Source organism: Ursus maritimus, unplaced genomic scaffold (genome assembly GCF_017311325.1).
Source record: "Ursus maritimus isolate PB19 unplaced genomic scaffold, ASM1731132v1 scaffold_17, whole genome shotgun sequence".
Lineage (NCBI taxonomy): Eukaryota > Metazoa > Chordata > Mammalia > Carnivora > Ursidae > Ursus > Ursus maritimus.
In genome coordinates, this window is record NW_024424119.1 from 30,175,403 (window position 1) to 30,247,491 (window position 72,089).

A 72,089-nucleotide genomic window follows, 5' to 3' on the forward strand; every position below is an offset into this window, starting at 1 on the left:
CCATAAGGAGAAGAAATAAATTAACAGGATTATGCATCGGATGTGCTTGGCTGTAGTTCAGAGCAACGGAGATTTCAGAGGGAAACATTCATATGCTTGTCAACTCTAAAGAAACAGGACTAAATTTTCTTCAACAGGGGAGAAAATATCCAAATAAACCATAGGTTGTAGATCCATAGGAAAGTGCACCAAAATGTTCTCTACTTGAAACTCCTACATTTGTCTCATATTAAACAGCAGCAGCATTACCAGCAAACCTGTGTTGGAGAGTAAAATCACTTAAGATTTACTTAAATGTATTTCTTAAAAAATCATCTTCCAGTGATAATCTACTTAAGTATCTCCCTCCTTTATTTTAATTTTTTTTCCCTCCAGAATGACCTCATCTGTGAGGGTGGAGGGGCTGGAAAGAGGCTGAATAATTGGTTTGGGTCCAGAGGAGCCTGAATTTACTCCTAATGGTTTGATGGAACCCAGACCATATGCGTATGGTGGATTATTTTTCTTGACTTCCACTTTTTTTCCCCCCAGAAAGGACAATGATTATTTTTTTCCCCCAAGGGCATAAGGTGTAGGAATGAGAGAATGGACATGGAAATCATGAAACTTAATTGAATCCTCTGGGCAAAAATACAACTCAGCTTCGAATTAAAGATCAAAGCCAGGAACACCTTTAAATAGTGCATGTTGAATAATCTGGAGAAAGGTAACTGGGTAGTTTTTATTGTCATTGAGGACAAAGCAAAATAAGTGTGTTTCAAATGCAGGGGAAGGGAATTGGGTTACCCACAAAGAAAGGCTCCTACTCTGCAGAAAACATCTTTCAGGGAGGGTTTAAGAATCGAACAATCTTCTATTTGGAGGCAGGGTAGCAAATATGCCTAGGGATGAATGCTTGCATCATGTTTTTGTTGTTACATAGTTTTCCACAGTGGGGAGCCATGATTGTCATATAGTTCTTTTTGTAAAACCTTTTAAATATGCATGCATTCTCTCTCAGATGTTATAAGAGCAAGAGACTTTGCTTCTCATCAATAAGATAATGTCTCTCATACTTCCCATAATTCAATGTCTTCTTTATATTAGGTATTTAATAAGTATTTGCTGAATGAAAACAAATGACTCTTTGAAGTATGAGATCTTTTCTGAGTATCTTGGAATTAAGGTAATTCATTTATATGGTATTTAATTGAGCACCTCCTATAAGCCTGGTACTATTCTAGGCTCTGGGAATAAAGCAGTGAATAAGACAAAAGTTGCTGCTTTCAGAGAGCTAACATTCCAGAGAGAGACTGACAGTGAGTAAATGTAGTATTTCAGGTGATAAGTATTATGAAGAAAAATAAGTCAGAGTGGGGGGGGGATAGGGCATTATGGATGTTGTGCAGGCTGGGTGCCATTTTACAAAGGGTGTCTGGGAGGGCTTCTCTTGAGAAGGTGTCCTGATTACTACAGTGTCCTGATTAGGTGGGTTCAGGGAACAGTGTAGCTGAAGGAGGTGTGGATGGGAATGGAGGAGTGGGTGATACAGGCTGTGGTAAGGAGTTTGGTTTTAGAACACGTTGGACCTTGTTAAGCAGAGAAGTGACACGGTCTAATGTATTGATCTAATTATACTTGTTGAAAAATCAAACTATGGTGTTGATACAAAGAGCTAACTACAATTACACTGCAAAAGAAATCATCCAAACTCCAAACGTTTTCCAGTTTATGCTCCCTCCTTAATAGCTTACTCCTTGGCCACATCCCAGTAAACCCCAGCTCAAGGCTGACATCTAGTGGATACTTTCATAACTTTATAGTTTGGAACATAATAGCTCTTGATTAGGAATAGAGGGTGAGCTTTAACATAGAAATAAAAAACAGGATAATAAAAGTTATTATTAGGACAAGACTATAGCAGATTTGCCTTTTTGTTTTTCTTTGGCTCATATTCAGGTAAGTTTGTATTTTTCTAGCAAATATTTTTTAAAGCTGTTGGGTTTAGCTGCCAGAAGATTGGAGCATCAAAATCATAGGCTGGTGAGGAGGGAATAAGGACCAGTGGAATCAACCAGGAGAAAGTGCTCTGGTTCTAGGGGTGGCCCTCAAATGGTAGCCTGTGTTTGTTGTATGGGGTTTGGTGGACACTGATCTACAAAATAGGTCTGATCTCATGAGTTGAGCATGATGGGAGGAAGTTTAAGGCAGTGTAGAAATACTCACGCCAGGTGAGGTTGGGTGTTTCCAAAGCTTAGGTAGGGTATTTCAGTGTCATAGTCAATAGCTTTAGCTTTATAATTAGACATCTGGCTTCATGTCTTACTCTGCCATTTATTGGCTTCGAGAACTTGTACAAGTTGTACTGTCTCATGTCTAAATAGTACCCACTACATAAAGATGCTTTATTAAGTCATTTGATGCCAAGCACTTAACAAACTGGCATTTAGTAATCAGTCAATAACAGCCAGGTGTTACTGTTCAGAGGCACCAGAAGTAGCCATTAGGGGTAGAGAAGCAGGCTACTGTGATAATATCTTCATTGGATATAGCAGAATTTGACTTTTAACCATTTTGTATATCTATATGATGGGGTGGTTGAATATTCTGCTTAACTAATGTATATACCTTTTATGCTGTATAGAGATTAAAACTGTTCAGTGTTTTTCATTACTTGTAGGAAAAAAGACCCAAACTCTGCATGACCTGGCTCCTGCCTGCCTCTCATTTTCATCTCCTACTGCTCTCTCCGCTCAGTTTCTGCATTTCAGACGTGCTGGTCTTGCAGGGCCTCCGGCTCCTTGTCCCGTTTGTCATTAGACTTCGCAAAGGCAGTTTGCTTATCAGTCCAACAGCCAAGCACACATCTAGTTAATCCCCACTCCTCTTTGACATTTCTTCAGGGAAACTTTCCCTGTCTCCACCCCACTATTCTGCTGGGCAAGCCTCCCTTCTTATAAGATCTCATAGCATCCTGCTTGCTTGCTTGCTTGCTTATTTATTTATTTATTTAGTGATGTTGCACAATTCTGGAATTCTGCTTAGTTTTTCTTCAGAACACTTATCAGAGTTTCAGAGTATGTATTTGGATGATTACTCACTTCCCAACTAGACTGCAAACATCTTGAAAGCTGAAACTATGTCTGCTTTACCCATTACTTTGTTCCCGCCATGCATTTTTGCTTGGGAACTTTGTTCCCGGTCATGCAGTGCCTGGTGCATTTAGACTCTCAAATATCTTTTGAATACTAAAGAGAGTAGTCTAAGGAAGGAGGGATTTTGCCTGAAATTAAAATGTAGAAATAGGTAAAACATTTGGTGACTGAGTATGGAGATGTAGTGGGTACTGTGGTGTGATGCCCAGTTTTCCTCTTTTAAACAAGGCACTCATCCCTCCAGATTCTGAGAATTTTGATGGGTGATGCCTCTCTCAGCTTAGACCCTCTATAGGAATTGCCCTCAGCACAGAGAGCCACCCCACTTAAGGCACACTCCTTCCTGAAAGCAGCCCACATCCAGTGACAGGTTAACTGGGGGCTATGTGCTCCACTCTCTGCCTCAATGTGGAACAATTTTGAAAAGCCATTCCAGGTCACCATAGGATTGGCTGAGGGCACTGTTTGAACTGCAGCAGCTATTCAACTCCCTCCACCTCATCCCTCCCTCAGTCCTCACAGGTGCTATTCTTGAGAGCACCTCCCCTCCCCCCCTCACCTGCACTCAAGTCTCAAAAGTCTATTTCCTAGGGAACAGACCCACAACTGGGCATGAGGGAGAGGGAGGAGTCTCAGGTGGCTGCTCCCTTTCTGGCTTGAGACAGCACATGATGCCATCCACTGAGATGAGGAGCACAGGAAAACAATAATATACAGAAATTGAAGCAGGTTTGCTGAAAAGAGGTAAGTTTTAGAGGTGTTAAGTCTGAGGATCTTGTGGGATAGCCAAGAGTTTGAAGCTAGGAAGAAAGATCTAGGCTAGAGGTATGGAACCAGGGTCACTGACACTGCAAAAACAGTGACATGAAAGAACTCGCCTATGAAAGGAGAGTGAAAGAAACAAGACTAGTGTGACCTGGGAACCAGAAGAGGGAGGCAGGACAAGGAAGACAAACTTGTGGCAGATAAAGAGTGATCACAGCTAGGGAAACGAGGAGTATGAGCATTATGGATACCAGTGGCAGCACAGAGAGGTTTACAGCGATTTCAGGCAGACCTGTCAGGTGTGGAGAGCTCAGCACGGGTATTTGTTCATTGTATCTAATGGCACTTGCAGGGGACAGTTTTAGTGGAGTGGGTACAAGAAGCCAGATTCCAGTGAAGTAAATGGGGTAGGAAGGAAGAAGAGATGGGTGTGGAAACCGTTTACAGTTCTCATGAGATAGGAAAAACGAGGAGAGGTAGAGAGAGCAGTGAGAACCCAAGACAACAGAAGGATATTTATATATAAATGATGGGGGAGATGGGCTGTAAGGAGAATGTCCAGTTAGAAAAGTATGAAGTGGAGGCTACAGGAGTGACAACTAGAAGTTCTTGAGAAAGTGAAAGAGGATTTAACACACAAGATTAATCTTGGAGAAGTGGAGCTAAATTACTAACACGGAAGGGAAATGAATAGTCATGGAGGCAGGTCACAGTAGCTACAAATTATTCATGCTCTTTAAGTATCGGGAACTTTTAGTACTTTATGCAACCCTCACAACAAATCTGGAACAGGTGCTGCGAAGGGGGCGGGACCTCGGATCTGATAGGCTCCTTGCCTCCCTGGAGCCCTGCCCAGTCCCCCAGGTAGGCGGGTAAGAGCACGCTTCCGGGCAGGCGGGCCGTGTTCTCGAGAACCGGGTTTGTTCCAGAAGCCACCCCTCACCTTGTGAAACAGGTTACACAAGGAAGCAGAAGTGAAGACTGCATTTTTCGAAGGGAGCGACAGGAATGGGGAAGACGGACGCGGAATATTGGCTGGGTGACGCATGCGCGCTGCAGGCGCGACGGAGGCCGGGAAGGGGGCGCTTCAGTGCGCAGGCGCCGAGATGCGGCACGGCGTTTGTCTCCCGAGCCTCGCGATCCCTGTTCTGCCCCTGGCTGGAGCCCCACGTGATTCCGCAGTTTGATCTGTAGGAATTGTGTTAATAAAAAATTGGTGGCGATCTAACATCTACCAATAGGGAATTCGTTAATTAAAATATAATTATGTACTTATGATGGAATATTCTGCGGTTCCACCTGTGCAACCCAGAAGTTTAGAGAGAGCGTGTGTGTGTTGGTCTGTTTAGGTACCAATATTCTTTTTTTGAGCTGTTGCTTATGGCTGGCAGCCACGCTGTTAATTCAAAGCTTTGTGGGTGGGCAAGTGCAGTTACTTTCCCATAGGTGGAATTATATGTGGGAACCAGTTGCAGTTATGAGGAGGGCAATAATGAATGAGTTGTGTCTGCGCCAGGTGGGTCTGTGGTAGGGAGCCGGCGTGGTGGTCACTTGGATAAGAACTCTCCAAAGGGCCTTTCTCAGGGGTGAGGGAGCAGGAGTTGTGCTGTTAGATGCGGAAGTTGAGCAGCATTGCAGGAGGGACCTCTGAATCTGCTCCACAAGAAAAAGAATCAGCCCTGAGGATTCGCCATACCTGGAGGTCACCATTGTTTTCCGTATTTCTCAGGTGGGAGTCAGGACAGCAATCCACTGGTATTCCTCAACTGCAAACTCTGGGGGATCCTGCGGAGGTCCCCTCCGCTAAGCTTCAAGTTAGAGGCAAGCCTCTCATACCCACCACCTTGGGTTGGAAGACCAGCAGCTCCAAAGAAATCCTCCATCCTCTTCCAAACTGTACTCTTACCCTTTTATATCTTCGTTATGGGCAGGATGATGGTTTCAAGGTTTTTAGCCAAGTCCTTCTTTGCAAACTCACCACCAGGATGATCTGTTTCACTACTGATTCATGCCTCCAAATATTTCGATATATTGATTAATGCCACCAAAAGACGAGCTTGGTTTGATGCTACAGCATTATCAGAATCAATCTGCAGGGAGCAAGGAAAACTTAGTGGAATAAAGGAGCTTGGCCAGTTCTGTGTTAGAAACCAAGGCTACCCATAGATTCAGACTTGTCCAAATCCCAGTTCCACTGAACAAGCAGAGCTCAATTCTTTATTTTTTTCCTCCCAAGTTTTTATTTAAATTCCAGTTAGTTAACATACAGTATAATGTTATTTGTTAGTTTCAGGTGTAGAATTTAGTGATTCATCACTTAATACAACACCCAATGCTCATCACAAGTGCCCTCCTTACCTAGCAGAACTCAATTCTAAACTAGCTCTTTTTCAGTGCACTTCCTGTGGGTGCCCTTACATTCAGAGAGCGGACATCAAAGCGCCAGAAGAGGGACACTGTGTTCTTTTCCCACAGACCATCTCAGGCATGTTTTATAACTTCTTTAGCCCCTGTCAGATAATAAAAAGTCCTTGAGTCACTTTCAGACCCAAGAGTAATCTTTGAGTAATTAAAGTTCCAGTCCAGTGTTACAATGATATAATGATTTTACGTATCTGAAAGCTTCTGTCCACCTTTATTTTAAGCCTGGTGAAAAAAATATCAAACCATAAAGAAGATTTTATTACAAAGTGACTGCCCCACCCCTCTCCCCACCCTCAGTTCCACTCCCCAGAAGGAGCCATTATAACTCCTGTTTGTTTTTGTATTTAGTAAATTTTAGCTATTGACAAATTTACTTCAACCCTGGCTTCTCAAGCAGTATTCAGGTTCTACCAGCTGTTGATATTAATGCTTTGGAGAAATTAGGGGTAACTCCTTACAGACAAGCTGTGGCACTTTACCCCCCTTCACCTGGACGCTGCCCCCTGATGATCTTGAAACAGCCGGTGAATTGAAAGCCTGTATGAAGCCCCAGAAGGCCAGACTTGCTGTTAAAAAAAAAAAATCATTCATTTAAAAGCTTTTTAAAAATAAGAATGATGGTTTGTTACAAATCATGCTCACTTTTCTCTAGTAACTGTTTAGACCCGAAGGTCTGCTTTTGCAAGCCTGGCTGTGGTAGTGTTTGCATGGATTAGGCGCAGCTTTGATTGTACCTGATATATTTGGTAAGCCTGACAAGTCTGTCTCTTGGGAGCAATACTACTCCTGTGCCTTTTGTCTGCAAAGAATTGCCTCAGTGCAGCTAATGCTGTCAGTCTCTTGTCTTAGGACCCACGACAGCTGACCCTTCTTGCTCTCTTAGCCATGCCTTACAAGGCAGCACTTCTGCAAGTCCAGTGAGCACAGGGACATAATCCACGCTATTTGGTGTCTTCTCTATAGTCCATGGCAGAACATAGTAGTGTATTTTTTTTTTAAGATTTTATTTATTTGTCAGAGAGAGAGAGGGAGAGAGCGCACAAACGGGGAGCGGCAGGCAGAGGGAGAAGCAGACTCCCTGCTAAGCAAGGAGCCCGATGTGGCATTCGATCCCAGGACCCCGGGATCATGACCTGAGCCAAAGGCAGACGCTTAACTGACTGAGGCACCCAGGCGTCCCCATACCAATGTATTCTGTCCAGCACCTTCTAGGTTATTATCACGTTCTCCACTCTCTCCTCGTCCTCTCCCTCTACACTTAGTACCTCCTAAACTGGCCTATTTGCTCCTCTTTTAGAAGGCTCTCCACACGGAGGCCAATCTCAGCTTCAGATCCACTGTGCATTTGCAACTGAACCAAATGAGTTTGTCAGCTCCCTGCACAGTGAGCCAATAAAAGACTGATACCAAGCTTTTGCAGTGAAGAAAGATAGGCTGTATGTTGGTACAGAGAACGAGGGACTAATGTTCAAAGTCCCGAACTCTCTGATGGCTTACAAATGAGGGTTTTTAAGGGCAAAATTTGAGATAGGGGCCTCCTGAGAAGGTGGGCACTGTTGCTTGGAGGTCCGTAGAGTCATGTTAACAGGTTTTACTTAGCTTCTCAGAGGTGCCCTTCGTCTGGCGCCCCTTCATCAGGCCTGTTCTATCTCAAGAGACTTGGAATCTGAAACTATCTTCATTTCTTATGTTAGAGATTTTATTAGGTGCATGTGGTGCTCATGTGTTCAGGGTAGTGCCGATTAGCTGCCTCAGCACGCTCATACTAACTACTGTATGTGTGTAAGCTAGTGTGATTGCATTTCTTCATGTTCCTTTGAGTGATAAGCAAGCATCACTGCCTCTTGGGCCTGGGTCTGTGTCCTTTCGGGCCAAGCCTGGGGAGGATATAATCTCTGATGTTCTTTCATCCAAACTAACAAGATGGATGCTGGTTTCAAGTTGCCTGGTCGGCTGGGTCCTTTAAATATTTTTCCTTTGCCAGCGGGCACGATGCTAAACTTCGTCAGTAGAGGGCACTGGAGAGACACTGGAGGAGGAAGGGCTTTTCTTTCCTAGTTGGGAGGTCCTGCTCTCTGCAGTGTCCTGCATTGTGCACAGGCTTTCTGGTGCCCAGCTTCTCCAGGACCAGGTTCCTGAGCCCAGCTTCTGCAGTGCACTGTGGCCAACAGTGCCCAGCCGCCAGAACCTTCGCAGGAACCACCCCTCCCCCTTAGGTATTTTCATAGTGGAGTGCCTCCAGAGAATTCCCTCCCTTTGGAGGGCTGCCCCAGCACCCAGAGAGGGCGGTTGCTGCAAGCTGCAGCACTGTGACTTCTCTGCCATCCAGGAAGCCACCGAGCTTCCCTCTCCAACAAGGGCTGGGGCTCAGCCCTGGGAGTAGGGAGGCCCTTGCCTGGGGAGTGGCTGCTCCTTAGGTCGGCTATGCCTATATTTTTTAGAGTTCTCCTCATGGCTTCAATCTCCTGTTAAATAGTAAGTCCTGATTTAAATTTTCCCTGTTCAAATTAGTGTGTAGTTTCTGTGGGCTGACTGGATCCTGACTGATCCATGTTCAATCTTTTTGAAATGTAAATCTGATGTCACTCCTTGTTTAAGACCATGCTATGGTTTCACTCTGCTTACAGGGTAAAGAAAACCCCCTCATTTTCATGGTTTCTGAGGCTCTGTCCAATCTGTCCTCTCTTTCCCTCCTTGGCCTTATCGCATATCAGAGTCCCCCTTGGCTTTCTTCCTGTGGCAGAATTCTTATGGACACTGTTCCCTTTCCCTGAAATCATCTTCCCTCACTTTCTCACCTGGGAAATCCCTGTTTCTTTTCAGGCCTCACGTTAATCATCTCATCTTCAGGGGAACTTTCTCCATTTTCCCTCCTAGGTTGAGTCTCTTGTATTCACTTTCAGGGCAGCATGTAAGTCTCCCTCAGACCATTTTCCATGGTTGTAACTTTACATATGTTTGTACAGTTTTTTTTTTTTTTTGAGAAATATCTGCAGTCCTACAGACTGTAAACTCCTCGAGGACAAGGGACTGTGGCTTTTTTGGCTCCCTGTATGGGCCTTGCATCTAGCACATGTTGCCGAGTGCTGTTAGAAAGCATGCATTCACCATCCGCAGGTGTCTTGGTGCAACGACTTCCCTTTCCTTACTCCAATCTGCCACAAGATGGCAGGCTAAGACACTCTTGCGCTTGATTTCCTTTGCGGTAAGAAGTGGTGCTTCAGGCTGAAATGACTTTCTGGGCCAGAAGAGGATCCCTTTAGAGTGAGATTGAGTCACATATTACAGAAGATTTCTCTGAAAATGCCCTCTGCATCTGCACTTCTTCACAGAGTCTGAGGAACAATCTGGAATGCTAATCAGCAAGACAAAAGAGAGAGTCTTGTTTGTTTGCCTGAGGTGCTATTTTTCTAGAGAGCAGTTCTAGAAAACAAGACTGCTGAACTCTGATTCATGCGGGAAGAAAGGTGGGAAGTATTTACTGCCCGCTCCTCACACTCTGTTTTGCATTAACTGTGATTTCTAGAGGAAAGGTCAGCAAACTATAGCCCTAGGGCCAAATCTGGCTCTCTGCCTGTTTTTGTAAATGAATTTAATTGGAACCCAGCCATATCCATTTGTTGACATATTGTCAGTCTTTTGCACAACTGTGAATAGTTGTGACAGAGACCATATGGTCAGCCAAGCCAAAAATATTTACTATTTGGCCCTTTAAGACAAAATCGGGGAACTTTTGGTCTAGAGGAATGTAAACATTTAGAAGCCTTAATATCTGGTTAACATTGACCTGACTTTTCATAAAAAGTAGTGATTTAATCTTTTGGGGAAAGATCTATTTTTCTTTCCAAGAAGCAAACATTCTGGACAGGGATGATATGTATTGCTTCAAGTTTCTTAGAAGTTGTACCCATGTAAGTCAGAATTATATTTATTAATTCTTTTCAGGAATGACACATTTAAGTGTGCTATATCTTTTCGTTAGTAGAAAATATGGGCATATGTGATGTAAATTCTTTGTAGTTTCTTAGCATGCTTTCTCATGGGAAGACTAATAAGTCACTGTTATACAATTATTTGTCAAGATACCAACCAAAGGCCCTGTAGGTATTTACCTTTCATTCAGTAAATCTTCTTGTGATGGATGGTGTGGCTTATGTTGGGGAAGACAGATTTTCCTCTACCCTTCAAGTTCTTTTGGCTGGTCTAAGAATTAAATTGACATGAGACAGATTACTAGGAAAAAATGAAATTTAATTACATATATACGGGGAATCCACATAAAAATGAGATTCCAAAGACAGTGAGGAAAAATGAGGTTTGTATGTCATTCAGGCCTAAGGAGAAGGGGGTAGGGGCCTGGGGCTTCTAAAGGAAGGAATGCAATTCACAAGAAGCATAGAGAAAGTAAATGTTTCGTTTTGTTGGGCCATACAGAAACAATGGGACATGGAGTGGATTTAGATCAAGTGGGGCTTGCTAGGTTCCTCCCCATCTATCATATCTAGTTCATATTACATTATAGGTATCCATGGTGACGGCTCCCTTCCTGAAGCAGGTCCTCTATCTAAATTCTTTTAGGCAGTTACAAGGGAGGCAAAAAAAGAAAAAAAAAAGAAAAGAAAAACTTCTTGAGTTTTCTGTTTCTTAAAAATAAGCTGAAATAATCCACATGCTAAGGAGGCATATGTTGGAATAGCACATTTTGCCCCCTGCACTTATTTATGAGTTTGTAAGTGCTCAGGCATTGCTAAGTCAGAATCACGTTAATTCATTTTACAGGTTCTAAATAGTAAAATACATTTTATACAGATCTTCTTGACAAAACATTTTGGGTAAGATAGTGGATAGTCCTTACAGTTTCTTAGTGCTCTTCTACTTACAAAAACAGGCAAATCAGAACCAAAGTAATTAGTTTTAAGCACACACAGATAAGGGATTAGCTGTCCCCTCTTAGATCCCTTTAGTGTAGGCAGATGACTGTTCTGGCCCAGTGGGGAAGCCTCTTTCTGGCAAGGTCTGCAGAAAGGAGCTACCAGAAGGGAAAATTCTCTGCTTATGAGTATTGGTGGAGAATAAGGCAGGTAGGCTGTCTACCCTCTTCATCATGGTACCTTTTTTGTAGAAAGTTTTTCAGGCATGTATGGGAAACCCATCTTTATGGCAAGGTAGTTATGGAATGGGAATTGGTGGTGGGGGTGGTGGGACTGGCTGGCTTAGTGGAGCATGTGACTCTTGATCTTGGGGTTGTGGGTTCTTTTTTTTTTTTTTTTAAAGATTTTATTTATTTGAGAGAGAGAGAGAGAGACAGCCAGCAAGAGAGGGAACTCAAGCAGGGGGAGTGGGAGAGGAAGAAGCAGGCTCCCACGAGAGGAGCCTGATGTGGGGCTCGATCCCAGAATGCCAGGATCACGTCCTGAGCCAAAGGCAGATGTTTAACGAGACTGCCACCCAGGCTCCCCGGGGTTGTGGGTTCTGATGTAGTTTTTGAATGTAGGTGTGGTCCAGAGCCCACGGCCAAGAAAGGATTCTTGAGATGTCTTTGGTGCAAAAAAAGGTGATTTTATTAAAGCACGGGGTCAGGACCTATGGGCAGAAAGAGCTGCTGCACTGGGGGCATGAGGAGGGGCCCATTATATACTTTTAAGCTGTGTTTCTGTGTGTGTGTGTGTCTGTGTGTGTTTTATGCTCCTCAGTTATCCAGCCTCAAGGCATGGCTTTTCCCTTTGAAGCCCAAATACCGAGTCTGTGCACTCATTTTGCTGAACACTGCAACTGTGGTCATTTATTAGGTTCACCTCCCCAAGTCTTTCCTGGGGCTTCAAAGGAATTGTTACAAGCACCACAAATCCACCTTGGTTGTTGCTTATTGCCTTTATCTGTCCCTACAGGATTGCAGGGCGCCTGGTTGGTGCTCAGTGCTCCCGCAGGGACTGCTGTGTTACTGGTCACCCTCTATGGTTCCTGGATCATTGTCTTCTGAGAAACGAGGCTGCATAATATCCCTCCCCAACTACAAATACATTCACTCTCTTAATTTCTTGAATCCTAGTTAAAACAAAGCTTAGCCTTTAATAAAAATGTACTCAAGACTTTGAGATGGAGAAAACAAAGTATCTCCCCGTCACTCCTTGGCCCCCTGAAATTTGGCCTCCATCTCCCTTCCCTCAGTTTTTAAGAACATACCAAAGTTAGGAGAAAAGTGTAATGAATTGCTGTGTACCATTACCCAGACTCAACAATTACTTATCTTTTGTCAATCACATTTCATTTATCTTATTCCCTTTCTAGGTCATTATAAAGCTAAGCCTCGACATCATATCATTTTACCCATAAATGCTTCAGTATACCTCTCTAATAAATAATGACATTTAAATATATTTTTTAGATGCCACCATCACATTATCACACCTATCAAAATGTCCCCATGTCATCTAATGCATGGTTCTTACCCAAATTTCCCTGTTTGTCTTAAAAAGGTCTGTTTACAATCATTGGTCAAATGAAGACCAGACAAGGTCACATGGGTAAGAGATAACGTCTCTTCTTTTCCCTTCTCCTGTTCCAGCTTCTCCTCCTTTTCCCCCCTCTCCTTCCTCACCTCCTCTTTTGAAATAACAGCTTTTACCATTTATTTAAAAATTTGCAAACAGGAAAAAGTGAGGGAGCATCCACAGGCAAAAGCTAGATGTCTTAAATAAGGAGTTTTCTGGGTTACCTTTAATTCATGAGTGTAACTCAATATTCCCTGCCACCTCCTTCCTTTCCTGTTTTGGGATCCACAGAGGAGGGAAGTGTTCAAACCTGACTTAAGCAGACTTTGTGCAAATAGGAGAATAATGACAAACAAGATGAAGTATACATTTGAATGGGGATGCAAATGTACCTTTTGAAAAATAAGAGAAGTCATAGTAAGGAAGATTAAGTGTGCATCTGAAAGGAACTTCACATATATATTTGGAAAGAAAAGAAGTCACAATATTTCCATGGTTTAGAACTTTTATTTTTAAATTTATTTACTTATTTTGTAAAGATTTTATTTCCAAGTAATCCCTACACCCAACATGGGGCTTGAACCCACAACTCTGAGATCATGAGTTGCACACTCCACCAACTGAACGAGCCAGGCACCCCTATAACTTTAAGAATAAGAGATATAAAACTCTTTTGAGTATGACCATGCTTTTGCTCATTATTCTTCCTTCCATGTAAGGTCCAATCCTCATACTTAGAGCTATACATTTGCTAGGCTGTAATTAAACTGTAAGAGACACTTGAGGGAGGTTAACTGTTCTACCCACATTGATTTTGACCACCCCCTTCTGCTTTGGCCATACTGTAGACAGAGTGATCTTTACGGATAATAATATAATCATCCTTCATAAGTGGCTTCCAGTTGCACTCAGAAGAAAACCAGCATCTTTTAGCTTAGCTTACAAGGCCTTGGATGGTTCACCCCCTGCCTGTCTCTCCAGTTTTATTTTGGGCCATTTTTATTTTCTTTCTTTTGCTTTAGGTACAATGTCCTTCTTATAGTTTCTATAGAATGTCACGTTCCCTCCTACTACACGCCTTTGCTCAGGCCATGTTTTCTGATTGGAATACTTTCCTCATCTCCCACCTTCCATCTAAGTTGGGTGACTTCTTTGTTAGAGAACCATATTCTTCTCCTACAGAGCACTTACCCAAGTTCGAGATCATTAATTCATTAATGTGGTTATTTGGTTACATCTCTTTTCCCCAGTCGGGTTGTGCATTATACAGCATATATGAATGGTGGCCCTTCCCTGCTAGATCACAAACGTCCAGAAAGTCAGGGCAATGTCCATACTTTTGCACCACTTTTACACCCCGCACATCGAAGAACTCAATATATATTTATTAATTGAAAAAATGAATACCTACCAGGGATGGACCTTATTCAGGCTCATTTCTCTAGCCTAAAAAAATTAAAGTTCTTTAGGTTTCTGTGACTCATTTATATGCATAACTTATTCTTGTTATTTGCTGGTAGTTACACTCTATAAAGTTGGCTCGAACCCTGAATTAGCCAATACTGCAGTATTGCTTGTAGAGCAAATACAGGGTTAGGTTCCTGTGAGCCTCTGCTCACATTTTTGTCAACTGATCAATATATAACCTTGTTTTGTATGTGTTTCTATTTAAAGACACTATTTAATATCATTGTTGATTTGTTAATATTGAACTCATAGCTAGCAGCACTATAACTCACGTCTGAATGAAGCTTGCCGAATACATGTATTTTCTGCATCAGGCACATCACAGCCTTCTTGCACTTAGCAACACTAGACAGCACTTCAGCCCCGTTTGGGGTCCATGTAAAATCACGAACAAAAATCACAAAAATGTGAAAAAGATGGCACTAAGTAAACCATGAAAAGGACCTTTGTAAGAAGGTAGAATGTCGCCTGTTTAACCTCATCTAAGAATGTGAACGTTGGGCAACTCAAAATTTTCCTCACTTTCTGAATGTCAGTGAATGACTGCAAGAGTTCTCTGAGTATGATTTTGGGGTTACAAATAAATTTTGGCAAATAGACAAATTTGCAAATAGGGAACCTAAGAATAAAGAAGATCAATTGTATTTGTGTATATAACAACAAAATATATACTGTATAAATACATTTTACATTTATAGATATATAAATAAATAATATATAAAATATATAAAACACATACCAACACAATTGTTATTATCTTATACATAGTGTTGAACTATTTGGCAATATATTGTATGCATGTCAATAAACATTCTTTTATAAAATATATTCTAAATGGTATTTCCCAGACTAAAGTTAATAAATGAGTGCTGGGTTATAAGGAGTCTATGGGAAGTGAGTTTGGGAAATGCTGATGTCAAGAAATTCTCTATGTCTGTGGCATTTTAAAAAAGCCAGTGCCTCAGACTCTTGCAGATATGCTTTGATGGGAACTGGGTTACAGGTGCCAAAACAGAGGCTAGAACGAGTCTCCCGTTTGCAGCTGTCTATTTTGGCTATTGTTGGTTAGTTTGCTTTTCCAAGCTCTCAGAGCCCTGTTCTGCAGGGGACTCCCTTACCTGCAGTTTCGCTCTCCGAGGCTTTCGCCTCCCTTGGCGGACCGCCTGGACTGGAAGCGGATGCTCCTCCTTCTGACGTAGGGTCACGTTAATTACGTCAGAACGCGGGGCGTCACTCGCTGCTCTTTATCTCATCAGGCGGGCATTTTATCTTCTCACGTCATGACAAGAATGGTGAGTACAGGACAATAAGATATTTTGAGAGAGAGACCATATTCACAGAACTTTTATTGTTATATGTGTATATTTTATTGTCGTAAGTGTATAGTGTAGCAGTATATTGTTGTAAGTGTTCTATTATTAGTTACTATTGTTAATCTCTTACTGTGTCTAATTTGTAAATTTAACTCTATCATAGGTATGTGTGTATCGGAAAAAACACAATATATACAGGATTCAGTTCTATCAGGGGTTTCAGGCACACAGTAGGGTCTCAGAAGGCATCCCCCACCCATAAGGCAGACTACCTCATTGGATGAAGCACAGTTAGATTTTTTTTTTAAACGATTTTTATGTCTTTATTTGAGAGAGCGTGAGAGAGAGAGCGAGAGAGAGCACAAGCAGGGGGAGCAGCAGAGGGGGAAGCAGGCTCCCCACTGATCAGGGAGCCCGATGCGGAACTCGACCGCAGGACTCTGGGATCATGACCTGAGCCGAAGGCAGACGCTTAACCGACTAAGCCTCCCAGGCGCCGCACAGTTTGATCTTTGTGATAAACATTGACAAATGTGATTGAGCAAAATCAGGGTTTCCTATTTTTCTCCTATATTGTACAGATTTACACGCAGCTTTTGCCTGAAAAGATATAATATAAAATTCAGTAAATACCTTGGTTTAGTCAGTGCCTCTGCATCAGCTTGTTAAATTTTGCATCCCTTCAGGCCTGGTTCTGGGATTCCTCATGGCCTGTCTCTGTAGGCATATAAAGGAGTTTAATTTGACAAGAAGCCATGGACTGTCCTCACTGCGAATAATTTCAAAATCGCTTTTCAGATGGCTCTTTTGGAAATGTCAATAATTTCTAAACTGCCAGGGCTGTAATATAAACAATGCTACCACATACACCGTTAATCATGGAGGTAATTTCTAGTTCTAGTAAAACAGACCTCGGGGAAGTTTGTCGTGGTGGCATGTTTTTCACTTGAAATTGCTAAAGGCTCCATGACAGCCCGTGCTGGTCTGCAGCCTGGCATTGGATTGTTCTTATTTCCTGAGACCCATGCATGATGGATCACGTCTGGTATGTTAAACATTATCGGATCACGAGTGCAATATCATTTCAATCACATACAACTTCTGACAGTGACTATGTATAAGTTTTGCCTTTAGAATTTATTTTCTCTCCCTGCTCCCATATTTTTTCTTTAATCTTTGGTTTGGAAAAAACACCTCAATTATTTGAGTTGAGCATATCCTCATGGTATGGTTTTTATGTGCTTTGTTTAATACTCTATAATTATACAAAACCTAACAGATAATGTGAGTTGGTCATTGTGCTGTCCTGATTTTCTTTTCTCTTTTATATTTATGTGCTAAATCCAGATGCCAACAAAAATAAATTGCAGATGGAAAAATTGATTATGAAAAAAACTCCCTATAAGAACCCACAGGATATGATCAAAATTGCAGAGACAAACCCATGGCCTTCGTACTTCCCTTATTAAAGGAGAATGAAAGTAAAGAAACTTAAATAGAATTAAAAGGTAAACAACAAACTCTAAAAAGCTCTTACAAAGCAATACGAGAAAGTACAAATATCCCAGAAGAAAAATAGATGAGAGAAGGGCTGTCAAGAAGGCAGCCTACATGCAAACAGTTTTTAGGTCCCCAGAAAGGAAAGACTATCTAAAACATTTTCGGATGGTCCTGTTGGAGGAGGTCATGAGAGGACATGACTGCTGGCTGACCCACAAGCTGGATGTGGGCAGTGGGAGGCTCCTCACCCCCTCCCCTTTCCTAGGGTTGTACAATCTGCTCCATCTGCCCACCATTCCCACAGCAGGAGCCATTTCCAAGGCTGCAGCCTTGACAGAGTAAGGTGCTGTTGGGACTGTCTGGTGGTGTACGGGAGGGAACCCTGTGAAGGCATCTATATAAACTTAAGATTTTGGTGGGCCAGTGTGGAAATCTCTTCGCCTTACGGCTGCTTGAGACAGTCCTCCTCAGGAAGTTCCCTTGCTTTTTAAACCTGCCACCTGCCAATCTGGAGTGGCCTGTCTCTTTTTTCCGTCTCTCTTCACCCTGCGTTTGCGAACCATCAGGTACTTGCTTTGGAACTCCTTGACCACCAGAACTGTGTGATTTGTGCCAGTTATCTTCCTTTTCTTATGCTTTGGTAAAAGATATGAAAAGGCAATTTATAAAAGGACAATTACAGATGCTAATAGGTCTAATAAGTGTTCATACTTATTAAAGAATAAATATAATGCAAAATAAATGTAATACTGATCTGCCACTTTGTCCTACCAAATTGGCAAAAATATAAAAGGATAGTATCCAGGTGGCCAAGGGTGTAGGAAAATTAGCATTTTTTTACTACCTGTGGAAGTGTAAGCTGATTCAGCTTTTCTGAAGGACGAGTGGACCCTGTGCATCATGAATCTCTTGATCCATTAATTTCATATCCAGGATTTTATCCTGAGGAAATTAGGGATGTGTGTAAAGATAGATAAGGATTTCTTGCAGCGTTTGTAAGAGGGGAACATAGGCTACCATGCAGTCAATAAACATATTCATTGCTGTCATTCTCAAACATTTACTAGAATCCAAGACTGTACTATACAAAATTGTACTAAGTAAATTTAATATCCCACCTATGAAGTCAGAATTTTAAAAATTGTGGTAGGAAGAGGTTATATAATTTATAAAAAGGTCACATGGTTAAGAATTAGTAAAGCTTAAGGGTGCCTGGGTGGCTCAGTCGGTTAAGCAACTGCCTTCAGCTCGGGTCATGATCCCAGCGTCTTGGGATCAAGTCCTGTACCGGGCTCCCTGCTCAGCTAGGAGTCTGCTTCTCCCTCTCCCTCTGCTGCCCCCCTTGCTTGTGCTTTCTCTGTCTCTCTCAATCTGTCAAATAAATTTAAAAAACTTAAAAAAAAAAAGAATTAGAAAAGCTTAAGTGAAACCCCAATCTTTACTATAATGAATGTCCTCTATCCCTGAACAAGTATACTTAATGACATAAGGAAATGTCTGTAATATATTGCTCTATGAAAAAATACCAGGCTATGTCCAATTTCTCTAATAGATATAGGACTCTTCAGATTTTCTGATACTTTTGCTGAGTTATGTTTTTTTAAGAATTAGTCCATTTAATTATTTCAAATTTTTTGGCATACAGTTGTTAGTATTTCCTTACGTTTTAATGTCTAGAGAATTGCAATTAACGTCCATTTTTGTTCCTGTTTTTTGGCTTTTTGCTTGGTTTTGGTGGGGGTTTGTTAGTTTTTGTAGGCCTTTCAGGGAAGCAACCTTTTGCTTTTTCAATTTTCTTATATGGTTGTTTTTTATTTAATTAATTTCTGATCTTTGTTTTTTCCTCTCTTCAGCTTTTTAGGTTTAATTTTACATCCCTTCTCTTACTGACTTCATCGGATGAGTGCTGAGATCATTGATTTTTAGCTTTTCTCAATTTTCTTAGATGCACATTTAAGGGCATGGATGTCCTTCTAAGTGGCATTAGTTCTTCATCTGTAAAAAATGAATGTGTAGTTTAAAGAAAATTATTGTCATTCATCTCAAATATTTCTCACTTTCATTATCTTCTTTAACCCATGAGCCATTTAGAAGGGCATTGGTTAATGTCCAAACATATGGGGATTTTTTAGTAATTTTTTTTAGTACTAATTATTAGTCTAATTCCACTGCAGTTAGTGAGGACATGACATATATTACTTAAATCTTCTGAAATTGGTTGAAACTTGATTTTGGCTCAGATCTGAGACTATTTGGTAAATATCCTCTGGTATTTGAAAAGAATGTGTTGTTGACATTAGCTGGGTATTCTGCTCTTGGTCTGTCCATTAAGTCATTTGCTAATCTTGTCCAAACCTATATCCTTACTGATGTCATACTTGCTTTTTCTATGAGTTACTGAGAAGAATGTGCTCGAGTCTCTAACCATGATGTGGATTTTTGTATTCTTTTATTTCTGCCAGTTTTAGGCTTTATGTATTTCGAGGTAATGTTCTTAGATTCATAATACAAATGTAGGCATTGTATTTTCCCTTTAGATCTATGCTTTTATCATCATAAAAAACGTCCCTCTTGGGATGCCTGGGTGGCTCAGTTGGTTAAGTGTCTGCCTTCCGCTCTGGTCGTGATCCCAGGGTCCTGGGATTGAGTCCCGCGTGGGGCTCCTTGCTCGGTGGGGAGTCTGCTTCTCCTTCCGCCCTTCGCCATGCTTGCTCTCTCTCTCTTACTCTGTCTCTCTCTCAAATAAATAAATAAAAAATATATATATTTTAAAAAGTCCCTCTTTCCATCTGAAGAGTAGTGCTTCTTGACTTGAAGTTTGCTTTATCTTATGGTAGTAAAGCTCTACCAACCTTCTTTTAGTGAGTGTTTGCATGGTGTATATAATTTTCCACCTTTTTATTTCCAACCTCACTTATTTATGATGTATCTTTTCTATGTAATTGAGTTGCTTATTTTTTTTTTTTGAAGATTGTATTTATTATTTATTTGAGAGAGAGAGCACATAAGCCGGGGGGCGGGGTGGGGGGGGAGAAGCAGGATCCCCACTGAGCAGGGAGCTGGATGTGGGGCTTGATCCCAGGACCCTAGGATCATGACCTGAGCTGAAGGCAGACGCTTAATCCACTGAGTCACCCAGACGTGCCAAGCTGCTTATTTTTAATGACAGTCTGACTGCACCAGCAGCTGGAAAAAGCGGAATGGATAACTTTTTCTAAAGTTATGTATTTGATCTGTTCACATTCAATGTATTATTGATATATTGGGTATAAAACTATCATCTTCATACTTATTTGTCCTACTAGTCTAAGTTCTTTTTCTTACCTTCTTTCCGTTAATCAAATACATAGTAAAGCATTGTATGTATTACTACTTTTACCAGTTCTGGATAATGCAAAGATGGTAGAGCACCCCCCTCTTGCCTTATGTGCTACTAATGTCAAGGTTATTAATGATATATTTTAAACTTCATACGACGTTATTCCTGTTATATCCTCATCAAATATTTACTTAAATATACTGACATACTTTACCCTTTCCGTTGTTCTGCCTTCAATTCCGCATCTTGGCGCTTCTTTCTGGGATGATTTTTCTTTCTCTTGAAGCACCCCCTTTTGTATTTCCATGAGTGCATTTGTGCTAATCACACATCTTCTCATTTTTCGTATTAAATGTATTTTGCCTTGAACTTTGAAGGATATTTTTGGTGGATATAGAATTCTATGTTAGGAGGTGTTTCCTTTACCACTTTGGGGATATCATTCCATTGTCTTCTTGCTTTTTTTCTTTCCTGTCGAGCAGTCTGCTGATGATTTTAGTGTTGTTCTTTTAAAGGTAATATATATCTTTTCCTCTGGTTGATTTGAAGATTTTCTCTTTCTTTTTCAGTTTGAGAATGCTGTGCTCACGGGGTGGTTTGCTTTGTATTTACTCTTCCTGGGGTTTGTAGCACCTCTTGGTGTTTTTACATTTTTTGGGGGGCAGAGTTTTGCCATTATTTCTTCAAACACCGCTTCTGCTTTATTTTTCTTTTTCTTGGACACTTTCATCATATCCCATGCATCTTTTAGGAACATTTCTCTGTTTTTTCGTTTTGATTTTCCATGCTTCGGTGTATATAGTCTCCTCTGATGTTCTCTTCACTAATTGTCTTTTCAGTTGTGTGTCATCTCTTGTTGCCAATTTACCATGTTTTATTTTTCAATTCTAGGCTTTCTGTTTATTTTCTGCTTTCTGGTTCCCTGAAATTCTCCATCTTCTCAATCAGTTATTGATTGAACATAGTTTATCTGTCTTTGATACTTCAATGTTTGTATCACTTGTGAGTTTATTTCTATCATTTTTTTCTTGATTTTCAGATAAAGCTATTCTCTTATATGCCTTTTCTATTTTAAATTGAGGGGCAGGCATCGTTTACGAAAAATTTTAGAGATAATTTGAGGCTCTGGGTGATGTTTTTTCTCCCAGGAAGATTTCCTTTGGCTTCTGTATACAGTTCATTTGGACAGAATCAATGTCATCCCATCAGAACCTGAGACCAGAGTAAAATCTGAGCTTCAGTTCTTGTGAGAACTAGTCTGTTCCTAATTCACCGTTATGCTCTTTCAGAATCTCACAGAAAGTACAGAGTGTTTACTGAGCCCCTCCTTTTTGGCATGCCTTCAACTCAAATTTTTATTCCCATAGTCCTGTGAGAGTGAAGAAAATTGTGCTTACCTTCTCAGCTTCATATTTGTTGTTTATTGTTTTCAGAACTGGCATTTTGCCTGGAGGGAAGAGTGCCCTGAGTTTTGGAATTACCTTCTTGGTTTCCTTCTTCTCTTAAATCTTGGTCCCACAGGTTCTCACTGCCTTGGTAGTTCTTTGAGACCAACGTTTATTTCAAATATATATTTTAAAAAAACACTTTGTTCATCTTTTTGTGGTTCTCGATAGGATGGTTATTCTGAAACTACCCTTGAAGTGGAAACTCTGTTTTTTCTCTATTCATATAAATATGCACAGACAAAAGACTGAAAGAATTTGAAACTTTTGTAGGAATATGGGTACTTTATTTTCTTTTTTACTTCCTTGTGATGTATATGTTTTCTGAAAAGGACATGGATTGGTTAGATTTACTAAAATTAACATATATAAATATGACATTAAAATTGGTATATAATAAGACAATAGTAGTAGCATTTATTTGTAACTGTTTAGAAATATTAGTATAAAAGTAAAAGATACATAAACCAAATCACCCATAATCCTCTATCTAAACTTACCTTTTAATTTCTAGTCTGTGCCTTTATTTCGTGTACAGATATAACAGTGCACATGTTAAATGAGTGTTCATAACAGTGAGTTTTAATAATGTACTTTGGAAAAAAATAGCCTTCATATATTTTTTCTAATACCATGTTTCTAATTCTGGCCCAACAGCTTATCATTCTTTGTCTAGAACTAAAAAGATTGGCACATTTATAGATTTCTTGTTCTACCCAAAAGGTATATAGTTAAAATATTGAATAAAGTGGGTAAAAACTTCACTGTAAGATGTGAATGGTATCTTTCTACAATTTTTTTTTGAGCCATTGGAGAATTTTGCTTTAGAATATTACATTTGACATTGCCAGCCTTTAAAAGCTTTCTTTCAGCCTGGATAGATTATTTCTGCTCTTTATTTGAAATCCATTTATCAAACCCTAGATGTATTTCCCTCCCCAGAACAATGCCTATGTCTCATTAATGGTGACAGTATTGATCTTTAATAATACTAGACTCCGATGACTTGAAATCTTTTGATGATATCGCTATTATCCCTTATAAACTTTTGGAAAAGACAAATTAGTAGTCAGATTCACTTTATTATCATTATGTTTACAGGCATCTTAATGAAATTCATGGCAATATAAAAGGAAGCTAAAATTTAATTGAAGATTCCCATTAAAAGTGGAAAAATTCCAACATTTTTGGTAGTTAGGTAATAGTAGGAGAATATAGGAAATAAAAATGGGTTTTGTTCTCTGAAATAAGAAGTTTCAAACATTAGTGAACATTAGTGAACCGGAAGACAATTTTCTCTGAAAATGGTACTAGTAATTCTTGGTACATTAAAACATCAGTCATATTATGAAAAAGCCATAGGGCCAGATATCCACTCTTGGCCAGATATCTACTCTGTTGAAAATGTAGTGACTCTAAATTATGTAGTGAATTTTACTTTTCTGAATGGCTCCAGTAAGGAACTCATAATAGAATGCCAGCTCTGGAAACTTATTTAGAGGTCATAGAACCCTAACCTTTCATTTTCTGGATGAGACTCAAGAGGTCTTTTCAGGCATCTGATTGGCAGGAAATTTCATGAAAACTCCTAGAACAGTAGTTAGCCTTGAGCAAATGTTCTACAAATGTTCTTTTTTTCCTTTTTCCTAGAACAAAGAAACCTAGTGTCCCCATTCTTGGGATAAGCACATCATGACTTGTTTGTTGTATTAATCATCTAATCTGTGATAAAAAGCAACCCCCAAATCTCAGTGGCAAATAACAATGAAGATTTATTTCTTCGTGCCATTGCATGTCCTCTGTGGATGGGTTGAAGCTTGCCACTATTGCTGCTGGTTGCCTGCACTTGCAGCTGTGGCCAAGGCTCTGTTCCATATGGCTCTTCTCCATGAGTCCTCATTTTGGAATCCAGGCTAAGGGGCATCCCATCTAGGATATGCTATACTTTGGGCAGAGATTAAAAAGCAAGAGCAGGCCTCTTAAATAAGCTCCTGCTTGGAGTGCTGACATTTATTGGCCAGTCAAGTCCATGGTGAAGTCTGATTGTGGGCAGTGAGATGTGTTCTGCCTTGCGGGAATCATGGCAAACAACAAAGATGTGTAATTGTCTTGCAGGGTAGGGAGCAAATTGTTGCCAACAATCATATGAGCTACCCTGCAATTGACAAATATTTTAATGTGGTGCCTTTATTTGACCTGCTATTCTTTCTCAATTCCAGCTCTGCAGAAATGCAAGACGCTGACTCTTGCTACATTTTCTATGACAGAACTGAGGTCTAATTTTTTCGTATTAGGTTAATCATTTTCGGTTACTTGGGAAGAATGTTTTCCAAAGCTGCAACAGAATTTGAGGAGCATCTGCAGTGATCAATTCTCCTTTGAATCAAATTGTTTTTACTAAACTTGAGGATGTTAATTTTCTTATTAAAAAAAATGCTTGCTGGAAGAGGGACATTATGTGCAGGAGACTGTTGTCTTTTATCTTCTGAAGGAAGACTTGAAAGCCTTCAACTGAATCCTCAGAGAAAGTTTAAACTTTAGGTGGCTAAGTATTACTGGTCGTGCTCATATAAAGATGAAAAGCCAGGGGAACAAAGGGTATTTGACCACACAGTCTTTAAAAAATGTTTTAAAGGTCAATTTTACAATCAAGAGGGTATTACAATCCCTCAGGAGCATTCTTCAAAGTTTATTTTTAAGGAGAGGGGAGCTCTGTGTAAAGTGAGGGTAAGGTAGGGGAAAGGAATGGAGAAGAAAAGGGGATTAGTTATCTAGGGTCTACTATATTTCTCTTATATTACCAAAAATGAATTTAAACATCACAGCAAATCTTTAATGGATGGTTGGGTGAAGACAGGTGTTACAGTGAGAGAAAGGCAAAGGGTCATCATTCTCCTGTCCGAGAATTGGATGATCTCTTCAGATTCTTCACAGTAAAATTTGTCTACCTATCATGTATATATCTGTATCTATTCAGTGATAAGTACATTCACATTTTCAGGGGCTGAGAGAGGGAAGAATAGAACTTCAAAGGATATAAAGTGACTCTAAGGAAGGGGCTCATCGAGGTAAAGAGGGCAGATGGAGGCAGAGGAATGATGAGACAGGCAGGGCCAGAGATCTGTGTGATTCCCTAGAACATTTGCCTTCTCTTTCCTCATTGTTCACAAGAGCCATATCGGTGGAAAGAGAATTTGCTGTCATTTTGAATGTAAATGGGAAATGTGCATCTGTTCAGAGTGCTATTAAAAAAAGAATCACATCAAATTACAGGGTATGAAGTGGTAAGTCATTTGAGTGAATTACCTACTAAATGTCAGCCATGACCTAATAATATGTTTTCCTTTATATGGAAAAGCAGTGCCATTCCCCTGCAATCACTAGGACTGCTTCTACCTGATCTTGCTTTGTTCCTTTGTCACCAGCTGAAATGAGGGGTCAGGCGGCAGTCATGAAACACAGTGACCCTGAATAGCCATCATAAGAACTGATGCTTGGCCATGGCTTCATTTACACCTTGCCTGGTGTTCTGAGATTAATCAGCCTCAGGCAAGAATCTGATAGTTGAATAATTACATAATGCTTATTTTCATAATACTCAAGACCATGAGTTGTTATTAAAGAATGTGTGCAGTTTTTTTCTCTTAATTTTTTTAGGTATAATTTTTACAGATGGCAAACAGTAGTATAAACACTTACAGTGAGATTTTCAAGGCTCTGTAACATTCTATTCAGATGTGAGAATTTTATTCCATCCCATTTAGTCTGAGTTTTTGAAAATAACTTTTCTTTAGAAGAGGTTGCATTTGCTACTAAGTAGGCACAAGCATCCTTGATGTTTGTTGGCAGTGATCATCTATCTATCTAACGACTTAAAAGCACCACTCAGGAGCTCACCCCTCAATCCCTTTACCCTTAGCTTCTCATGCTTTCAACTCAACAAACCCTCTTCTGAACTTCTCTTCTGTTTAAAATCCAGAAACTATAAATTTTACAGACCTGTGTCCTCCAGACCCAGGCAATGGCATTTTCAAATACTATAGCACATTGTGAAAATCCTGATTTCTTCATCCTCATAAAGAGTGCTTAAATGGTGGACTTTCTTCAGCACATCCGTGAACTTTGTTGTCAACATACTGGCTTCTGTGCTTTTATGCCTGCCCTTACCACAGAGTCTCCAGCTTTATTTTCTCCAACACCTGCCTGCAGCTGGACATTGGAAAGCCCAGGACTGTTGCAGTGAGAGCTGGTCCAGTGAGGGTCAGAAGGGCAGCAGACTCAGCCTTCGTATTTCATCTAAGTTGAAATTAAACTTTGCTTCAGACCAGACCTTGGGTGTGTCTTCCGTGAAGCTGGTGTTTGCAGTAGGTTATCTACCCTCAGCCCATATTTCATGTCCATGTGAATGAGAAACCCCTGGATCTCAGTGTAGTCCCTCTCCTGCTGGCCTTATGTTGTTACCTTTGCTTCATGCCTGAGCCAGAGTGTTTTGAAATTTATGTGTGACTGTAATATAGCCTTGTGGGTAAAAATTTGGGTTCTGGAGTTAGGATGACATGATTTTAAATTCTTGTTCTATAGTTTACTAGTGGAGTGACCATGGGAAATTATCAACTTCTCTACAAGCATCAGCTTTTCTCACCTATAAAATGAAGATAAGGGGCACTTGGTGGCTCAGTTGGTTAAGCATCTGCCTTTGGCTCAGGTCATGATCCTAGGGTCCTGGGATCGAGCTCTTCATTGGGCTCCCTGCTTAGCGGGGAGCCTGCTTCTCCCTCTGCCTGCTACTTCCCCTGCTTGTGCTTTTCTCTCTCAAATAAATACATAAAATCTTTAAAAATAACTAAAATAAAATGAAGATAATAATAGTACCTCCCTTAGAGGATTGTTGAAGGATTAAGTGAAATAATGCATGTCAGATGCTTGGCATCCAATGGTGGTTCAATAAGTGTTAGCTATTATTATTATGACTGAGATGTCGACTATTTGGCCCAAGCTGTACAGGTAGCTATAACTCTAAAGCTCCTTATGGGTAGAGGCTGATGGGTCCACCTGGCATATTAGTTAATGTTAATTAAATGAGTAAATGATGGGAATGCCCTTGTTATAGAGTTGGTTTTTAAAGTTAGAGATTGAAAGAGGACCAGAGTTGGTTGTTCTTTAGAAATATTTTTGATTGCTCTCTGAATATAAGGTCTTGTTACTGATGTAATAAGGTACAGTTTTTTCCCTTCAGGGAAGTCACATTCTTCTGTGTGACAGCGTAGTGGTGAACAAAACTAATACAGTGAAGGCAGAAGGAGTAAAGCAGATCTAGTAGGATTATGAGATCCTAATTATAATATCCATAAAGTGATTATAAACCAAGTATGTTTTCTTAAAAATGGAAATAACATCATTATTTGTTTGTCAAATTATTGAAACAAATTCAGAAAACATGGAAAAGTATAAAAGATAAGATTAAATCACTTATAACGTATCTGTAGATAATTACTACTTAAAAACATATGGTCATCTAGAAACTTGCTTTTCAGTGTGTGGTTTGCAGATCAACAGTATGGGCCTCACCTGGGAGCTTGTTAGAAAAGTCCCCTCTTTACCCCCATCCAAGACCTAGAATTAGAATGTGCATTTATCGGGGGCGCCTGGGTGGCACAGCGGTTAAAGCGTCTGCCTTCGGCTCAGGGCGTGATCCTGGTGATCTGGGATCGAGCCCCACATCAGGCTCCTCTGCTATGAGCCTGCTTCTTCCTCTCCCACTCCCCCTGCTTGTGTTCCCTCTCTCACTGGCTGTCTCTATCTCTGTCAAATAAATAAATAAAATCTTAAAAAAAAAAAAGAATGTGCATTTATCAAGATCCTCAGCTAATTTTTATGTAAATAAAAGTCTGAGAAGCATTGATGGCATAAACTATATAATATATACCAAACTGAATTAATTCTCCACATGCTGGACTTCTCTTTTGGCAATTTAGAGATTAGATAACCTGAAAACTTTCCTGCTACAGAATGCCTGAGAAACTAGGTAAAATATAACAGATATCTATTTGAAGGATAACTGAGTGCAAGAGAAAGAGAAATTGTTAAGGACCAAAACAAAAACTAAAGACAGGAGTAAGTGGATGCTGAAATACGAGTTGCCCTGAGAAATGTTTTCAGTAGTCAAGGAGCTTAGGTTTCAGTAACGTTGGTAGTTTGAGTAGTTTTGAGAGCTTGTGCTAAGGATGTGGCACCCATGGAATGGAACTCTACTCTAAGGCCATGTTCCTCAAAGGCCGAATGGCCAGGAAAGGGCAAACTAGAAAAAAAAATTAATCCACATACAAAGGGAAATTGTAATTTGTGTGTCTCCATCTGAGCTCTGGGCAGGGAAAAGGTATTCTCTGAGAACGTGTAATCACAGTCCTTTTACTCACCTTGGACATTGGATTCATATCCAGTAATCCTCAAGCCAAGAAGTTAATATGAAAGTCCTAATTTGGGAAGAGCCCCAAGGCATCTGAAAGAAGCAAACACACATCCTCAACTCAGCCCCAAGGGTGTCCCTAGGCGCACTAAACGTAGCTTTTAATGTGAAAGTACACAACACAAAGGAAACAATCCACCTTGAGTTAGAGTCATGAGAAACAGGTGGCAGAATTAGAACTTCAAGGATTTTGAATGATACAGTTATTGGGTGTAAAATAGAAAAGTATGTTAAGATGACTTTTTAAAAACAGAATGGAATAAAACCCACCAGAAACAAGATATTACATACTCTAGTAATTTCCTGCAACTTCCATTTGTTCCCCTTAACATCTCTTGAGAATCATTTTATCATCCTAAGACCGCACATGTTCAGGACATGGATCAGCTCATCAGTTCAGCAGTAAATAAGAGAAAGAAGAAAGCATAGTCACATACTGACCCTTTTCTACATGGCAGTTCCACCTGCCAGCTTATGTGGTATGGTATGTGCCCTGGAATATGACTCATAATTAGAATTTTCTGTCTTTGGAGAAGAGAATGGGGGGAGGGTGGGTTCAGAGCAGGGGTGTGAGGTGGGCAGGGGAAGTAAGAGAGAAGCCCATAAAAGTATGTCTTCTCATAGAAGACTGCAACATCAGAGAGTGTGTTTAGGGGGAAAAAGGATTCCATTGAATTCTTTCCTTTTAATGAATTTCCTCTTGCTGTGTATGTTGTAATTGTGTTAATTAAAAAACAGATCAAAGTGCATGTCAGCAGTGAAGACCTTGACCTGTTTATGTGATGATTAAAAATGAAATGATCTACAAGCCCTTGTTTTCCAAAGCCCTCAGGATTGATCAGTTTGAGAACCAGTAATGATTGTTTGCCATCCTGGGGCACCTGGGTGGCTCAGTCAAGTAAGTGTCTGCCTTCTGCTCAGGTCATGATCTCAGGTTCCTGGGATCAAGCCCTGCACAGGGCTCTCTGCTCAACGGTGACTCTGCTTCTCCCTCTCCCTCTCCCTCTGTAACCTCTCTCGCTTTTGCTGTCTCTCAAATAAAGAAATAAAATCTTAAAAAAAAATGATTGCTTGCCATCCTGAGGCAACACAAAACCCACAAATGAACATTAATACAGCTTTTGCTACTGTGTGTTCTTCACCCACCTAAGGCTTCTGCTTCTCTTCCCCCATGTTGCTGACCTTGGTAATTGATCCCTCAGAAGAGGAAAGGCACTATTCCACTGACATTGGCATTTCTCTTCTGAATGGAGGTTTAGAAAAGCTTCCTCATCCCTTAGGAACTCAGAAGCATCCTAGCTTCTTCATGCTGAGGACTTTCTACCCCTCCAGAGACTCTCTTGGACCAGAACTAAGAAGACCCTTGCTAGCTGTCTTGTGCATGGTCTCCATCTGGTCCACAGAAAATAGTCACATATCTTTTGTTTCACAAACTCCAGGAATATAGACTGCCCCAAGCAGCCACATCTCATTTGCTTTTCTACCAAAGCCTCTAGCTAGCTGGTTCTTGCCTTTTAGATTTTTCAGGGGGGGGGGGGGGGGGGGAGAGTCTATAGTCCCCATCACTAGGGGCCAAATATTAAGGTCTGTAAGTGGTCTTCTTAATTTGATTTGCAGATCTTCTATTTTGATTTGCAGGGATGGGGGAAGCAGCCCCCAGTTTACTACTTAGGAGAGAGGATGGGCCTCTTGATACACCAATAACTTTCTCCAAACCTCCTCATATCTGACTTCTGACCCTTTTGTATCTTGATATAGCCGAGGAAGTAGGAGACATATGACTTTTTTTTAATTACATTTTTGATTTTGACATGGTTATAAATTCACATGCAGTTGTATGAAATAATTCAGACAGATCCTGTATAACTTTACTCACTTTTCCCCAGTGATAACTTCTTGCAAAATTAAAGTACAGTATCACAGCCAGCACACTGATATCAGTACAGTCAAGATACAGGACGGTTCCGTCCTCACAAGGTTTTGGCTAGAGAGTGCAGACTTTTGGGGGGGTCACCGTCATTGGTGTTTCTGGGTTGCTGGCTTTTTCAGCTCTACTCTGGGATTTATGAGGCAAAAACATAAGCCAGGAAACTCACCTCTGTGTTACTCCCTAGCTGCCCCATCTTTTCTCTCTGCCTTTCAGGGACTTTCATTTGTTCTATGTATGATGTCCAGGGTTTTTAGTTGTAACTTAGTGGGAAAGACAGGGAGAAATAGGTCAGGTCCATCTTCCCAGAAGTAGAAGTCCATGTAGCTGTTTTTTAATCACCTCTTTTGCAAGTTCTCAGCAAGCTTTGCCTTTCACTGGGGGCACGGCTTTTATGTCTCGGTGCCTCAGCCCAAATTTCCTATTAGCAGTTAGTTATACACATGTGATGAAAAGAGAGCTACAAAATGTATTCTCAACAGTCGTGATTGTGAAATGTGCCTGTGTTCTGTTTTAGCAGCAACATATAAGCATGTTCCTAGAGTATTTCTTTTTTTCCTGGCTTCAGGGAGATGATTCTAGAAAGATAGGTCTTGGGAAAATGATTAAGGAAGTGACCAAATTCCACTGTTGAAAAAAATGATGGTGGTTCTTTTGCATCCTCTCCTACCTGTTATAACTTGAGGACTATATATGACTTCTGGTAACGTGGCAGCCAGCATACAGTATAGATCGCGGTGGACTGGGGCCAGTTTGTGAGAGCTGAGCGTTCTTGGGAATTCTACAAGGTGATAAACATAGCCATTATTAAAAATTAAATTATATAAAATGTCAATTAATTACATTAAAAACAAAGGTAACAAATAATCAAAATTCACCACTTCCTAGTTTTGTTTTTGTTTTTTTGTTTTTTTAAATCTGCATTCTTGAGATTACATCCAGATTATCTATTGTCTGTGCTCTGGAGATCACGCACATCTGTTGTACTTTCCGTGTAACCACTGTGTATTGGCATCCTTCTGTGCCTCTCTTTCCACCTCTGTGCTCTCTGATGTCACTTTGGAAGCCTGACATCAGCCACAGCAAGGGTATTTAGCCACAGAAATTGGAAATGCACAAAGCAGGGCTTTCCTCCTAGATGGCCTGTTGTTAAACTTTTTTCCAGGACACCCCTGAGTTTAGGTCATTTCCCCAGATTCTCTCTATTCCTGACAACAATTTTTCTCATTCTCAAAAACTTGGCCTATCTTAGGAGCTTTTGAATTTCCAGACTTAAATTACTTGCATTTTATATAATGGAACAGCAAGATAAGAGCAAGTAGTTCTTCACCTTCACAATCCACAGTGGGAACCAGATATATGTTTCCTATTATTCTGCCTTTTGAAGAAGCTTTGATGATGGAGCTGATGCTGTGTTCAGATTAATGTTGTGAGCAGAAGGGGTGGGGGCAGGGGAAGACAAATGACTTGTTTTTTCAATACAGCTGCTCTGGCTATTGTCTTTAATTACACTCTTGCTGGACTGATAAGGAAGCTGGCTTCTGACAGCTGTGAGGAGCTACCATGCCGCAAAGCCCTATCTCTTTTTGGGTATAAGCCATGCCTTGTGCACTGAGCAACACAGACATGAATTACTTTTGGTAACTGTAATTGGCTATGTTTCTGCTATGTTTAGGGCCTTAATTTTCTTAAAGTGACATGGCCCCCATTTGGAAGTTTACCTACGACATTTAGTGAGGCCGGAGATGTTAGTGGTTAAAATGTAGATGCATTTTTTAAAGCTTTCCAACATACTACTTACTCATATTATTTGGCATTTAAAAATATGCTGATACCTGCTTGAAAACATGACGATAACTCTATGCGTGCCTTTTCCTTTTCAGTTTGGCCAGAATTCTCCCAGGCTCTTCTGAATATCCCCATAATGTGAACGCAAAGCAAAGACATATGATGTAGAGACCATGAGCCTTAAGTTTTTGGTAGGAAAAGTAGGTAGCAGAACTACACATTTCTGTCTTTGATCCCTGTCATCTTCACCTTCTTTGTAGTAAATGGCCAAATGCCAAAGCAAAAAAAATTTGATAGAAAGACAAACATTATCATATGGTTTCTCTCATCTATGGAACATAAGAACTAGGAAGATCGGTAGGAGAAGAAAGGGATAAAGAAAGGGGGGTAATCAGAAGGGGGAATGAAGCATGAGAGACTATGGACTCTGGGAAACAAACTGAGGGCTTCAGAGGGGAGGGGGGTGGGAGAATGGGATAGGCTGGTGATGGGTAGTAAGGAGAGCATGTATTGCATGGTGCACTGGGTGTTATACGCAACTAATGAATCATCGAACTTTACATCAAAAACCAGGGATGTACTATATGGTGACTAACATAATATAATAAAAAAAATTAAAAAAAAAAAAAAGAAAGACAAACGTGCTACTTACTGCCTGACCCAAGTGCCAAGAGAGTATTGTTTGGAGGAAAGGTACACTTGACCCTCCTGTTGTGCGCTGCAGAATGGAAATCTGTAAAAATCAAAGCACTTGGTGATTTCATTTATTAATGTGCTTTCAATTTAGAATCTACCAAATGTGATTAAAAAGTTCTGCTCCCTATTAGAGTGTTTTAGAATAACCTATATAAAATTAGGCATGAAATAATTAAACATTTAATGTGGAGTTGTTAAATGTATGTCATAGGGAATGTCATTCCCTCCAGGTTTCTGTCTGATGAGGGGCTCATTTAACTCTGCACTTCAAGCAGATATATGTTCAACGAGACTTTGGGGTGTGCTAATCCTGCTGCCCGTGCTCAGCTACAGAGCAGGGAACACTGGGGCCCTGAGAGCCCGCTGTAGATCACTCAGGATGGAGAGCCAGGAGCTCCAGCACCAAGCAGCCGTCACAGCATTACCCAGAACCTGTGGCAGGGAAGCGAAGCCAGATGTATTGGGATTTAAGATACGATGAAATCAGTTCTTTGAGTAAGTACTTGAGGAAAGACCCAAGACTTTATAACAAGAGTCCTGAAATAAACCTAAGACTTCCGGATCATCCCGGCAGAGGACTGGGTGGGAAGGGGAGCCACATATGCTAAGCTCTTCAGAAGAGGGTCCGGAAAGGACCGGCTGAGAAAGTCTGACTAATCTCTGACCCTGCTGGTTAATTCAGGCTAGTGCTGTGATTTAAGTGTGTGGGCTCAGGACTCAGGTCACCAGGTTTGTAGCCTGAACCTGTCAGGTAACTGTGTGACCTCGTGTTCCTCAAACTCAGTCATGCTATCAGGTTTAGGAATCCCCCACCAATCTTTTTATACTCTTCATAGTGTTCCTAAGCTGAGAATCCTTAGGGTGTTATTCTGCATTGAACCTAGCTCAGGGGGAACCCACTGGACTCTTAGACTGACCAGGGTGAACTCTGGAGTCATATAAGCAGCGCCCTTTCAGAATGCAGGCTTAACTAAGTCTTTTTTTTTCTGCATTTGCTACCAGTTAATTTAGTTTGTATCTTGTATGTGCCTCTTGTGTGTGGTGAGGCAACACCTGAGAATACAGTGAGGCTACTGTCCTCTTTTGCTCATTCGAGCCAGGTATGGGACAAGGGCAAGAGCTAGGAAGCAGGAAGAAAGTCTCTGAAAGCCAGGTTGACTTTTATTCTAAGAGCAACATGGCGTCATTGATGAGTTTTAAGCAGGGGAGTGATGTGGTCTAATTTACATTTAAAAAATGTACTTGTGGCTGCTGTGTGGGGACTAAATTATTGGAGGTGGTTGTGGTATTCCACAGGAAGGACGGCAGTGGCTTGGTTTGCAAGGGAAGTGGTGGAGAGGGAAGATGCCAGTGCATTTGGGTGTGTTTCGAAGATGGAGTTGACAGGATTTGCTTATAGGCTGGATGCATGGAAGGAGAAAAGAGGAATGGATGCAAGGTAAGCTCTTAGGTTTTTGGCATGAGCAATGGGGTGGATGATGGTGCATTTTACTGAAATGAGGGAGCTTGGGAAAGGAGCAGAGTGTTTTCTGGTGGGGAGGGGGAGATGCTGTGGGATGAGCTGGGGAAGTCAGGGGTTCTGAAATGGCTGTGTGGAGTTTGAGATGTTTGTTAGACGCACAAGAAAGAGCATGTCTTATCCACTTTGGGGACTGGCATGGCAACTGGTACATTCTAGGTTGGGTCAGTAACCACATTCGGATGAAGGAATGAATGAATGAAGTAGATGGTGGCCTACTTTGTTACTACATCTTCACAGTCAGATGCTGCCTCGTCATCACCTGTGGGGTGCACAGAAAGACTAATTCAACAAGTAACACATTCAGATAAAAGTAGGTTCAGGTAAGTCTGCATTTGTAAAGGGCTACTATTTGTTTTTGTCCCTCACAAGTATTTGAATATACAAATCTGGCATCCTGGGGTGAGGTGAGATTTGCTGAGAAAGATTTGGAAATTGTGGAATATAAATAGTTTTTAAAGCCACAAGATGCCTTGAGGCCTCTTAGGAAGAACACACAGAGAAAGAAATGGAACCTGTATTGGCATCCTATCATGGCTGTAACAAATAACTTCAAAAGTATTAGCTTAAAACAACATGGATTTATTATTTATAGTTCTGAAGGTCAGAAGTTCGAAATGGGTCTCACTGGACTGAAATCAGGTGTTGGCAGGGCTGAGTTCTCTGTGGAGACTCCAGGGAAGAATCTGTTTTCTCACCTTTTCTAGCTTCTCGAGGCTACCTGCTTTCATTGGCTTGTGGCCCCTCCTTCCATGTTTATAGTGTATTACTCACTCCGTTTCTATCATCATAACTTTTTTTGACTCTGATTCTCCTGCCTCCCTCTTTCCCTTATAAAGATCCTTGTGATTTCACTGGGCTCACCTGGATAATCCAGGATGAGTTCCTAATGTCAAGATCCTTAATCATACCTGCAAAGTTCCTTTTGCCATGTAAGGTAGAATATTCACATGATTTAAGGATTAGGATGTGAGCAACTTTGGAGGCCATTATTTTGCCTACCAAAGAGCCCAGGACTGATCCAAGGAGTGTTCTGGGGAGACTGATCCAGCAAAGGAGAAAGAGAAGGAAGGGATAGTGAGAGAGGAGGAAAACCAGGAATGTGTTTCACAGGAGTCAAGGGTAGACCATTTTAAGAAAGAGGGAATGTAATTGTATGAGTGAACTTCAGATTTGGCTATAGATAATAGGAAACCCTATTACAGTGGTTTAACTAAAGAAGGGCTTTATTTTTGTCCTATAGCAGAAAGTCTAGAAGAAGCTATCCTTGGCTGGGGTACTGGCATAAGGGGCCTATATCTTCCTCCTCTGCTGTGGTTAGTGTGTGACTTCCTTTTTTTTTAAAGATTTTATTTATGGGTGCCTGGGTGGCTCAGTTGGTTAAGCATTTGCCTTCTGCTTGGGTCATGATCCTCGGGTCCTGGGATGGAGTCCCACATCGGGCTCCCTGCTCAGCGGGGAGTCTGCTTCTCCCTCTGCCCCTCACTCCACTCTCGTGCTCTCTCTCTCAAATAAATAAATCTTAAAAAAAAAGATTTTATTTATTTATTTGAGAGAGAGAGACAGAGATAGAGAGAGTAGGAACGGGGAGGAGAGAGAGAAGCAGGCTCCCTGCTCAGCAGGGAGCCTCGCAGGCCTCAATCCCAGGACCCTGGGATCATGACCTGAGCCAAAGGCAGCCACTTAACTGACTGAGCCACACAGGTGCCCCAGTATGTGACTTCCTTTATCACATTTCCAAGATGGTGGCTACATCTCTAGGGTTCAAGTTTGCCTTTCAGTTGCAAGAATGGGAAAGGGGAAAGAGAAAAGGGCAAAGGGTAAAAGGAACATGACTGCTGAGTCTGGTTCATTTTTGTAAAGCTTCCTCAGAAGCTCCTTCTCAGTCACTTCTATTTTTTAATTTTTTAATTTTTTTAGTAGGCTCCCTGCCCAGCATGGAGCACAACACAGGGCTTGAACTCACAACACTGACATCAAGACCTGAGCTGAGATCAAGAGCCAGATGCTTAACTGATTGAGCCCCTCAAGTGCCCCTGCATACATTTCATTAGCCAGCTTACATGGCCATCTCTAGCAGCATAAGAGGAGCCTGTTGGTCAGGAAGAGGGAAGGGTGGATATTGAGTAGGCCGTTAACAGTGTCTGCTGCTGTAATATCTGTTAATCATAGACTTTTTGTGAAGGGATCAAGAAGTCTTTCATTCAGGATCACTTCTTCCAAGGAGGTTGGGGTTTAAAAATAGACTTAACTCCTTTTTTAAAGAATTTTGATGATTGGTGTTCTATAATGTTCATAGAAACTCTTGTAACATTTGATTTATACACTTAAGAAGCTTTTTCTTTCTGTCTCAGTATTTCCTCTCAGATGTGATTTAATCCCATTTCTTTTTGTTCAGTCTTCTGGCGAGATGGAGTAACACCAGTCAGCATCAATCAATTATCTGGGCCCTTGAAATGGTTTGAACTAGCAATCCTCCAATGAATTAGTGGAAAAAAGGCATTGGGAGATGAAATATAGGTGTAATTCTGTTAGAACTTATTGAGGGAATTAGTGAAATACAAAGTGAGGAAAAGTGCACTCCATTTTTATTGAGAAAGAACTGGTTGAATGAGTTTTCATACAAATTGAAGGGGGTGTTATATATGGTTTTTAGTGATGAGGAAGAAAATTTGAACACTTACAAAAAATGGAAATATAATAAATATTCTAAAAGACTACAGACAGATGAATGCAAGGCAAGAGAAAATGATTTGGCTGTGTGGAAGTGTCCCTCACAGGAGGGGGAGACAAGAGAGCATGGCACTTCAGTGAAGGCATTTCTGTGCCTGAATTAAGGGATGTTGTCATGTGACAGTCTGTTCTGACAGCTGGTGTTTTTCTGGGTTGGTGGTTTTATCTCCTCTATTTGCGCTCATTGGCCGGGTGAAGGCCAGTTTGGGTAACTATTATAAAAGAGAAGCATTGTAAAATGTCATTTTTTGTTGAATTTCCCAAGTATGCCCTCAAAGGTGGAAACAAATGTCCTTTGAAGTTCTTTTTTTTCCCCTTCACATGCTATTTTTGGCCTATCTACTAGGCTAGAGAATTGCTGTTTCTCTCCTCTCACTACCATTAATCCCCACTTAAATTTTCTAACTCTTACACATGTTATAAAACGGCTCCACAATCCCAGAAATCCCTTCTAGTCAGTATATTCTACTCTCCCTCAGCCCCCAACACACGCATGCACACATTCTGCAGAATGCTGGTTATATTAATCCTGATGCTAAACCTTATGTAACACACACACACACACACACTCTCTCTCTCTCTCTCTCTCTCTCTCTCTCTCTCACTTTCCTGTCAGGTTGGAGTCGAGTGAACCTTTGCCAGGTAAAATGGCTATCTCTCATTAATGACACGTGCTCATAGTAGATCCTAATTAGAAGGCCAATGAATATTAGATACTTTGATTTTTGATTGATAGAAGATACTATATGCTTGAGTATTTGAAAATGTAAATGGGATTTAATATTAAACATTTTACAGACTGATTATCATCACTGATCATATCTTCATGGCCAGAAAATGGGGTGTTTCAGTTGATGTTGAATTGATGAAGGATTTTGACAAGAGGGAAGGGAAAAAGAGCACTTCAAGCTAAGGGCACAGTGTCAGCATTGGTAGGAAGGCAAGACATTATATTGCATATAGAGCAAATAGCGAATAGTCTGGGAGGGCTAGTGCACAGGGTTTGGGTAGTGTTGTGATGGGACACGAAATTAGAGATGTGCTTTGGAACTAGGTTTTGGAAAGCCTTGAATGCAAGACTATGGAGTTGAATTTTATTCATTGGGCAAGAAGATTTTTGATGATGGAAATGATCGGACTCATGCATTAGGAAGAGAATTCATAAAATAATAAAAATAATTTTAGTGTACAGAATTCTCATATGTGTACAGAGTTCTTGAGTTTACATAGCTTTCCCACCTATTTTAAAAACCTTTAGTCTTGCAGAATGAAGTAGATAAAACCCTACATGGGGTTGGGAATACATGTACAGAATTTGTTTGAAATTGCTGGAACTGTTTGGAAGGTTCTATATAGAAAGGGTATAGGTTTGTTCTGTATTGTCTCTGCATGCAAGGCATAAACCTAAGAAGATTAATTCACCTCCTCCAGAAAGTCTTTAAAAGTTAATAAGATAGAAAACACAATTAAGTAAAGAACAACTTAGAAAGCACAAAAAGTTACCTCCCAAAGACAACTATTCTCAGAAATCTGGTATGTTACCTTCCAGTCTTTTTGGCTCACATATTCATCTGCTCATCCATTCACCCACTTATACAACAGATATTTACAGATATTTGGTAGGTGATATAGATACACGTGAAATAAGATAAACATCGTTCCTGTTCTTATAGGGCTTGTGGTTTAGTTTATTCTTTTTACAACATTATAATCTCATATTCACATCCTATTTTTCCACATTAACGTTTTTGAATAATCGTTATGTCACATGCACTTGCCATGCCATTAGAGATGCATCACTTGCAAATATTTTATTTTGTAGATACCCCGTATTTTTTTTCCTACTCTTAAGCATTTAGGTAGCTCCCAGTGTTTTTGCCATTCTGAACAAATTTCAATAAACAAATACCTATTTTTTTCCCTACATTTTAGGTAATTTTCTTAGAAGAGATTGCTACAAGAGTTATAGAGCCAAAGGGAGTAAATGTTGATGAGGCATTTGATAGTAGTTATTGCTTAACAAAAAGTGCCTGCATTTATTCTCTTTGCAGCCGTGTGAGAATCAGTCCATCTTACAGCAGCCTCACCACTTGGTCATTACTATGAAAAAATTAATTTGGCATGAAGCAAGGTAGCCAGTATCCTTAATCTTTATTAGAGAAGACTATTAGATGACTCACTCCAGCTGTCAGAAAATGCAAGGTGATATCTTGTGCTATTGTGGATGTCTTATGACTGGAGATGAACAATCCTGACTACACAGCCATGTGATCATCTGTCTAGAATCACTCTAAAGTCTCAATTATCCTCACTGCATTTTGATTCTCTTCTATGACGGTGGTCCAAAGTGGCCATGAATGAAAATGTGTTATTTTGTAGATGATGGCGAGAGTGTCATTGCATAGAGAAACATGGAGAATGTGTAAAAAAAAAAAAAAAAAAGAAACTTTAAAGAATCCAAATAGGATATAATTAGAAATAGTCAAGAGGCTTATAAGAGTTAGTGAGAAGTACCACAAAGAGAAACAGAAGCACCTACAGAAGCAGAAAGGAAGGAAACCAAAAGAGACAGAACAGGTCACCAGGGCTTTGACTCAGATATGCCACAAGTATTAATTGCTTTGTTACAAGAGAAACGGCCTAAAAATATGTGAACGAGGCAGGGCCCTAGAGGTACTAATGGCAGTGGAAACGGTTGCCATGACAACGGCAAGGAAAAGTCAACCAAAGGAATTACTAATACATATGAGTGTAAATGTGTCTGACATTGAATAATGTGAGCTGATTCTTTGGCAGTTTCCAACACTATTTTTGAACCTGAAAAAAAAAAATGTTTCAGCATTTATCACATGCATGTTTTATTTTATGGACGTATGGTAAGCAGTAACTAACTTTTTCCTAAGAGGTGGGCTTTGATTTTAAAATAACTTTTATTATTAGAATATCATAGGAGCATTAAAGGATATTTTCAAAAGAAAAAGAGAAATTGCTTATCATCCTCCCTATCAAAACAACAGCTTGCCTTTTCTTTCTTTACCTCTAACTCCATTTTTCCATATCTGTAAGCTTAGTATTCTGACAGTTTTGCATCCTGCTTTTATCATCAAATCTTATGTGTAAAGCATTTTCCATATTTTAAAATCATCTTCATCATCGACAATTAAAATTTTTGCATAGTTCATCAATTGCATGGTATCATTTACTCAGTCATTCACCTATCAGAAGGAATTTATGTATTATTCGAAAGTTGTGTTACAGGGCAATGCAGAGGGAATAGGGAGGGTTCAGATTAATGTTACATAGAATTGAGCTCGTATTTGGGCCATGGTGCATTGCAATACACAAATATCTGCTAGCTGGAGGGTGGGAGGGGTTAGTAATTCTTGATTATCAGGTAGTGCCAACAACTAATAGGATAGGGAAGAATGCTTTTCTCATTATGCCTCATATTGCTTTATAATGCACACCTGCTCCTGGGCTCCGCTGCAATGCCCTCGTGTTTTTCTGAAAGACCATTTCTTACCCCAAATGAATCTGTCAATAATAATTATTATAGTAAAAGTAAAAAAACCCAGCTAACACGACAGAAACATTCCCTCATAGTCTGCAGTGAAGAAAAGTAGCTGTATATTACAGGGTGACAACTGTCTTTTGGATTCATGGTAAATCATGTGTCTTTCTCATCTGGTATTGGAAGGGATTCTGCTTGGCCTCATGTACTGTACTATTCATCTTGTTTTGTGTACATAATGGTGCTACTGGCTCAGAATGACTGTCAGTGTTTCAGGTTGTTGATAGAGCTGTTTGCTTCCATGAGGATGCCTTTTGAATGTATGACTGTTCTACTATGAGCCTGCATGATTAGCAAATCAAAGGGCAGCCCCGTAAGTCACTTGTAGAAGTGCTGTTTGAACCTGGGAAATTCAATGCAAACTTACTACCCCTGATGATGAATTGATGGCAGATTGAAAGTGGGAACAATTTTTACCAAAACTATGGTTTTGATGACCATTCAATTACTAAAGAGTTGTGCTGATTCAAATCAATTAAAAGATGTTGGTTTTGTGTAATTGTCATTAAAAATACTTAATGAAGAACTAAAATTAGCATTTTGCATTCTAATAGGTTATTTGGCTAATAGGAAGAATAGAATTCGAGGAGGTAAAGGAATAAGCAAGAAGGAGTTGGGAGAATGGGATAAACACAGGAAAGCCAGAAAGAAATAGGACAAGGTCTGGTGCCTGGGTGGCTCAGTTGGTTAAGCATCTGCCTTCAGCTCAGGTCATGATCCCAGAGTCCTGGGACTGAGTTCTGCATCAGGCTCCCTGCTCAGCGGGGAGCCTGGTTCTCCCTCTCTCTCTGCCCCTCCCTCCTGCTCATTCCCTCTCTCTCTCTCAAATAAGTAAACAAACTCTTAAAAAAAAAAAAAAAAAAAAAAAAAAAAAAGAAATAGGACCAGGTCATTGATCCCAGTCACCAGACACACTTGGGAAATTTTTTTTGGATACTTATAGTTATTACTAAGCCATTTGGTCAGAGGACCATGTTGGGCTTCTATGTCCAGAGATGCCCGTGGGGTAGCATTTGAGAATCAGACTAAATACCTGCTGCTTAGCTGAAGACACTTTGAAGGGAAAAAGTTCTTGGTTTCTTTTCCCAAATCAGAAAGGGCGGTTAAGAAGAGTTTGTTTTCTTGTGGTGAGTATATTCCTAATGTCTGTGTGCAGAAAAATCCTGAAGAAAAGGGGATTCTACTTCTCATTGCAAGAGGAAAAAAAAAGAGGGGGAAAGGAACCCCAGAGATCTCAGAGGAAAGGTTGAGAGGGAGGAGGGTTAGAGCAATGGCCTTCAAACTTTGGCCCCAACTCACAGGAACAAACTCATTTTACATGGTGACCCAGTAGGGTATACATAAGCACACAACACCAGACAAACATTTTTTGAAAGATCGCGCTTATCCTTACTATGTAAGGCTGATGTCTTTTCATCAAACACATCACCACCAGTCTACTGACAAGACGACATGCATTAATTCACCGAATTCATCCTCATGATAACCCTGAGCAAGTGTTATGTTGCTGTGCTCCAGATGAGGAAATAGGACTCCAGGAAGTGAAATCACTGGTGCATGTTCACATGGCAGTTAAGGGGAGGAGCTGAGCTGTGGGCCCACAGCAGATGGATCCGGGCTGAGCCATTTTCCACTCTGACATGTGGCCTTCCCCAGGAAGTACTGAAAATCGGTCCTGAGTTTCTTAGCAACCAAGGAAAGGAGAAAAAAGAGGATCAGTGAAAGAACTGTAATATCCCAGGAACTGCTCAGAAACCTAGGCTTTCAGAGTCAGTGGAAGCCCTGTCATTCAGAGCACGGGCTCCATCAGTCAGACTGCCCAGTTTGACTGTTGCTGCCCACACTGACCAGCTGTTGTATACCTTGGGCAAGTTAAAACTCTCTAAATGTCACTTATTTCATTTCTAAAGTACTAATGTTAATAGTAGCCTCCATGTAGATTTGCTGTAAAGGTTAAAAGAGAGGGTCCATGAAAGTACTTACTACGGTATTGAGAACAGATCTGGCATTCCATAAATATTATTAGTTGTCACCCTGGACATAGGGAAGGTGCATGAGCGTGTTAGCAACCCCTTCATCTAAGCCAGACCCCTTGAGCTGAGAAGCCAAATGTATTATTTGAACCAATTACGGCTACATGGAATCTCATAATAAACATTTGTTAATCATGCAAAGACCCCTAAGCAGTTACTGAGATGATGGGGACAAAATTGCTTCTAGGTCATTACTTTCATTATCGCTCCTGTAACTCTGACTAAACATAGGCATGAGTTCGCTTGTTGATAGCCCTATTTATCAGAATTAGTGGCTTCAGTTCAGTTTTTGTTACCCAGGTCTCTCAATCACAAAATCACAGATTCCAAAATTTGAAACTCACATTTAAAATGAATGGAGTAAACTTAGGAAGCTTGGGAGAAACTTAGGATTCCCACTGTGAGTAATTGTTACTAGGATCTGTTCCTAAGATACACTGTTAGAACAACATGGGGTGATGTTCTTTGACTTTGATTATACCATAAATACCTTATCAAATGAGGCACTTGGCACCAAGCATTAGAAGTGAGAACAGTATCTTTCCCACTTGTTGAAACACCTCCAGTTTTGTCAGCTAGGGACAACACAGCCCCCAGGTCTGGGAGTCATCATCAAAAACTGATGAGTACTACTGTCCCTCATCAAAAGGAAACCAAGCTATTCAGATAACTTTATATAGGAGTTTCATTTTATGGGTTAGATCTCATCAGATAATATTGCCACCTCTGTCTCCATTTCAACAGCTGGGATTCTTGGGTGAGTTGTATAAAGCTTAGGGAAGCTTGGCCCATGGTCGTCTCAAATTCTTGGAACACATCATCTGGAATGTGGGTAACTAACTTCACTAGTGAGGACCTCCAGTGGACCTGCTATCTAGAATGAATTGGAGGGAGACAAGTGAAAGACTTGTCTCCTGCAATATTGGTGATAAGTAATGATTACATTTTTTGGGTGCTTACTGTGTGCCAAACTATGCTAAGTATTCTACATTAAAAATCTTAGTTCCTATTCTGTAAGGTAGGTATCCTTACTATCTCCACTTGACAAATACAAAAACTGAGGTACAGAAAGTTTACTCATTACTCAAGTTCATACAACCAGCACTATCTCATGCTGACAAGCTATTAACAGTGCTTTATCTCCTTTTTTTCAGCCTTGATTGCCCTTTAGTAAGTCTTCTGAAAAATAACCATAGATTGTGCTGGTTCCTAGTCACCCAAGAGGTCTTTTTTTTTTTTTTTTTAAGATTTTATTTATTTATTTGAAGAGAAAGACAGGCAGCGAGAGAGGGAACACAAGCAGGGGGAGTGGGAGAGGAAGACGCAGGCTCCTAGCAGAGAAGCCTGATGTGGGGCTCGATCCCAGAACGCCGGGATCACACCCTGAGCCGAAGGCAGATGCTTAACGACTGCGCCACCCAGGCGCCCCACCCAAGAGGTCTTCTCAAATACATTTTATCTTTGCTTTATTACTGGCACATGAGGATCACTAACAATTGTGGATGAAAGCCACAGCCTGAATAGAGCCATTGGTGCCAGGCCTCCTGTTCCACAAAGTGTGGTATCTGTTGACATGAGCTTCTGCCCCTGCAAGAACATCTCCAGTTCTGGAACCCAGAAGCCACTGCGTCCTACAACAATAGATAGGCCTGTGTGCACAGTAATACCTCCGTGACCTCTGTACCCACCAGGACTATACCTGGAATGGCTTTCATCTCCTCTTTTTTTAAAGATTTTATTTCTTTATTTAAGAGACAGCATGAGCAAGGGGGAGCTGGGAAGGGCAGAGGGAGAAGCAGACTCCCTGCTGAGCAGGGAGCCCAACATGGGGCTCAAGCCCAGGACCCCAGGATCATGATCTGAGCTGAAGGCAGACACTTAACCTACTGAGCCACCTAGGCACCCCTCATCTCCTTTCTTTTAAGACCCAGACAAGGAACTCTGCCTCTGACCTTCCCTGACCTCTTCATGTCTTCCCCAGCTGAGGTGGCAGCATGCACTTTGACAGGCACATTCAGGAGGGCTGTCTGGTATACCTGGACCATAGGGTGCTTGGGGAGGGGTACCAGCAGAAGGCAAGGAAGCTTATAGATTAGAGAAGGCCTTGCATGTTGTTCTAGGAAGATAGGATTTTACCTAGAAGGCAAGAGGGAATCACTGATGAGTTTTAAGCAGGGGAATTGATACAAGCATTTCTTTTTTTAAAGCAGGCTCCACACTCAGCATGGAGCCTAACATGGGGCTTGAATTCATGACGCTGAGATCAAGAGTTGGGCACTTACCAGACTGAGTCACCCAGATGCCCTGACATAAGCATATTTGCATTTAGGAAAGTCATTAAGTAGGGAAGGAGGCAAGACTGGAGGCAGGAGGTAAGTTAGGATGCTCTTGCAATAAAGCTGTGGAGTACTCGAATGAGTAGGCATCAGAACCTGTCAGAGCGCTTATTAAAATACAGACTGCCGGTTAAGCTCTGACTCTTGGTTTCTCTCCTTCTCCCTCTGCCCCTCCCCCAGCTCACACGTGCACACACACACACACACACACACACACACACACACTCTCTCTCTCTCTCTCTCTCTTTCAAATAAATAAGTGAATAAAATCTTAAAAAAAAAAAAAAACCCTCACAGACTGCTGGAGCCTATCCAGAGCGTCTGATACAGTGGGTCTGGAGTGAGGCATTTCTGAGAAGTTCTCAGGTGATGCTGATGTTTGTGTTCTGGGAGCCCCACTTTGAGAACCGTGAGGACAACTGTTGCAGAGAAACAGTGGTGATTTGAATCAAGGCTGTGGGGGTGAAGTTAGGGATGGGAGGACATGTTAAAGAGCTATTTAAGACGTAGAACTTGAGTGTGTTGGTGACGAGTTGAGGGAAGTAACGAAGAGAAAGGTTTGGAGCTGGGTAGCTGGGTGGGCAGAAGGGCCATCAGTGAACTGGGGAGTCAAGGAGAAATAGAATCCTCAGAAGTGCAATAGTCTTAGGGTTAATGCATTTCACTCTACCTCACACGGAGGGTTTCCCTTTAAAGATGACTTCATGTTTCCACTTCAGCGACTTCTACTTTACTGAGCATTATGGAAGCATTTTACGAGGGCCTTTCGATAAATTACGTGGCTTCTATGGATGGTTTTATGTTACCAAGCAGGCATGTGTAAGGGAAAGGAATTCATACGGAGAGATGAATGAGGCTGTCAGAGGGTGTATGTTTGGGGCTACATCATATTCTTTTCTCTTTGCTTATCCCCTGTAGTGCTGTGCTTGCAGCTGCAGTAGGAAACACCCACAAACAGATTCTCCTGGTTGGCAACAATTATGAATCTTATCACTCAGCAACCATGGAAGTGGTTCACCATTTTAGAAAAAGGACTAACAATAATTTATTGTTCAAATATGGCACAACAGAAATAGTGCTTGAAAGAGGAATCCTAAGTGGGATAAGTCAGCAGCACTGGGATTTCCCTATGTCTGCAACCAAGCAGGAAGGAGAGAAGACCCCCGTTCATCTTGGCTTTGAGAAGAACATAAATTTCCTGCTGGTAAACTCTCAGGCAAGGGATTAGGCGGCAGACACAGAAGCTGCCGGTGTGTTCCGATACTGAGCTCTTTTCACCCCGGCAGCTCCGCTCGAGGCACCACCGTGACGGCAAATGAGAAAGGATGTGCTCGAGGAAAGATGCTTGCTGGCCAAGCTGGTCATAATTCATGCTCCAGTGATGCTGTGCTCGGGGGAGGGAGAATGAAACATTTATGAAAATGGCTCTTTCCCAGCCGCACATCATGTTTGTCAAAGGAAAGAAGGCAAAGGAGCAGGAATCATGTCCAAAGAGAGGCCATGCTTGTTTTCATTTTGTCGGTTTGCATCTTTTGGGCTAGACTGCATATGGGAGGCTTTGAATGTGAGCCCACTAAGAGGTTCATATCCTCGACTCTGCTGTTTCACTGCATCTCAAAATATCCTCCTGATGTACCCAGGAGGGTAGCAGAGAGGGGATGTGATCTCTAGAGGGTAGAGGTGTAGCCCAAAGCATCCCCCTAGGACTGAGAAATTTCTTTCCAATGTTATTGTAATGCTAAAAAAAAAAAAACAAACCCAAGCATATTTTGCATTCTTTTCCATGATATGCCCACATTTGTTGTAATAGTAACAGTCATCTGTACTCTCCCATTGGAAGCATAAAACTGAAAAAATTCTCCCTAGATGACACCAAGGCAATTTAACATCCTGTAATTCTTCCTGCCACTCATTAAGCGATTAGGGGCATTTTCTCAAATTCATGGTAATTTTGTCCAAGGAGAAGGGCCCAGTAGTTCTCTGGAAATAGTAGAATCCAGCTTTGGTTGAAATATAATGAGGTCTGTTTTGAATAAGAACAGAGGCTTCATCAGCATGGGCCCTGTGCTCACACAAATTTTGCTGACATTTTTTCCCAAATAATTTTAACAACGCTCAAGCTTTCTGGTGTTATCTGAGAATGTGTGGAAGGAGCACTGGGTTGGCAGATGAAGCACTGTTATGATGAGCCTCGTGCCCTCAGAGAGCCACTTCACCTTGGTTTCCTCACCCATAAAATGAGAAGCTTAAGCTCAGTCATCTCTAAAATCAATTCCAGCTACCAAATCCCTATTTTTAATGTAGCGAACAATATTAACTAGTTCCTACACACTGACTGTACAAAGACTTGGTGAAAACAACTGGAGGAAAAAAAGTGGGCTCAAGAGTCTGAATTTGAGCTATATTTTCTTCTCTCTTGAATGTTGTGGTATGGGTCTAGGACTTGAATAATATTTATTTTTCTTTTCTCTTCTTTTTTTTTTAAAGATTTTATTTATTTATTCGACAGAGATAGAGACAGCCAGCGAGAGAGGGAACACAAGCAGGGGGAGTGGGAGAGGAAGAAGCAGGCTCATAGCAGAGGAGCCTGATGTGGGGCTCGATCCCACAACGCCGGGATCATGCCCTGAGCCGAAGGCAGACGCTTAACCGCTGTGCCACCCAGGCGCCCCAATATTTATTTTTCAAACAAATTTTTTTTAAAGAGAAATCTTTTTTTTTTTTTTTTAAAGATTTTATTTATTTGTCAGAGAGAGAGAGCGCGCACACAAGCAGGGGGAGCAGCAGGCAGAGAGAGAAGCAGGCTCCCTGCTGAGCAAGGAGAACAATGCGGGACTCAGTCCCCTGGGATCATGACCTGAGCTGAAGGCTGATGCTTAACTGACTGAGCCACCCAGGCGTCCCACAAACAAATATTTTTAAACAAATGTTGATTTAATTCCAGGTGCTCTTCTAAGTTCTTTACAAATACTACTTCATTCATTCCTCATGATTTTTCTGTGAGTTGGGTGCTATTACAATCCCCATTCCACAGATGAGAAAACTGAAGCATGGAGAGGTTAATCAACCTGTACAAACTTGTAACTAGCAAGGGCAGAGCCTGGTCTTGAACCCAAGCCATCTGGCTCCAGAGTGCCTGCTCCTCTCTGCCATATTGTGCTCTTTATGGAACAATAGGGAGGATATATTTTCCCCCGATGCCAGGTTATGCTGCAAATTGTGCCATGGTATTTATGCTCTCGGTATGAAGATGGGTATGATTCATCCCTACCCTCTTGGAGCCCACAATTTAGGGGAGAGAGAGAGAGAAAACCAGCAAACTACAGTAGGAGTGCTTTCAGAGGCATAAGTGAAGGAGGCGGGGGCAGGCATGATTCTCTTCGGTTAGGGGAAGATGGGGGCAAAATGAAGTGTGTAAGGAAGGCCTTGAAGGAAATTTGGACTAAGAATTTTAGGATGCATGTAAATTTACCAGAGAGAGGGGAGTGTGGATGAGTCTGGATGGGAATTCCAGCTGGAGGGAGCAGTGGGTACAGAGTGTAGTGAGACCTCCAGTGGGTCTGAAGCTTGAGGATTCCCACCTGACCTGAGCATTACCATGAAGTAGAAGCAAACATTTCTGTATTATTTAAACTTTTTACACCGAACATGTATTTCTTTTACAAAACCAAAATAAAGCTATTTTATTTTAAGGCACAATTGTTCGCTTTTAAAAACAACTTGACTTTGTTCTTTTAGAGAAATCAAAGCTATATTATGTACTTCGCTTCCTTAAAATAATGAGCTTTGAAAACAAATCCAACCCCTTACACTCATTGGCTGTATGTCTCTGCCTTTTCTGGGTTTCAATTTACTTCTCTATAAATTGGAGATAGTCATAACTACTCTGCTGGCTTGATGGAAGAAATAAATGAGACAATGAATATATATATATATAATAGCTACCAGAGCTTGGCACAGAGGCGATCAGAAAACATGATTTTGCATCCCCTCACCTTTGTAAAATAGTTTCCCCACATATATTGGGTTAAATCTTAGACAGTTAACTTAAGTGGTTGAAGAATGCTGAGAGCACGACATCACGGCCACGGATGAACTTTTATGTGCTTGGCACCTGTGGTTTCAGGATGGACAGTGAACAGGTGCTTGAGATGAAAATATCTTATGTAGATTCTAATTAGCCTTCTCAGCTTGGGATAGCTCTAGGAGAAATCTTGGCATACAGCCAGCAGCACTTCTCAACAACTTTTCCCAATACGTGTGGTGGCATAAGACAAACATCAGGGCACAGATAGACGATCTTACCTGCTGTATCAGAGGTGTATGTACATGTCTCAGCTTTCTCACCCACAAGTGATCAAGGAATGCCCCAGGTTTCTGTGCTTGTTGACTCAACTTCTGTTGTGTTTTTCCCAAGGCTGTACTGCAAAAAAGATGTATTCGATTTCCTATTCGTAATTATCCACGTTTTTTTTTTCAGTCAGTTTTCAGTATGTCCTTAGGAGAGATCAACATGGTCCAAGCCATCCTCATGGGGACTACTCTAGGGCTTCCTTCTGCAGTCCTCCTCTTCCCCTACAAGCTATTCTCCACCCTACAGCCTGAGTGGTCTTTAAGAAAGCCCCACCCTGCTTAAAGCACTCCGGTGGCTTCCCATGCACTAGAAGAAAATCTGAACAGTCTACTCTGCCTTACAGAGCTCTTACTGAGTTCTTACATCATGATCACTTGAGAACTTGGAGCAGGGCATGGTTGATTTTCTACCTTGTACAATAACAAAATACAAAGGTTTATTTTTCTCCCAGAATTAAGATGTTTTATGAAGTGACACTTTTTCTCTTGAAGAGTCTGTTGTTACATTGGACAAGAAGAAGGAAGCTCTAGACATGGAAACACACAAAAACATTTCTTTGACATAAAATTACTTGTGAGGTCCTGTTAGGATGGCCTCATAGAAGATCTGCATTTAGAATATATCACCAAAGTGTGGCTTGTGACTTAGTGAAATGTGTGTTTTTGAAGTGCCAGATGTGAAGGCTGAGAATCGGAAGACTATAGATTGGCCAAAGAACTGCTAAGAACAAAACTGCTTTGAGCTTAAGCTGATCCATTGTGAAGTGTGATCTTTGAACACTGGATCATTCATCGAATTCTTACTGTGCATGACATGATGTGACTTAGGGAAATCAACATGGGGCAGTGGAAAGAAGTTTATCCAAAACGTGGAACAGGTGCTTTCCTGAAGGCATTCATAATTAATGAGAGATAAAATATATGTGCACCAGGAGTAGCTTGAGAAAAACTAAAGGGGAGACTAGAAATACCAGGGGCACTAGCACAGACCTAGTGTGTATATGCTGAGGGGTGAAGGTCAATGGGGAGGAAGGTGGGTCCTAGAGAGAGATTCTCATAAGAGGCAAATTTTGAGCAGGGACATAAATGACTCAGATTGTTGTGAGTTATAAGGAGGTCATCTGAGGAGAGGTAATGGCTTGAAGAAAGGTAGTGAGAAGAACATATAGAGCAAAGGTAGTGAGGGCAATACATATAGAGCAAAGGCCAGAAGCCGAGGAGCTACGTTGTCAAAGAAGGCTGTACTTTCATAAACTACTGTCATATACCTAGATAAGGATGAACATTATGAAAACAAATAGAAATGTGCAAGAAATATACGGTACTTAAAAATAAACAAACTAATTGCTTTGGGCTCTGAGTATGTTGCAATATAATTCCTGGGAAAGAGATTTTGAGTTGCTTTGCTGGAACATTCATCCCTTCAGCATCTGTTGGGTACTGTGTTCCAGGCATCAGGTTAGATGCTCCATCCTAAAATATAACATAAACACAAATCTTTTTTTGGAACAAGGAATGGTACAAAAGATAAATGAATACATACAAACCCAGTTGTTGATAGTAATGTGTTCATTCCCAGAATAATACGGTGCCTGTGTGAAAAAGGAAGAAGGATATTTTTAGAGAGCTTCTCTCCCTATTTTGGAATATGAGGACAACACCTGCCAAATTTGGCACAAAACGATCGTTGCTCCCCAGCAGAGATACACATGAACACTGACTCAGCCATGATGGGTGGTTTCAAAATCAACAGCAGTTTCTGGGCATAGGATTTCAGCTCTCAGCGCCTGTTGTAACCCTGTGCTAATTCCTTCAGTATTTTTAGTAACTTGTAGTTACAAGTACAAAATTGTTAATAGCACAAGCATAAAGGACAGATTTATGACCCCTGGAAACGAAACAGTGCACTTCAGTTATTGAAGAATTGAGTAAAAATTTGTTAGAGAATGCTCTTTCTCAGACTATACTTAATTAAGCTCTAACATTTCACCAAATGACCTAGAAGAAGTAAAATGCATTTTTTTTTGTTCATTGCATTTGGCTCATTAACGAATGATCCTCATCATTTAATAGTATGAGTTGTTAATTTATAACCCAGATCATATTCTGCTGTCTCAGCATTCTTTTTTATTTAATTGATATTTTCTCTAGATAAAATATTTAGGGAACATATTCACGTATGAAAAGGAATGCTGAACATAGATACTAGTTATTCTATTTTTCTTCAAATTTCCTTGATTCAAGTAGAGAATTATAAAAAGCTCATATAAAGATAATTACAATCAGGAACCAGAAAAGAACTGAGTGACACTAGGTCTTCTCTGTCACCTTGGATGACATGCTCTGAATAATCATTCCTTCAGGTTAGAAGAGGTGTTTGGCCTTATGACAAAACTCATATTCCTAATTAACCTCAGACTAATGCATGGGGTATTTAAAAAATTGTGGCTGAGTGCTTGTAGCCAATTTTCTCCATTTAACCTATGTGAGTTCCTGGGTTCATGTTTATATCATGCTGGAATCATGTGTAGGAGAGACGTGGGAAGATCCGTGTGCACCATGTATCTCCCTGGCTCACACAGACTCTCTAATTGGGCCTAATGATAGAAAATTGCGGTGTTTAAAATGGTATGAGGTTAGCTGTTCTGACATAGCCTGTCCCAACTTTGCATGGAAATGTCTATGAGGTACAAGGAAAATTCTGAAACTATATTACACCACCTAAGAAGATTGAAGAAAGAAAGTTTATTGGCGGAGGGTGGATTAAGAAATATCTCCTCATCTTCCCTGTCTGGTGCAACCATGCTTTACCTTTTGGAACAGACCCATTTGGAAAAAAGAAAAGATAGAAAAATACCGTGATTTCTCCTATTCACCATTTTCGCTGTCTTAGGGATCTAGGTCTGATCCTCTTTTCTTCAGAATCAATGATTTTTAAGATGACAAAAGGACAAAATTCCACCTCCCTATCTTTTTATGTTCATTAACACAAAAGGTTTCTAGAAAACACCAGAGTTGGAAGAAGGGGCACATGGTTTGGTATTGAAGAACAAAGGAACAGATGGATCAGGGTTAGAATCTTACCTCTTCCATTTAATAGTGGAGAGGCTTTGGGAATGTGACTTATTCTTCCTGAGCTTCTTTCCCCATCTGCTGTTAATATGGAGACAGTAATATTTATCTTGTAGAATTATTGTATGGATTTGAGATATAAAGTCTCCAATACAGTGTTGGCACATGGTAAGCATTCAAGACATGGTGGTTGTTGTTGTTGTTGATGATGATGATGATGATGGTGTTGATGTGTAGATTCCAAGAGGTCAAGCATTACGGTTAAAGGGGGAGACTGAAGATAGATGGCTGTTTTAGTTCATGCTGGGGGAAGTAGTTATTTTTTTTTTTAATGATTTTTTATTATATTATGTTAGTCACCATACAGTACATCCCCGGTTTCCGATGTAAGGCTCGATGATTCATTAGTTGCGTATAACACCCAGTGCACCATGCAATACGTGCCCTCCTTACTACCCATCACCAGTCTATCCCATTCCCCCACCCCCCTCCCCTCTGAGGCCCTCAGTTTGTTTCTCATAGTCCATAGTCTCTCATGTTTCATTCCCCCTTCTGATTACCCCCCCTTTCTTTATCCTTTTTGGGGGAAGTAGTTATTATTCATTGGATTGGTTCAGTATATCAGAGATCCAAGTGTGGGGGCAAGGAGAACCCCTCATCTCAGAATAGAATAGCTGTCTGTTAGAAGCCAGGATGGAGACAGTATAACCCATTGCTAACCTGTAATCTAATCAATGCTCCAGCTATAGATTTGAGTAAGAAAGATCCAACACCCAATTAAAAAGTGGGCAAGAGAAATCGATTTACCTGATTTTTGGCAAATACTTCATTTAAAAAAAAAAATCTCACTACATCTAAAGATAAAAAGCCCAAAACTCAATATGGGACATTTGGAAAAAGATTATAACACAGGGGAGAGTAAATATGATCCTGAAGACTCAGAAGAAGAGCACATTTCTGAAAATGAAATACTGTGGGGCTAAGAAGATTTCAGGTATTTATTTTATATCATTCATAGAATTTAAGATTTGTGAACTGAGAAAAGAAATTAATTAGAGAATAAATTGAGATGAAAAGATAGGAGGATAAAATGAAGAGGAAAATAGATCTGATCAAAATATAATTGTAAAAAAAGGAAGTGCAATAGCAGAATTGATAACAATAGCTAGTAATTTTTGAGTGTCAACTTTGCTTTACATGTATTAATTCATTGTATTCAACTCTATGAAACAGTACCTATTATTATCTCTATTATACAGATGAGAAAAACCAAAGTATGGAGAGGATTAGAAATGTAGCTAAGGTCACAGAGTTGGTTAAGAGAAAAACCCATATTTCCAATCCAGGTGGTTCAGAGGGAGTGCACTTAACTAGTGCTCTGTACTGCCTTGGAGAGAGCTAGAGCAGAATTAGTGCTACTAAAGACAGAAATAGTTAGGAGAACACAAACCTAGGAACATTCACGGAATATGGAGAAAAGAAGAACAGATGAAAGAAACAATGAAAAGATGTAGAAAACAGAGATTGATGAGTGAACCTAGGATTCTAGGTACCTGAAGGGAAAAATAAACAAATAGAACAGAAATAATGATCAGAGTTATAATTGATAAAAATGTTCCTGGGTTGAAAAGTTATCTTTGTATGTAGACAAAATAGGGCTCTAGCACTCCAGTACAAGATTTAAAAAGAAATCCACACTTAAATACAGACCAAGTTTTTGAATGAAAGGGAAATAAATTCTCAAGTATTCAAGGGGAGGGGGAGATAGAAGAAAAACCACCGGCCTCACTTTCTTCTTCTGTATCATTAAATGTCAGAAGACAATGGAAGAACATTTACAGAATTTTGAGGGAAAGATGTTGTGACCAAGAAATTTGTACCCAAATAAGTGATCTTCCAAGAAGTGGAGTCAACAGAAAAACATAAGAGAACAAAACTCATGTATTCAAGGACTCAGAAAATGTTTTACTTTTAAAATAATATTTGAAGGCATATTCTAAATAACAAATACATGAAGAAAAAATAGTGATTTGCAGTGATAAATGAAACAAAATATAATTGGCTGGCAAAACAGACTGTATAATGCTGCCAAGTGCAACACTGAATTCAAACAGTTTTAACAGCAGTTCATTTAGACCCACAGACAAACTAAGTCCAAACTGTTTTCACAGTAACTCCACACAAGTAGACTTGTGTTCCAGATGAGACCACGGATTATTCCAGCAACTGGCCCAGTTATAAATTCTGACCAATTCCTGCCTAGAACGTCCTTACTTCCATTTGAAACTCTGTGACTAACACCAGTCTCTGAAATCTTGAAATTCCTCACTAAGCTCCTCTTCCCTTTAGGAGACCCCACTGAGACCTCCTTAACATAATGCTCTGTTCTGCTGAGCAAGTGTGATAAAACCCAGTTTTGTATGATCAGCAGGCCTCCCCAGTGTCTGTGCGAGTATGGAAAGTCTGGTAGTGAGCACTAAAACATAAAACACAGCAAAGCAGATTATAAAGCCGAATGCAAATGTCAAAATAGTTTTCATGAAAACAAAATTAGGGTAAAAATAGTAACAGATGGAAAATATAAAGAACGGAAAGTTACATCATTAGAAAAGTAGCAGTATGTAAAATTATGCTAAAATGTTAATTGCAGTGGACTTTAAATAGTTTTTCATTTTAACGTTTAAAATATTTTTAGCATTTTTAAGTTTTAATATTTTTAACAGTTTAAGGTATTTTTGAAAAGTAAAAGTAACTTAATGGAGCTATAAGTGGATCAGTGCTTCCAAGATACCAATGAAAATCTAGTAAAGCCACATGCCAGTTACAATAGTAAATAAAAATGAGTAAAATCTCCTTATTAAAAGACTAAGACTCTCAGATTGCCTATAAAAATATAATCTAATTACTTGTATCTGCAATAGACATATCCAATTAAAAATTAACTTATTAAAGCTGAAAGGAGAAAATAGGCAAAAATACTTTGTAAACAAAAATAAAAAAATAGTTTGTAATATTATCAGGTAATTTAAATACTTGATGAAAAAGGTTAATTTTATTAATAAAGAGTACTTCTACAATAAAGTCTTAACTATCATGGCATTTTGTGAGCTGGATAGAAATTACTAAAGCAGCAGTGAAATCTGCTTTTCCCCATTAGATTGGCAAAGATTTAAAAGACACTTAATACCTAGTGATGTGACTGCAAAGAGACAGGAACTGTTGATATTTATGTGGGAGTAGAACTTAGAATCAGCTTTTACACAATTGCCCAGCAATATCTACAAAAATCTTGAGCAGTATGTATACACTATACTACACATAGCCATTAATTCTGCATCTAACACATTCATTCAAAGCAAATAATTGGAGAACTTTGCAAAGATGAATATAAAGGATATATATAGCAAAGTCATATATGGTAATAAAAATGGATAGCTATCTCACTCTCCAATATAGGGAATTGGTTAAAGTGTAGAATATCCATATAATGGAATAGAATGTGGTCATTATATTATTACTAATATAGAATGTGTACCTTAGACAAACACCGGGCAGTAGAACCAGGACTTAATTGTTTAGAAATTGGACCTAGATAAGTGCAGTTTTTTCTTACAACAAACAAATTCATAATATACTATTAGACGAAATTAAGTTTCATATTGTATAAAATATGTAATTTCAGTTGTGTGTGTGTGCATAGAAAAGAGAAATGGAAGTATATATGTCAAAATGAAAGCAGTGGTTATCCCTGAGTAGGGAGACAGGGTGGCGCTCTCTCTTCTATATACTTTTTTATAGTCTATGGTTTTTAAAATTATTTTATTTTATTTTATCATGGTAAGTGTATTCTCTAATCTCCATCCCCTGTTTCCTCTATCCCACCACCCAACTCTTCTCTGTAACCATCAGTTTGTTCTCTATAGTTAAGAGTCTGTTTCTTGGTTTATCTCTGTTTTTTCCTTTGCTTGTTTGTTTTGTTTCTTAAATTCCACATGAGTGAAATCATATGGTATTCGTCTTTGACTGACTTATTTTGCTCAGCATTAAACTCCTTTGCTCTATCCATGTTATTGCAAATGGCAAGATTTCATTCATTTTTTATAGCTGAATATTACATTGTATGTATATACCACTTCTTCTTTATCTATTCATTTATCAGTATATACTTGGGCTGCTTCCATAGTTTGGCTCTTGTAAATAATGCTACAATTAACATAGGAGTGCATGTATCCTTTCAAATTAGTGTTTTTGTGTTGTGGGGGTAAATATCCAGTAGTGTGATAGTATATTCATTCCTCCTTTGTCAAAGATTAATTGGCTATATAATTGTGAGTTTATTTCTGGGTTTTCTGTTCAATTCCATTGATCTATGTGTCAGTTTTTATGCCAGTACCTGTTTTGATTACTACTGCTTTGCAATGTAAGTTGAAATCTGGAATTGTGATACCTCTAGTTTTGTTTTTCTTTTTCAAGATTGCTTTGGCTATTTGAGGTCTTTTATGGTTCCATACAAATTTTAAGATTGTTTGGTCTAGTTCTATGAAAATGCTGTTGGTATTTTGATAGGGATTGCATTAAATCTGTAGACTGCTTTGTGTGGTATAGACATTTTAACAGTATTTGTTCTTCCAAACCATGAGTATGTCTTTCCATTCCTTTGTGTCATCTTGAATTTCTTTCATTGGTGTTTTATAGTTTTCAAAGTACAGGTCTTTCACCTCTTGGATTAAGTTTATTCCTAGATATTTTATTGTTTTTGGTACAATTGTAAATGGCATTGTTTTATTAACTTCACTTTCTACTGCTTCATTATTAGTGTACAGGAATGCAACAGATTTCTGTACGTTGATTTTGTATCCTGTGACTTTATTCAATTCATTTATCAGTTCTTGTAATTTTTTGGTGGAATCTTTAGGATTTTCTATAAATAATATCATGTCATCTGCAAAGAATAGAAGTTTTACTTCTTCCTTGCTGATTTGGATGCCTTTTGTTGTTTGATTGCTGTGTCTAGGACTTCCAGAGCTATGTTAAATGGCAGTGGTGAGAGTGGACATCTAACAATATGTTAAAAAAAAATCACATATCACAATCAAATGGAACTTATTCCTGGGATACAAAGGTGGTTTAATATTTGCAAAACAATCAACATGACATGTCACATCAATAAGAGAAAGGATAAAAACCATATAATCGTTTCAATAGATGCAAAAAGAAGTATTTAACAAAGTACAACATCCATTGATGAGAAAAAAGCCTTTGCAAAGTTGGTCTAATATCTCAACTTAAAAAAAGCCTTCTATGAAAAATCCGCAGCCAACATCATACTCAATGGTGAAAAACTAAGAGCTTTTCACCAAAGGTCAGGAACAAGACAAAGATGTCCACTTTCACCACTTTTGATTTTTAACATAGTAAGAATGGCTTACTTTAATAATCCTTAAAACACTATAAAACTATTTCCTTTAAATAAGCCCTTCCGAAGGTCATGAAAGGGAGACTTGAAAAGATGTACAGACATACCAAATTCTTGAATGAGAAGTTATATCAAATGATATCAGTTATTTTCCAGATATTGAGGCAAACTTCACAAAGGAGTGATAATTTAGATGGGTGTCTCCCCAATAAAATATTAAAATGTATTAAAAATTAGAATATGGATTTGTATTTCCCTGATGATAAGTGATGTTGAGCGTCTTTTCATGTGTCTTTTGCCATCTGTATGTCTTCTTTGGAAAAATATTTATTCATGTTTTCTACCCATTTCTTAACTGGACTATTTGTTTTTTGTTTGTTGAGTTTGTCAAGTTCTTTATAGATTTTGGATGTTAATTCTTTATCAGATATGCCATTTGCAGATATCTTCTTCCATTCCATAGGTTGCCTTTTAGTTTTGTTGATTGTTTCCTTCACTGTGCAGAAGCTTTTTTTTTTTTTTTAAAGATTTTATTTATTTATTCGACAGAGATAGAGACAGCCAGCGAGAGAGGGAACACAAGCAGGGGGAGTGGGAGAGGAAGAAGCAGGCTCATAGTGGAGGAGCCTGATGTGGGGCTCGATCCCATAACGCCAGGATCACGCCCTGAGCTGAAGGCAGGCACTTAACCGCTGTGCCACCCAGGCGCCCCTGTGCAGAAGCTTTTAATCTTGATGAAGTCCCAATAGTTCATTTTTGCTTTTGTTTCTGTTGCCTCCAGAGACATGTCTAGTAAGAAGTTGCTATGGCTGATGTCAAGGAGGCTGCCGCCTGTGTTCTCCTTTAGGATTTTGACTTATTTCCTATTTATAACTATAGTATCAACAATAGCCAAATTATGGATAGAACCCAAATGTCCATTGACATTGATGAGTGGATAAAGGAGATGTGGTATATACATTCAATGGAATATTACTCAGCCATCAAAAAGATTGAAACCTTGCTATTTGCAATGACATGGATGGAGCTGGAGTGCATTATGCTAAGTGAAATAAGTCAGTCAGAGAAAGACAAATACCATGTGATTTCACTCATATGTGGAATTTAAGAAACAAAACAGATGAACATAGGAGAAAGACAAAAAAGAGAGGGAGGCAAACCATGAGAGACTCTTAACTATAGAGAACAAACGGAGAGTTGCTGGAGGGGAGGTGGGTGGGGGGAGGGACTAAATGGGTGATGGGTATTAAGAAGGACACTTGTTGTGATAAGCACTGGGTATTATATGTAAGTGATAAATCACTAAATTCTACTCCTGAAACTAATATTATACTCTATGTTAATTAACTAAAATTTGAAAAAAACTTGAAATATTCAAATAAAAATTAGAATATGGGGAAAAAAAGGATCCTAATGAGAGACATATTGATGGAATAGGAAGAAGAGTCCTGAAAGATTCGTCTGATAAAGGTTACATTTTAAATCAGCAGGAAAAGATTGAATGTATCATAAATCAGGCTAGACAGCAGACTAAACAGTTTTGGAAATGTTACCTCATACCACATCAAAATAAATTCCACTTGAGTTAGAGACATAAGTGTTCCCAAGAGAACTGCTAAGAGGCTATAGAATAGGTAAATAAATGTAGAAGTACTGATGTAAATATAGGTGACTATAGCTACATATCATCTAGAGGTATGAAAATCTAAGTATCCCACTGCAAGCAGAAACCATAAAATATACAATGGGAGATTTTGTACATAAAGAGTAAAATGTTCCCTCAGGTGAGAAACACCATAAATAAAAATAAAAGACAGATGCATAAATGGTGTATTGCTTTTGTAATCTGTGCTAATTTTTCCACAGTGAGAATGGTACTTGGTTGTCTTTAATAGGACCTGATGTACAGATGATGATGGAGAGGCAGAGCATGGGAGTTAAGGGGACTTTGGTGCCACACAACATCCATTTCAATCCGAGAATATTTTTTTGTGTGACATGGGTAGTTCAACCTAACCTCATTGTGCCTCAGTTCCCTGATCTTTGTAATGAAGATAGAACCTACTTTAGAGTGGTCAGTATTAAGTGTGTTAATTTGTATGCATGGCTTTTAGAATAGTGCCTATTATATAGTGAGCACTCTAAGTGATAGCTTTTATTCTATAAGACCCTTTGAGTTCCAACATGCTATGATCCTATGGAGAACTAAAGAGTGAATGGGAGCTAAGAACAAATTTCTCTTTGCCAGTAGAATAATTGACTTCAGGAGAGGGCAACAGATCCTCGTGAATTGTGCTTTTAGTTCAAGGTTTAACAGAAGCCTGTGGTCCTAGGCAGTGGTCAAAAAGGACCAGTTGGTAGGGCTGAAATGACATTACTGACATAGAAGAAGAAACAGAACAAGAAACAGCATGTCCCTTTTATTATCTATATAAGCAAAGCAAATGTATAAAATGATAGCACAAACTGTACTGCAGAGGAAGGAGTGGGTGAGCAGACAAATTCTCTTTGTTTATTCTAACACATAGATAGTAAATGCAATTTCAATTTTCTCCGAGTTTTTCTCTATCCAAGAAAGCTGAAATTCTGGATATACTGGCTATAAATAGTCCCTTTTCTCAACGTAGTCTTATTTCCTGTTTGACTTTGTGGCAGTGTTGATGAGCTGTTTCATTGTTTTTCCATGGTTGTCCACATGACACACACCTACTAAACCGTGATGAAAATAATAGATATGTTGAGGAGAAGACAAGTAATTTTAAATCCACCATGTGTCCACATGGTATCTGCACCAGGGAAAAGAGAAGAGAAGTAGCAATTGACTGAAATACAACTGTTTTGAAGCTGATTGGGAAGAAACATATGACTAAAACACATAATAGGTTTGGAGGTTCACTTTTTTTACTTTTAAAATTATTATGTTCTTTTCTTGGTACAAAAGCAACATATGCTAATTGTAGAGAAAAAGGGAAACATAGACAAGAAAAATAACATGATCTATAATCTCAACCCTGGAATTTAGAGAAGATTAAAGAATGAATGTGGACAAGGAGCAAACTACTCTTTTAAGAGTAGAACATTTTGGTATATATCCCTCTGATCTTTTACTTTATCGTTGTGCAAAAATGTAGTCAAATGATATTTGGTGTTTTATACTTCTTTTTCACTTAATATATTACACATATATAGTAATGGAGTTGTATGAACCAAATTTTAATAGCCGTATAAAATTCTATTATAAAATCTATTGTAATTGGCATAATTTATTTAACCTATCTCCTGATTTTGGATATTTTAGATTACCTCTATTCTGTGACAATTGTTGTACAGAAATATTTGGGGACATGAGTTATTTCCTTAGCATAAATTCTTAGAAATTATATTGCTAGTTCAAAGTTTATGTATATTTTAAGGAACTTGATACTTTGCCAAATTGCTCTGAAGGAAGGTACTACCAACGTATGATTTACATTTATGCACCAGCTTGTATAAGAATGCCTAATTCTCCTTATCTTCAGCAACTTTAGGCATTCCAGCTATTGTTTATCTTCTCATCCTGATTGGACTAGTCTTGCCCTCACAAAGATTCCAGGCTAGTGGTACTGGAACAACTGATTACACATACAGAAAAAACCCCCACCAAACTTAAAGGTCTACTTCACACTATAAACAAACCTGACTGAAAATAAATCATTGATGTATATTTAAATGGCAAAATTATTAAGTTTCTGGAAGAGAACATGGGAGAATATCTTTGTAAACTTGGAGAAGGCACAGATTTCTTTTGAAAAGCACTAGCCATAAATGAAAAAAATATGAAAAAAATGAATAGACTTTATCAAAATTAAATATGCCTTCTCATCAAAAGACGTTGTTAAGAGAATGGAAAGCCACAGATGTGAAAGAATATTCCCAATACATATATATGATGGAAAGATTATATCTGTGCTTTTCTCTGCATGCGAATTTTACCTCAATAAAAATATATATTTCTGATATATTAAAGATTTCAATGTAGAAAAATAGAATAATGAAATTTAGGAGCATATTCTCATAATCTTGGATGGGGAGAACTTCCTAAACAAGAAACCTAGCTGCAATAAGAGACTATTATATTCAATTTCAAAAAACATAAAAGTATGTATGTTTAAACATAATGTAAATGAAAGCAAAAGATAGAAGACAAAAAGGAAAAGTATTTCAACATCTATGATGGACAAAATTTAACAAGCTTAATAAGAAAGACTTCCTATAAATGGATAAGAATCAGGCAAATGACATAATAAATAATGGTCCTAGTATATGCACAGATAATTCACAAAAAGAAGAGTGCAGATAGTTAGTAAGGACATGAAAAGATGCTTTATTTCACCAGTATTCAGGGAAATAAGAATTAAACCATTAGTGTGGTAAAAATGGGAAATTTTGGACGCACTAAGTGTTGGTGAAAATACAAAATGGGTTGTTGTACATTGCTGGTTGGAATTTGAATAGCTAGAACTTTTGGGGAAAGTATCTGGCAATATCTATGAAGGTTTAAAATACATCATATCATTTGATCTTGTAATCCCTTTCGGTAATTTTCACAAAGAGCAAAAGCGTAAGTGTTTAAGTATGTATGAATAAGGATATTTATTTAATGTTGTTTGCACTGGCAAAAAAACAAGCTGGAAACAACTTGAAGGAACATTAAGAGGAGAATGGTTGGATAAATTATAATAATCTTTACTACAAACTGTTATACCAAAATTAAAAAGAGTAAATCCATATATATTGAACTGCAAGGATTCCAATGATATCATGTGAAAAAAATCAAGTTGGAGATTAATGTATAACATATTATCCTATTTCAGATTAAAAAGAAATGCTAACATAAATTTGTACCTTATTGGAGCATAAACATGTAATGCTTCTGTTTTTTTTCAATAACTGTCACTTTCATATCTTTTTCACATTTCCTCCCTGCTGAGTAATAGGAATGCTTAGTAATATTCAGCTAAATCCATAACTTTTCAATTTTTAGAATCTCATTTTGGTTCTCAAGACTCAGCCAAAGAGATTGGCTTACCCCGTATTGATTCACATCCATTGTTGATAAAAGATGGAATTATTAGACTGCTGTTATGATCATTCCACTTGTTTTCTTTTTACTATATTTAATTAATTCCTTGTTAAATTGAGATTATTTAGAGTCGTAAAAGGTAAGTATCTAACTGGAAAACTAGTTCCCAATGTGCATGATATAGAAAAGACTATTCAGTAGAAAGAACGTCTAAGAGACTAATACATTAAATTTCAAAAAACATAAAAATATGTTTATAAATATCTAGTGAGGTAAGTTAATAAAATGTCTTCCTTAAAAACCCACATAGAAATTATGACTCCTGGGGCACCTGGGTAGCGCAGTCGTTAAAGCGTCTGCCTTCCGCTCAGGGCGTGATCCTGGCGATCTGGGATCGAGTCCCACATCAGGCTCTTCCGCTATGAGCCTGCTTCTTCCTCTCCCACTCCCCCTGCTGTGTTCCCTCTCTCGCTGGCTGTCTCTCTGTCACATAAATAAATAAAATCTTTAAAAAAAAAAAAAAAAAAGAAATTATGACTCCTAATGTCCAAAGATTGTCTGTTCAGTAATAGGAGCACCTTTGTTCACTGGGTTTTCCCAAAGAATCAGAATTGATCTTATTACTGTTTATTTATAGGTCTTTCTGAGGGCATTTGGATTATTTTCAAGTGAGGCCTGAAATATAGATGCAGGAAGTCATATATATGCCTACCGCCTTTCCTTGTGTTTTCCTCTGGTTCACATGAGTGTCCTTATTCCCTCTCCCACAGTTTGTAGCCATGGTCATTTCCCACTTGACTTCTATTCTCATACCATTGGTGAGATAACTCTGTTGATTTCTCTTGGGTCTGTTCTGTTCTTTCCTTAGCCCAAGGATAAAACCTCTTATATCCTAGGACTTTGTTTTTATTCTCTTTGTCAATGGTTAAGATTATGTACTCTCTTCTCTTCCCATGCCCCAATATCACTATTCAAAGTAGCTGAGAACTTGGCACAGTAGCTGAACTCTCCACCTGATACTGGCCCTGGCCATGATTCTGATTTCTAAGAGTGGTCCACAAAGATGGCAAGTTACATGGGGCTCAGGATTTGCAGCCCCATAAACAAAAATCACATACAGGGTATTTCTGTGTAAGTAATTGCTTTCACCCTTGACCTGATCCTATTGATACAATACCCACTGCTGCTGCTGGAGAGAAAAATCTTGAAATGTTTATAGAAAGTCATGATTCATAAAATGCAAATCATAAAGCAAAGACATAGAGAGCTGGAAAGGACACAAGCCAAACCCTTTCCTAGTCAAGAAAGCACAAGCTCAAGAGACTCACCCAAGGTCACACAGCTGGTTTATCTGCAAGCTCAGAACTAGGAGTCAAGTCTTGGTACTTGCTGTTGAGTTGTTTATTTGTGAAATGGAAAACTGAAACAGGGTGGGAATGCAAATCCTGATAACCTATGTTTCTTCCTGCTCACTTAAAAATACCCCCCAAACAACCTGAAAGTTTTAAATTGTGCTTCGTCACACTGTCTGTTTTACCAATTTGAGAGTCTTAAGAAGGAATCCCCTTGTAAAATACTTGTCTTTTGTGTGTTAAGGTGTAAGAGGTTTTTCACAGATAATTGTAAATTAGTTTATTAACATTTCTGTCTTCCTAACACCTTGCCATTGTCATTTAAGGAATAGAAGGTAATTTTGTAATGTGCAGATACCTGTTGCACATTAGAATTACCTAGGGAACTTTTTTTTTTCAAGATTTATTATTTATGAGAGATAGAGAACATGCAGACATGAGCCCGGGGGAGGGGCAGAGAGGGAGGGAGACAAGCAGACTCCCCCCCCCCCCCCCCCCCCCCCCGAGCGGGGAGCCTGATGCGGGGCTCCATCTCAGGACCCCGAGATCAAGACCTGAGCCGAAACCAAGAGTTGGACGCTTAACCTACTGAGCCACCCAGGCATTTCTCTTCAGATCAAATAAGTCTTTTACCTTTTACCCGGGGAGCTTTTAAAAAAAATATCAATGCCTCCAGGCCCCACCTTTAGAGATTGAGATTTGTTTGGTCTGCAGAGACTCAGGCATGGATACTTTTAAAAAGACTCCTAAATAATTCTAACATACAGCCAGAGCTGAAAACCATAACTTGAGAGTAGTGATTCTCAAATTGTGGTCTCTGGTCCAGCAGCTTTGGCCTGCCCTGGAAATTTGCTTGAAATGCAAATTCCCAGACCTTCCTTAAACCTGTTGAATCAGAAACTCTTGAGGTGGGGCCCAGCAAGCAAGTTTTAACAGGCTCCCCAAGTGATGCTAATGAATGCTAACATTTGAGAAACCACTGGTCTAGCCCAGGGATGGGCAAACTCTATGTCCTGTTTTTGTAAACAGTTTCAGGGGAACACAACCATACTCATTCATTTATATATAATACAGTGACAGAGTTCAGTAGTTGTGACCAAGACTGCATGACCCACAAAACCTGAAATATTTACAATCCAGCCTCTTAAAGAAAAAGTTCGACCCCTCAACTGTGCTTTTCAAAATGTTTTTAATGTAGTGAGAATTTTTTTTATTGAAGTATAGTGACACACAACGTTACATTAGTTTCAGGTGTACAACATAGTGATTTGACAATTCTATACATTATGCTGTGCTCACCATAGATGTAGCTACCATCTGTCACCAGTCAACGCTATTATAATACCATTGACTATAATCCCTATACTGTACTCTTCATCCTTATGACTTTTTCATTCCATAACTGGAAGCCTGTACCTTCTACTCACCTTCACCCACTTTGCCCATCCCCCATTCCCCTGGCAACCATTAGTTCTCTGTATTTATGGATCTGTTCCGGCTTTGTTCATTTTTTTTCGATTCCACATATAAGTGAAATCATATGGTATTTGTCTTTGTCAGACTTATTTCACTTAGCATAATGCTGTGTAGGTCTGTCCATGTTGCTGCATATATATATATATATATATATATATATATATATATACACACACAAAATTTTCTTTATCCATTTATCTATTGATGGACACTTGGGTTGCTTCCGGATCTTGACTATTGTAGATAATGCTGCAATAAACATAGGGTACATATATCTTTTTGAATTAGCATTTTTGTTTTCTTAGGGTAAATACCCAGGAGTGGAATTGGAATCATATGGTATTTCTGGATCATATAGTATTTCCATTTTTAATTTTTTGAGGAACCTCCATATTGTTTTCCACAGTGGCTGCACCAATTTACAGTCCCACCAACAGTGCATGAAGGTTTCTTTTTCTCCATATCTTCACCAACACTTGTTATTTCTTTTTGATTCTAGCCATTCTGACAGGTATAAGGTGATATCTCATTGTGGTTTTGATTTGCATTTTCCTGATGATTAGTGATATTGAGCATCTTTTCAAGTGTCTGTTGGCCATCAGTATGTCTTCTTTGGAAAAATGTCTATTCTGGTCTTCTGTGCTTTTCAAACTTCAATATAGAGATGAATCACCTGGGGATGTTATTAAACTGCAGCCTCTAGTTCAGTGGACCTGTGATGGGGCCTGAAATCCTAATTTCTAACAGCTTCCAGGTGATAGTCAAGTTGCTGGTCTGTGAAGGACACTTTGGATAGCAAGGGCCTAGAGCAATGCTGTCTAATAGAAACACAGTGTGATGAGACATCTTGATAGGGACTCTCAAAATAGTTGGAGAGGTTTTTGTAGGGAAGTTTCTAAAAGCCCTGAAATCTTTGGTGTAGGTGGTTAAAGTTACATTAAATCCAGAAAGGACCTTATATAGGGTGACCATATAATGTACATTCCTAAACTAGGACACTTTTGAGAGTGAAAAAGCATATTATTAATAAAATAGCCAGGAGAACCGGTGTAAATTGGGACTGTCCTGGACAAACTCCGTGTATGGTCACTTTGGTTACAAAGAATCTAATCCAGTAGTCCTTGAAGAAGTTGGGCTATATCCTGCGAGGAATTTTTTCCGAAACAAACATGTAGTAGGGGATGGGAGGAGAGTGTGGTGGAGAGAGCAGCTGTTTACCAGAATTTGGTGATAGGAATGGCATGTAGTTTACAACAGCTCTGTTGGTGACAGTCTTGTCTCTGCCCCATACCCCCATCCTGAAACCCACACTTAGGGGCACAGAGGTATTAGGGTCACGAAGCAGCTAGGTCAGGACTAGAAGCCAGAGCCTAGCACTGAGCCTGGCACAGAGAAGGTGTTGATTATGCATTTATTGACTGGCTGCCTGACAGAATGCACAGGTCTTCTCTTCTAGTCTGTTACCTTTCCTTCTGGATTCTGTCAGTTTCTGGGACGGAGCAGCCAGAAGCTTGCGCATGCGCATGCGCATGCGCAAGTGCAGACTCCAGGAAGGGAGGGGGCGCTCTCACCATCCTTGCTGCAGTTCCTTCCGTAATGTGTGACCGGGTCTCCCTGCCACTCAGCTGTGTAAATTCCGGAGGTGAGGCACACAACCCCAGCCACTGGAGGACCGGGGAGCTTTTGTTAGAAATTGCTTTGCCCGCAGAGACTCTGAGCACAAACCTAATCATCAGCTTTAATTGGTAGCCCCGTGACTGAGGTGCTGGGGAAAAGGACTGAGGGAGAAAGAGGGTGACAGAGGCAAAGGACTGCAGAACATCGCTTCCAGCCACCACGTGCCTGCCGATGTGATGCAGGGCAGCCGGCAATAGAGGCGCCATATTTTCTGGGTCTAGCCTGTCAGTAAATAATGGGGCACAGATGTTGCTGAATATTTTATGATTAACTTGCCCCAGGGGTCCCTAAATGTTTTATAATTTCAGGATAAAGAAAGCATCCAGGGCTGTGTAATTCTTAGCAAGTTCAGCATCATTTTAATGCTTAATATAGATATTCCTTCTCACACTTTTAGAAGATGGCAGTAGCCATAGAGGTTAAAGCTTCCGTTTAATGTGAACAGTGTGAACACAGGAAAATAACGTCTAATCTAAGGGGTGGAGACTAATTTCAGGACCGCTGTAATGATTCTGTGCTTTGAATTTTGACAAAATCTTGAACACTGAGATGGACGCCTTTTGCTTCTTGGGGGAGGGGGAGTTGGAGTGTTTTCTTTATGAGCGGGAGGTAATTTGTTTATAGGGGACAAATTCATCTCAAGCTTCGGTCTCCTCATTGTTAGGAGGCCCTCTGAATCTTCCTGGCTCTCTGTTCTTAACCCACACCTACATCATCTTAAACAGCAGAGGGAGCCCTGCTTCAGCAAGCTGAGGGATCGCCCCAGAGTGAGGACCAGATGATCCGGGTTATATGTGTGTCTACTCTTAATTTATGTCTTCGCATACTTTGAGCGAACTCACAGTGAAATCCTGCTCCACAGGTCAGGGTAGGGGGTTCGAGGGGTTTGGGGGTGTGGGTGGGTGGCAAGATGTAATTAGAGAGTTGGAGGGAATGGCCGTACCCTGCAGGGTAGTGGTGAAGCACATGGATTTGGGAGGGTGAACTTGGATTCAAATTCTAGCATTGCTTCTTACCAGCTCTATGCCCTTGAGTGAGTTATTTTTCCTCTTTGCAGTTTCCACATTAATGAAATGGTGATGAATACTTACTTGTAAAGTCCTTGGCACAATGCCTGGCCCATAGGAAGTGCTCAATAAATATTAGCCTTGAAAATAGGCAAGCTAGCAAATAAGCGATTGTCTTCAGGTTCAGGCTAGGGAAAGAGAGAGGCAGAAAATGAGTAGGGAGCTGCTTTCCTACCACGCTGGAATAAAACATTTTGGAAATTATTACACAGACTAGGGTTTTATGTATATGCATAAAGCTCTAAGGTGCTTTACGTATATGCTCATTGGCTGATTGATTAAAAACAATCCTTTATAAGATGTGAATAGGTTTTGCTATAATTTCTTGTTAGTTTTCCATTTCTTTGGGAGGTGCTGGTATTCTTTCACATCTAAATTATTTAACAGTGTGGAAGTCTAAAATAGAAGTTTGACATTGTTCTCTGAAATAGTCCTGTGCTTTTTCAGAGAAACGCTTGATACAACTAAGAATAAAACCAATTTAAAGAAGAAGAGTGATATAAACTGCTTGGAGGTGCTTTCCACACGTTGTTCCAGATTTGGGGTCTGAAGATACAAAGGAAATGGCTTTTTGCCACACTTCACTTTGAATGGTAGGAACCTTCTTTGACATAGTTGATAGAATTTCAGAGTTTCTAAGGTTTTCACACTTAAGAAAAAAATATACCTTACCTGTTTCTACCCCCTCAATTAAATAAAAATCTCTTAGCGTGAGGCTAGGTTAGCAGCACTTTTACAAGTTTCTCAAGTGATTCTAATATGTACCCAGCGGTGTGAACCCTTGTTCTACACCAACTTATTTTACTGATGGGAAAAGTACTTGTGCATCTTCCATGCAGCTTTCAGGGTAGAGAGGCTTAAAATAGAAATCCATCAGGTTAAAAATATTCAGTGACCCCCACCCCCCTCCCTCTGCCATCTCTTTCCAGTTTTCAGGACAAAGTTCAGGATCTTCAGCTTAGCATACAACTCCTTTCAGTATTTGTCTCTTGCTATGCATCTCACCTCAATTTTTCTATTCACTTTACTTCTCCCCCTACACCCTTCTGTTTACTCATGCCCAACTGCTTGCATCTTGAAATCATGGCATGACACTTCCCAGTGTCATACTTTAACATACTTTTCCTTCCTCTTGCCGGACTGCCTTTATCTCTTTCTTCATTTTCAAAATGCAGCTCAAGTTGAGATATTCAAATAGGGAGGGAACACAGGAATATTAGTTATGGCTGCCTGGGTCAAAATCTGTAGTTTTTTTTTGAAGACTGGGATGTACTCTGAGGTTTTTAAATTTCTAGCACAAATGCTTCAGGTATCATAAAGGAGGAAAGGTATGAGATAAAAAAAAAGTGATGGGTCTCTAGCTGCCTGGATAGCATGTGCCTCATATAAAGATGATTAAATTAAACTTTTTGGAAAAACTCAGGACAGTCAGCCCAGGGGCTGCCAATTCACAAGTTTTTAATCACTTTGTGTTACAGATGAGGAAACTGAGAGCTAGAGAGAATGCTGGGAACGTAGTAGTATATGGCAATGCTAGAGCCTGGGTCTTCTGAATATGGGTCCAGTCTTCATAGCATACCATACATCTCTGGCACATTTCCCTTTTAATTCCTAGTGTATTTATTCCAGATAGTAATAATACTCATTAGTATTTGTTCAGTGTTATACAATCAGAAAAAAGCACTAATTCTATTTTTATAAACTACAGCTCAGAAAGGTGCTGTAGAAAGATGTGTTTTGCTTCCTGGGTTAGACTTCTGTGTTCCTTGGCAGAATCTTCTCAGGTCTGCCTGGAGAGCCCTACTATGGAATGCAGTCTCAGCTCCCTGTGATATTCTAGTCTGAGACCCTGTAGGGGGCAAGTGAATCCCTGACATGCTTCTCTCCCAGCTCACACTTACTATAAAGTGAAATCTTAGCTCTGGTGTCTGATTGATTGATTTCCCTCTCTGGGCTGCCTGGGTGGATTTTACCCCTTAAGGATTTCTGAAAATAAAAACATTTTCCTCAGCCTTCTTTCCTAGAAGAGAGGAATTTAATCGCCCAGACAAAAGTACACACTGAAATGTGAAAATTGCCCTCACACTTGGCAAAGATTGAAGCTAGACATTTCCTTTGGTCCAGTGGACAGCTACTGTACTGGCTGGGTTCTGAAAGCTTCCTTGTTAGGAGAAAGATAAGGCTTTGTTCTGACACATGGACACCTGGGCCCATTTGCCTGTTCAGGGGCCATGGTCCAACCCAAGTTATGGAGAGCAACTGGGTCTGCTTTGGCTTTTCTAAACTGAGCTCTCCTTACTTCTACTTTGAATACCTCTCAAGACACAACTAAAGAAATACCAAAGTTTGTTTCTTTGCCAAGAGGCTCACTGTTGAGGATAGAAGAAAGTCTTATATATATGATACCGTCAGCAGGAATGGGAAAGAGCAGAAATAATAACTTGTGAAGGGAGTATAGAGTATGGGATAAAATCATGCCTTTCAGGGGCGCCTGGGTGGCTCAGTCGTTAAGTGTCTGCCTTCGGCTCAAGGCGTGATCCCGGAGTCCAGGGATAGAGCCCCATATCAGGCTCCTCCGCTGGGAGCCTGCTTCTTCCTCTCCCACTCCCCCTGCTTGTGTTCCCTCTCTCGTTGCTGTCTCTCCCTCTGTCAAATAAATAAAATCTTTAAAAAAAAATCATGCCTTTCAATTGGTCAGGAGATGACACAGGTTTGAAGGGGAGAGGCTGGGAATTTGGGATGTCCATTGGTTGTCAAGAGGACTTCCCTTGCCCCTGATATGAAAATATCTTACAATAGATGGGAGATCTCCTTAGCTGCTGGACACTTGCCATTTCTCTGTCTTGTTCTTATGTTGTGGTGACTCATAGTGGTTTATGAGATGCAGGCAACTTCCTGGCCCCGTGTTGCTGAATGGCCAAGTGTGTGTTCATTCATGCTATGGTCACAGAAAGGGTAACTCTCCTTGAAAAGCAGCAATGTTTGTGTTTAAGGCAGACTTTTCTCAGTTAATACACTTTATCATCTTCAAAGTCTTGGTTGAATAAACAAATATTTACAATAAAAGAAAAATGTAAGTTAAAAATAAAGCAACAGGAACTGAAGAACGTTAAATTGTCACTTTATGAAAGGGAAGGGTCAAGCTATAGATTTATTTTAAATAGCAAGATTTCCAGTAATTTAACAAGTATTTCCCTTTATATACAACTTTTAAGAAGCAAAATGTTAATTTGTATTTTTCACTGTTCATTTTAAATACGCAGCTCATTTTGAGATATATAGAAACCTATGCCGTTTTTAAAGATGAGAAAGTTCATATTTATGAAGGCCTTTCCATTCTGATTTCATGATTTTCATAATTATAACTAAACAGATTTGTTATATGTTATGGTTACAAGTTTCAGACTTGTATCCAAACTTGATAAATTTGTATGTAGACATTATAGTTATGTGTGATAGTCCCTGTGTTGCAATGTCCTTAAATACCTGACATTATGACAATGGCATTTTCTGGATTTACTGCTGGAGATACCTGTCCTCACAGTCTAGTGCTTAGAAAATCCTTCATATTCAAAAGGAGCTAGTGAGTGGGAGGCATCACATTTGTTCTTTAAAAGATTTTAAATAAGAAATGAATCTGTTAAACAATCTGCAAGGAAGGCCATCTCTCTTAGTAGTTTCCATGTT